At 37.1% G+C, this 72,089-nt stretch overlaps 1 protein-coding gene and 2 long non-coding RNA genes across 6 annotated transcripts; 1 reads left to right on the top strand and 2 right to left on the bottom strand.

The window, feature by feature from the left end:
* Positions 1 to 21,391: 21,391 nt before the first annotated feature.
* On the bottom strand, positions 21,392 to 22,179 carry LOC133029913 (uncharacterized). The gene is made up of 2 exons (XR_009683861.1): positions 21,997 to 22,179; positions 21,392 to 21,647 (listed from the first exon to the last, which is right to left on the bottom strand). It is a non-coding gene; the product is annotated as an uncharacterized LOC133029913 (long non-coding RNA).
* A 16,880-nt stretch (positions 22,180 to 39,059) lies between these two features.
* LOC115705111 (uncharacterized) lies at positions 39,060 to 41,882 on the top strand. 4 transcript variants are annotated; one of them, XR_004009387.2, is made up of 4 exons: positions 39,060 to 39,376; positions 39,483 to 40,176; positions 41,340 to 41,510; positions 41,609 to 41,882. It is a non-coding gene; the product is annotated as an uncharacterized LOC115705111 (long non-coding RNA). The 4 variants fall into 4 exon arrangements; XR_009685808.1 differs by having other exon boundaries at positions 41,432 to 41,510; XR_009685809.1 differs by having other exon boundaries at positions 39,483 to 39,962; positions 40,078 to 41,510.
* Positions 41,883 to 43,021: 1,139 nt separating this feature from the next.
* Positions 43,022 to 43,792, bottom strand: LOC133033723 (LOB domain-containing protein 12-like). The gene is made up of 2 exons (XM_061108785.1): positions 43,577 to 43,792; positions 43,022 to 43,468 (listed from the first exon to the last, which is right to left on the bottom strand). The coding sequence occupies exons 1-2, from the start codon at positions 43,730 to 43,732 to the stop codon at positions 43,022 to 43,024; spliced, it is 603 nt and encodes a 200-aa protein (XP_060964768.1). The 5' UTR covers positions 43,733 to 43,792.
* Between the last annotated feature and the right edge of the window lie 28,297 nt (positions 43,793 to 72,089).

The following is a 72,089-nucleotide window of genomic DNA, read 5'->3' on the forward strand; positions in this document are numbered from 1 at the left end:
TGTTGTAAATACATTATGCAGGTGTTCTGGAAAGTTTGGTGAAGTTTGGTTGGATTTTGAGGTCAAGAGGGGATTTTTCGGGTTCCCAGCACAGAACCGAAATTCCGGTTCTGGGGGACCTGTCGCAACAGGTCGATCGGTTGGTGACCCAGAACCGGATTTCCAGTTGGGAATCGGTCTGCCTGTTGGGGGAATTTTCCGAACCCTAGTTTTTCCCAATTGTAAGATATTTAGGGTATTGCCATGTGGTTTATTGATAGGGAAACTTTTAGTTTCAAGTTTAAGTCCTCGAGAAGTGATTTAGCGAGTCACTCATCTGTGTTATAATTAATGTGATTAGGGCATCCATCTAGCGTGAGCATTTCCGTTCAGGTCGGCCAACATACTTGAATTCGGAAAACAGGTAAGAACTGTGTATAATGTATGATGTGATTATTCGAATGTATGTATGTATTAATATATATACATGCTTATTTGTTGTGATTCATACACTACCAACACTTGTACGGTTGCGGTACAGAGCGCATTGGTAAGGTGTATGATGTTCTGAAGTACATCATGGTGTTACTAGCACTTGTACGGAAAGGTACGAGGTGTCTGTGGTACAACACTTAACGGTACTTAAGGTGCGGTCCATACCCTACCTACACTAGTACGATGGTATACTGAGTGCATGTGGTACATGGTACATGGTCGTATCCTAGTTAGAACGTAAATACTCATCTGTTAAGCTCTGTAAATAGGTGTATGGGCGCCTATTTACAGGTCGGAAATTATATGATGTGTTATATGCATTTCTTACTGAGTCTGTTGACTCACAGTTTCTACTTCCACGTGTAGGTAAAGGAAAGGCTATGACTGAACAGGAGTGAACCCGAGCTCAGATGGGATTGTACATGTCAAGCAGCGCGACCTGGAGTGTTCGGTCTCGGGACATCTGGAAGTTATATTTTGAAAGTCGCTGTGCGACCTGGAAGTTATGTATTTTGAAATGTATAGTTTGAAAAGTAAATTTTACAAAGTTTTAAAAAAAACGGGATCCCGGAATCTGTAAATATTATATTATATTACAAAGTTTAATATTTAAAGCAAAAGTTTTAATTTGACACGTTTTTCGAGAAACTTCTTTGATTAGCAAAGATTGCACAATAATTGAAAAAGCACTGTAGCGTGCCTTAGCATTAGGGCGTTACAATTTTGGTATCAGAGCCGCCAGGTTTGTCTACCGAAGCTTGCTATGACATGTACAATCTTCATCAGAGAAAGCTCGGTTCACGGTTCAGTAAGCCCGTACTTGTTTAGTATTTTAAATAATTGTGAATGTGAGAGCATGTTAGGAAGCATATTAGATTTTAATTAATTATTTTAAAGTGCGTTGCCTTAGAATCCATAAGTGCGGTAGAAAGTTTGTAATGGGGTCATTGCCTGACCAGACTGACTTACTAATTGGCAGGTTTGTCCTATAGTATGGACACCTAGTGCAATATGGGGAGTCTGGATAGTGTGGTCAGGGCTAGTAACGGTTGGAGAGAATGGAGTTTGAGTTCTCCCCGCAACCAAGGTGAAAGCCTTTGGATGGCTTCTGATGGGAGTGATGGTCGTTCGTCATAGGCTCCGTGGGAGTTGGAGCAAAGATTCGCAGAAATGGAAGCTATGATTCAAGGACACGATGAGGAGATTCAGAGGTTGAAACAATAAAGGTTTCCTGTACTACCTTTACCTCGTATGCCAGGCATTCTCAATTCGGTATTACCAGCAGAGCATAGTATGGCTGATAACCAAGTGGGATCATTGCATGAGAAAATTTGGATAAATGAACCTATAGTCCTTCAGGGAGATTCAGATATGAAGAATGCTCTCTGGACTGGGATCCCTAAAGAATGTATTTTAGGACCTCAAGAGATTATGCCACGAAATCGGGATACCGCTTGCCATATTTCTAGTTATGGCAGAGGTGGTAGGGGCTCCATGGTCGAGCAGAAGAGTAAACCTATGTCGTCAGTGGTGGGTTTAAAACAGAACAAGTGGTTCCGAGGAAATCAAGGGAAGGGTGTACGCAAGGATTATTCTTACCCTGAGTGCCCGCGATGCAAGAAACATCATCCCGGAGAGTGCAACCGAAAAGCATGCTTCCTGTGTGGCATGGTTGGGCACTTTAAGAGAAATTGCCCTCAGGCAAAGAAAGATAAGCAGAAGCTGGAAGTAAAGCCTTTACTTGCTCAGACATTTGTTATCACTCAGGCTGATGTTGCATCCAGTCCTTCTACGGTGAAAGGTTAGCTTCTTATCAACAACTCCCATTTTAATGTACTATTTGACTTTGGGACTATATACTCGTATGTGGTATCGAGAGAATTTAATCTTTTGGATAGACTTTATGATTTTCTTGTAAGAGGGTTTGGAACCCTAATGCCTAGCGGGGAATTGGTTATCTCTAATAGGCGCATTAGGTCTATGCCAATTAGGATCGAAGATAGGGAATTGAGTATTGACCTTATAGAATTGAAATTAACGGAGTTTGATATTATACTGGGAATGGATTTCTTATCCAAGTATTCGGCCAGTATAGATTGTAGGCATAAAATGGTGACTTTTCAGCCGGAAGGTGAAGATCCATTTGTTTATGTTGGATCAGTTCAGGGGTCTCGGATCCCGGTTACTTCCGTGCTGAGGGCTAGGGATTTACTATGCAATGGTTGTGTAGGATCTCTAGTGGTGGTATTTGACTCCAGCAGACCTGAAACATTTGGGCCTGAGGTAGTCCGGGTGGTGAAAGATTTTGTTGACGTGTTTTCCGAGAAGTTGTCGGGGTTTTGCGTCGCCACAACGAGAAATTGGTTTCTTAATTGGTATGGCACCTGGAGTCGAACTTTTTTTTGTCTAAGCTCCATATAGAATGGTTTCAGCGAGGCTTTAGGAGTTTAAGTTGCAACTTCAGGGGATGCTAAACATTGGGATTATTTGACTCAGTGTATCGCCCTGGGGAGTTCCGATTCTGTTTGTGAAAATGAAAGATGGTTCCCTCAGAATGTATATTGATTATCGGGAACTAAACAAGCTGACGATTAAGAATAAGTACCCGTTGCCCAGAATCGATGGTCTGTTTGGTTAGCTTCAGGGAAAGACAATATTCTCAAGGATTGATTTGCGATCTGATTATCATCAACTCAGAGTTTGAGAAGAAAACATACCGAAGACTGCTTTGAGAACCAGATATGGGCATTTTGAGTTTCTGGTAATATCATTCGGATTGATTAATGCTCCCGCGGTCTTTATGGATCTTTTGAGTAGAGTATTCAAGGATTTCCTCGATAACTACGTTGTAGTGTTTATCGATGATATTCTTGTATACTTCCAACCAGAAAGAAAGCACGAGGATCATCTTCGGGTGGTATTACAGCGAATTAGGGACCACAAGTTGTATGCGGAGTTTTAAAGTGCGAATTCTGGTTGTTTGGGGTGTCCTTTCTGGGTCATATTGTTGAGAAGAATGGGATTATGGTTGATCCAAACAAGGTGGAGTCGGTGAAGAATTGGCCGAGGCCCAAGTCTGTGATAGAAATTTGAAGTTTTCTCGGTTTAGCAGGGTATTATCGATGTTTCGTTGAAGGATTCTTTAAAAATTTTATGCCCTAACCGAATTGACCAAGAAAAAATAAGAGATTTGTGTGGTCAGATAAATGTGAAACAAGTTTTCAGGAGTTAAAACAACGTTTGATAACAGCTCCGGTGTTAGCTTTTCCATCAGATCAAGAGAAATTTGTAGTTTTGTGATGCATCCAGACAAGGTCTGGGATGTATTCTGATGCAAGCCAACAGAGTTATAACTTAACCTTTTCGTCAACTGAAAGATTATGGGCAGCGCTATTCAACTCATGAGTTAGGTTATGCAGTGGTCGTTTTACTTTTAAGATATGGCGACATCATCTTTACGGTAAAAGAGTGAGATTTTATATCACCCCGGGAAGGCCAATGTTGTGACTGCTACTTTGAGTAGAAAAAGAATTGCAGGCAAGTTTGTACTGCTGTTCTGTTAGCCCTTAACGAGCCTTTGAAATGGTTAATGCAGGGATTGAATTCGTAGTTGGAAAGTTACACAGTTTAACACTTCAATCTGATCGATTAGAAAGAATCAGAAAAGCGCAATTGGAATATCCTGAGCTAGTTGAGGTTCGAGACGATGTAATGGCCGGTCGGCCTAAAGACTTTTTAGTCTCCAATAGTGGAATGTTGTTATTTAAAGCTCGAGTTTGTGTTCCTAATGTTGATGAGCTTAAGAAAGAGATACTTGCTGAAGCTCATATCATATCTTATTCATTGCATCTAGGAACCCCTAAAATGTATCAAGATTTGAAACCCTACTTCTGGTGGTATGGGATGAAAAGAGATGTTGTGGACTACGTGTCCAAGTGTTTAACCTGCCAGCAGATTAAAGCTGAATATCAGAGGTCGGTAGGGTTACTGCAACCTTCAGTCCTTCCAGAGTGGAAGTGGGAGGACATTGCAATGGACTTTGTAACTGGTTTACTTAGAACTACGGGGATGTATGATTCAGTATGGGTTATTGTGGACAGATTCACAAAGTCGGCTCACTTTCTATCAGTGAAAGTTACATATTCAGTGGATCAGTACGCTGAATTGTATGTGAAAGAGATAGTTTGTCTCCATGGATCTCCTAAATCTATTGTGTCAGATAGGGATCCAAAGTTCACATCGAAGTTTTGGGTGAGTCTTCAGAAGGCTATGGGTACCAAGTTAAAGTTTAGCACAGCCTTTCCCCCTCAGACTGATGGTCAGTCAGAAAGAACTATCCAGATTTTAGAAGATTTACTGCGAGCATGTGTCATGCACTTGAGGGTTCATGGAGTAAGTACTTACCTTTAATTGAATTCTCCTACAACAGTAGCTACCAAAGTACAATAGGGGTGGCTCCTTATGAGATATTATATGGTAGAAAATGTCGTTCTCCTATTCATTGGGATGAGACGGGAGAAAGGAAGTACTTGGGTCCATAGTTGGTGCAGAGGACCAATAAAGCTATTGATAAGATCAAGGCTCGGATGCTTGCTTCTCAAAGCAGGCAGAAAAGTTATCCTGATCCGAAGCGCAGAGATATTACATTTCAGGCAGGGGAACATGTTTTCCTGTGGGTTTCACCAATGAAGGGTATTAGACGCTTCGGAAAGAAGGGTAAGTTAAACCCTAGTTTCATTGGGCCATTTCAGATACTTGAGAAGGTTGGGCAGGTAGCGTATCGGCTAGCCTTACCACCAGCATTATTGGTTGTTCATGATGTATTTCACATTTCCATGTTAAGGAAATACGTATCAGACCCGACTCATGTCTTGAGTTATGAAGCCCTTGAACTGTAGTCAGGCTTAATCTATGAAGAACAACCTGTACAGATTTTGGATAGAAAGGAAAAAGTTCTTCGGAACAAGACTATTGCACTAGTTAAGGTGCTCTGGAGGAACAGTAAGGTGGAAGAAGCCACCTGGGAGTTGGAGTCAGATATGAGGACTCAATATCCAGAGCTATTCAGGTCCGATTTCGATGACGAAATCCTATTAACGGGGGGATAATTGTAATGACCGCTCTAGTAATTTGGATTAGTAAAGGCAATTAGCACTAATTTTTATTATTTTATTATTATTTATGAATTTAATTATTTTGGGACCCCAATATTTAGAAATGAATATTAGAGTTGTAATTTCTCAATTCCGGAGATTTTATTAAACTCTAGGGGTATTGTTTGATTAATATGTAAAATATGCAATTTTTGTAATTTTTGCTCGGCGACAACGGAAAATGCGATGGATGGCTAGATTGATCACATGGGTAAGTTTAGAACCCTATTTCTTAGCGGGGAATATTTTAGAAAAAATAAATTATCGGGATTGAGCGGGGTTATGGGATTTGACCATTTTACCCCTAATCTTGGAAAATATTTAAGTTTGATTTAAAGGGTAATTTAGTCTTTTTCTAGGAGTGGATTAGTGGCTGCCCTACCTTTTGACACCTAGCATTTTAATGAATTCAGCAAAGGATTAGATAAATCCTTTTCATTTGAGAAATTAAGGAAGTGAGAGAAAAAGCCAAAATTGAGGAAATTCATTCCATTTCCTCTCTTTCTTTGTTCGGCCAGCCTAGACCAGAAGGAAATTCAGTTCTTCTTCTTTGTTTTGCTGCACTCAACTAGGGAATCAAGCACTCTTGAAGCTAAGGTAAAATCCTAGAACCCTAGAACATGTTTATTTAAAGTTTTCTTCTTAGTTTGAGCTTGTGTTTTGAGTGATAGTGGCTGTTTTGATTTGAAATGGTTAGGGATCAAATTCTAGGTTTGGTTTGGGTTAATTAAGGGTTATAACAGCTGATTTGGTTGGTTGATTTAGGTGTTGTGTTAATTTGAGCATAAAAACCTTAACTTAGGTCTTTAATGGCATATCTTGACTTAGTGGTTATTTCTGGGATTTGTTGGTTGGAAAACGTTGTAAATACATTATGCAGGTGTTCTGGAAAGTTTGGTGAAGTTTGGTTGGATTTTGAGGTCAAGGGGGGATTTTTCGGGTTCCCAGCACAGAACCGGAATTCCGGTTCTGGGGGACCTGTAGCAACCGGTCGACCGGTTGGTGACCCAGAACCGGATTTTCGGTTGGGAACCGGTCTGCCTATTGGGGGAATTTTCCGAACCCTAGTTTTTCCCAATTGTGAGATATTTAGGGTATTGCCATGTGGTTTATTGATAGGGTAACTTTTAGTTTCAAGTTTAAGTCCGCGAGAAGTGATTTAGCGAGTCACTCATCTGTGTTGTAATTAATGTGATTAGGGCATCCATCTAGCGTGAGCATTTCCGTTCAGGTCGGCCAATATACTTGAATTCGGAAAACAGGTAAGAACTGTGTATAATGTATGATGTGATTATTCGAATGTATGTATGTGTTAATATATATACATGCTTATTTGTTGTGATTCATACACTACCAACACTTGTACGGTTGCGGTACAGAGCGCATTGGTAAGGTGTATGATGTTTTGAAGTACATCATGGTGTTACCAGCACTTGTACGGAAAGGTACGAGGTGTCTGTGGTACAACACTTAACGGTACTCAAGGTGCGGTCCATACCCTACCTACACTAGTACGATGGTATACTGAGTGCATGTGGTACATGGTACATGGTCGTATCCTAGTTAGAACGTTCATACTCATCTGTTAAGCTCTGTAAATAGGTGTATGGGCGCCTATTTACAGGTCGGAAATTATATGATGTGTTATATGCATTACTGAGTCTGTTGACTCACAGTTTCTACTTCCATGTGTAGGTAAAGGAAAGGCTATGACTGAACAGGAGTGAACCCGAGCTCAGATGGGATTGTACATGTCAAGCAGCGCGACCTGGAGTGTTCGGTCTCGGGACATCTGGAAGTTATATTTTGAAAGTCGCTGTACGTGGAAGTTATGTATTTTGAAATGTACAGTTTGAAAAGTAAATTTTACAAATTTTTAAAAAAAACGGGATCCCGGAATCTGTAAATATTATATTATATTACAAAGTTTAATATTTAAAGCAAAAGTTTTAATTTGACACGTTTTTTGAGAAACTTCTTTGATTAGCAAAGATTGCACAATAATTGAAAAAGCACTGTAGCGTGCCTTAGCATTAGGGCGTTACAAAGAGGGTATAGGTGGCGACTAGGTTAGAGAGAGAAGGCTCAGGTTTTTCTCTGAAGGAAACAAGATGTGAAAGTTAAGTGTAAATTTCCTAAAGCCTTCACTATCTATTTATAGCATTCCACATAAGGTTAGGTTTGAATTATTTGGCATTAAAATAATGAAAATATCAGATGATAAAGCCTATAAAAGTGGCCGGCCATGGCTATATGGATTTGGGCCTCACTTTTTACAATTTTGCAGTTTTATCATTTCTGCATCTCATTTTCTCAAAAATGCCAATTTTCAAATTCAACCATTTAAATGCCAATTCTAACTATTTAATAACTATAAATAATTATTAAATAATATTTTCATTTATCATATTTATTAATTGAACCATACAAAGTATCATAATTAACAAATATGCCCTAAAAACGTTTTCTTTACAATTTCGCCCTTACTTAGTGAAAAATTCACAAATAGACATAGTCTAATTTGAGAATTATAATTGATTAATCAAAACCAATTAAATGAGTCTTACAAGTAATATTATCTCAACTAGTGGGGGGACCATGGGTCTATATAACCGAGCTTCCAATAAGCAGATCAAGAATTTATAACCTAAATTCACTGACTTATTAATTATTCGTTGAATCCACGCATAGAACTTAGAATTGCACTCTCAGTATATAGAACGCTCTATACGTTCCACAATATAGACACGTCATTGGTTATCCATTGTTATAATCCCAATTTGATCAATGATCCTCTATATGAATGATCTACACTGTAAAGGGATTAGATTACCGTAACACCCTACAATGTATTTTATCCTTAAAACACTTAACCCCGTATATATGATATTTCAGCTATGTGAAATGAGTACTCCACCATTTATTTTCGTTTGGTCAAGCTCGAAGGAAATCATCCTTTACTTTCTATTCGCCAGATAGAAGCTATAGATTCCATATTTATGTTAGCGCTCCCACTCAATTGCACTACCGTGTTCCCAAAATGTATGTATCACCCTGACCCAAAAGTAGGCTTAACTAACAAATCAAAGAACACGAATAACACTCTTGAGATTGAGCCTAATCATATCAGGATTTAGATCATTTGATCTAGGATCAACTAGGCGATATTGACTTGAATAGATATCACGGTAAGTTTAATAAATCTATGTCAAAGTTCAATATCGGTCCCTTCCGATGCATACTCCATGCACCCAACCTGAGCTTTACTTTAACCAATGCTCTGGAAAGAACATAGCATTTCTCCAAATGCAAGTAAACTCTGTTGTAGATTATCGTATCAGTAAAACCCTGTGTCTGATAAATCTAGGAATCTTTATTCACATAGTCATGTTTAATTTCCAATGTGTTGACAATACAATAAATAGGATCAAGTATGTGAAAAGGGTTTCAGATGAATTTATAAATTAAATAGACAAGCAATTGATAAGATGAACCAAAACATACACAAATGAATGAAAAATACTTCTGTTTACTCTCAACACTTACTGCACCACGAGTCGAGCTTGTCTCTAACGATGATTGTACATGTTCGCCAAGTCTACATGAAGTTTAAAAACCTTGGTGCTCTGATACTGAGCTGTAACGCCTTAACAATTAGACACGTCACGATAATTGATTACGAAACCCTAATCCTCTAAACTGGGATTACTAGAAAAGTAAGCGCGGAAAAAATTTAAACTTTATTTACAACATGATGAAAATTTAACTTGTAATAATTTCTAACTTTATAAACAATCAAAAGATACATGCTTCGGGATCCCATAAATATTTTCACAAAATATTACAAGTCTATTTTACGTGTCGACCTAAGCGAGAAAATTAGGATTACAAAATACGTCACTGGTAAACCCCAACTCGCTTGGTCTAGTATGGTCAGAACATGTACAAGAATAGCCAAGCCCTCGCACTCATGGTTGATAAGTGATAGATTTATCCTTTCCTGTATAGTAGAGCACACGTGAGCCAAGCCCATCAAAATAGAATAAATATAATTAATCACAATTATAAATTTCACATATATTATAATATATATTGTCTAATTGTTATAGACCTGCGTGTTACGCTCACACGCCTCTTTATGTCTATGTGGCGTAGACCCACGTATTACGCTCACACGTGTAAATACAATAAGGCTTTAGAGCGGTTCATCTCAGTTCTAGTTACTGAGTCCAACCAGATTATGCTTTGAACTCATAATCCTTAATCTCAATATATATTGCATGGCATAGCACTTACATATTAGCAATTACTAGGGAAATAACCCTAGGCCATTAAGTCCAACCAGATTATGCTTTGAACTCATAATCCTTAATCTCAATATATATTGCATGGCATAGCACTTACATATTAGCAATTACTAGGGAAATAACCCTAGGCCATTAAACCGCTGACTTTAGGATAATAACCCTAATCATTGTTTCTAATTACTCACAAATATAATATTCAGCATAAGTGCCGCCGTGCATAACTCTACGTGTTAACTACTGTCTTACCTAATATCCTGCAAATGTGGAGATTCCGAATCCCCGGGTATTCCTTAGTGTCGGTAGTCCTAGTCACACATTCTCGGAATTTCACAAATAGGGTTAATCCCAAAACACAATTTCAATAATCACATAATTACATTTACAGATTAACATAAAGAGCTCGAAACAAGCTTTCTAACGATATAAAGAACGTCCAAAACAGAGTTCCAAGTCAAAAGTTATGGGCAAAACAATATTCGGAAAAACAGTCATTCCCACTGCCAAACCTAGTCGCGGCGATTGGGTTTAGAACACCTTCAAATCCTCTTTTTTAGGCCTAAAAATAGCCAAACACAAACCTAATTTCACCTAAGTCATACACAAACAAAAACCATGCTAAACAAATGTTTTTTCAGGCATTAGAAACACAAAATATAAGCTCATACATAAAAGCATGTTCCAAAAATCAATACCAATTCTCCATTTCACAAGCTTGAACAACCAACTTCAAAGCTTCAAAGAAATCCCAGAATTCAAGGCCAAACCTAGAAATTAATCAACATCAACAACCATAAAATGTCACACAAATAGTCTAGATGCAATAACATGTAATCTTATAAGCTCAACTACACAAAATCACCATATTTTACTTCACAATTAACAACATGCATCGAAACTCATAAGAACTTCAAGAACACAATCAAGCATTAACAACAAGTATTTATATTCAAAAATTAATCAAGAACTAATTCAAAATAACTACCTCAAATCCTCAAAACTCCCAAATAAGCAAGATCACACTACAAATTCAAAGCTTTTCTTCAGAGTTGGGTGATATTGGAAAAGATGAGGAAGATAAAGAGAAAGGGTTGTCTATGGGGTTCAAATCCAGAAATGGTGATTTTTCAATTAACAATAATCTAATTTTACCCTTTTGTAGAAAATAGAATAGGTGGTCAAATGACCAAAATGCTCCCAAGGAATAAATAATGTCATAAATAATTATTAAGGGTATAATTGTCATTCAAATCACACATACATAATACATGCATTTCAGATTTCTCATTTATCAAAACCATACCATAAATAAATCCTAAAAATGCATTTTGGGCCTCGAACCCGGTTCGGCCCAAAATACCCGGTTGTGACTATACCGCGTTGACTTGTCATAAAGTACCTGCAGATAGACAGAATAAACATACTATATAATAATATAGTCCAAAAGTACGATATATCATGTAAATTACGATTTTACCCTTCTCGGGTCAAAATTATAAAAAATGCCCTAGCTCACAAACGGGGTCTTAACATGTCATTTATTGGTATAAATCATATATATTGAATTATATAATAACATAATTCCACATTATTACACATTTAACTAGTTAGAGTCTTGCTAATCTGATTCTTTAATGTGTGGGCATTACAATTACTAGTGTGATAATCTCACCATCTCTCTACAAATTATTTCTCACAATTTTGTAAGAACTCTCTTTTTCTCTCTCTCTTAGATTTCTCTCATTAAAAGGTATTCTCTATATTTTTTCTCTTAAGAGCATCACTCTTCACTCTTGGAATAGCTTGTGATGATTGTGATGGAACAAATGAAAGGGATGGAGCTCTATTTATAGGCCTCTTTGAATGTATGAACAAGACAGAAAATGAATCTTGCATTAAATGCATAGTTGTATGTATGCATATTCCTCAAGTAAAAAAATTACCATTGTAATTGTTACATGGTTGAAAAACACAACTATATTTTCACATGGTTGAAAATCAACCATTACCCATCAGGAGACTCCTGCTTGTATTGTTGGTCTTATGAGTAAAGGTGGGAGGATGAAGAGGAAGTTAGTTATTAAATTTGCTATAGTATCCTCGTTAGTATTTGTAATTTTTCAAAGGGTAATTTTAGTATTAGGTGTGTATATTTTATCTTTTTCTCTAATCTTTCCTAAAATGAGGTATTAAAAATTTAAAATTTAGTGGGAGAAAGTCTCCTTCCACCTCTCCTCTCCCGTCCTTTCTTCCTCTTATCAAACAATGGATTATTTCTCTCTTTTCAACTCTCTCTCTCCACCCCTCTCCATTCACACATCCCTCGTTACCAAACATAGTGTAAATAAAGAGAGTTAATTACTTTTCGAGAAAAAAAAATAAAGTGGCATTACTAAATGAATGTTTAGTAACATTTAATTATATTGATCACACGTCAGAAGTAAAGTCCTCATCAAAAAATATCAAGATTAAAAAATTTAACAATATTTAGATGCTTTTAATAATGATTTACGAATTTATGAAGATATATTTGAATTCTAAGTGTGTTATTTATGTTATGTATAAAATTTTATATTTTTCATATTTTATGCTCAATAATAATGGAACGCGACGTTTGGCCGATAGAGCCACATTTTATCAAGGTTTAGTATTTTAGTAATAGCGGGCTATTTAAATAGATATTGGGAATATCAAGAATATTGGTGGTCTTAGATTTGACCTAAATGCCCTTTGGTAGTAAGTAATGCTTTTTGGCTTAGGCAAGAGTAATGTAGTCTTTTACCATATATTCTCTTTTGTCCTCTAGTAGATAAATATTAGGCTTGATTAATCTAATTTTATTTGTATATGATACAAGATAATACCATAGATAAAGATTAAGTCTATTAAATTAGAAATTAGACAAACCAACTTTCTCTTTTCAACCCTCTCTTCCTCTCGACCTCTTTGGAAAAACTAGGAAGGAAATAGGATTTTTCAGCTCCATTTTTGGTGTTCTAGCAAGATTTGGAATAGATACCTTGGAAGATTTGGAATGATTTAGGGTCGAATTGGATTGCTTAGAAGAGTTTTGGTGGTTCCTATACTGAATCGGTCGACTGGTTAAGTATGGACCTGTAGGAACCGGTCTCGGTTCGTCCCCAGGCAGACCCCACAGAACTGGTTTTCCGGTTGGGAACCGGTCTACCGGTTGGGGCATTTTAGGGCATCCTAGATTTTTCCATTTTTACGATATTTAGGATATTGCCATGTTATCCATCGATAAGGAAATTTTTAATTTTAATTTTAAGTTCCCAAAAAGTAATTTAGTCTTTCACTCATTAGTTTACAAATATTGTGACTTAGGGGCCCGTAAATCGTTGAGCAGCTGTTCCACCCAAATTGACCGGTACACCTGTACTCAAAAACAAGGTAAGATTAGTATAATGATTACATATATATACACATGTTTAGTGTACATATTAGTTGTTATCAGAATAACATATCAGGATATCATTCAGGTGTACATAGAGTTGTACAGACGTACCAATAAATATATGTTAGACAAATCAGTGGCCATCAAATTAGCATATCAGGGTATCAGTGAAGTGTACATAGAGTTGCACAGAGATGTCATATGCTAGACCTCTAAATAGTATTAATTAACTGCTACCACAACAGTACCACTAGAATACTGAGTATAGACTGGATTCGTAGTTAGTCATACTTTGTCAAGAACATTCTACACCTAGTTATCGGATCATGATTAGGTGTAAGGGTGCTTGATTACAGTCTAGATATATGTTTATGATTATGATTATGATTTTCTTACTGAGTCTGTTGACTCATAGTTATTGCTTACATGTGTAGGTAAGGGCGAAGCTAAGGCGGAACAACAGTGAGTGCAAGTGAATGAAGATTGTATATGTTAGGGTAATTAGGCCTGGAGCGTATTATTTTTGGGACAGCATGCTATATTTTGAATGGTCGCTAGGTGACAACTTTTTTATTGAATATTTTGTATTACGATTTTGAATATTTTATGTATGGGATCCCAGTTATATAAAAGATATTTATTTTAATTTTAAGAGTAATTAAATAAAAGTTTTAATTAATCACGATTTTTAATAAACCCATTGATTAGCAATGGATTGCACAATTAATATAAAATTGCGATAACACGCCTAAACTAGTAGGGTGTTATAATTTGGTATCAAAGTCGCCAGGTTTTCTTTCGAAGATCGTCATGACATGTACAATCATCATCAGAGATAAGCTCGACTCACGATTTAGTAAGCTTTTATTGCTTTACTAGCTTATTTTATTAGTATGTTATAAGAAAAGTCTGATAGGAAGCATGTTAGTAACTTGATAGCTGAATAGGCACATGTTTTAATTTCTTAAGTAGGCGGTAAATAGTAATTTATTCTTGACCGCGATCAGACCAGGCTAATTCTTGGGTTTGCGGGCTGTTCTATTTAAATGAATGTCGGGCAAAAAGCTAGGATAATTCGGTCGAATCCAATGGACCCGAAGCCGGACCTCGACTTTGGCCCCATCCCCACACCCCGCATCCTGACCCTAGCCCTGGCCCCACCTCAGAACCGACTTAAATAAAATCAAAAAATAAAATTAAATTTACATAAAACACTTTTCTGTTGTTAAAATTGAAAAATAAAAGTGGTTATAGAACATATTTTTGTTTTTAAAAAAAAAAATTGAAAAAAAAAATTTCTTTCATTTTTGTGATTATAAAATTTAAAAATAAAATTGTTACCAAACGTTACTTTAATTAATTAAATTATTTACTTATTTTAAGGGTCTACAGATTATTTTATTATAAGATTATATTATGTTATTTGGTATATATATGTGCGCGAGACTATGACTATTTTGTTTTATTGATTTTTCGTTTTGATTACTTTTTTTTAATTTAGATTTAATTACATTATAGTAGCATTTATATCACACAACAATAATATGGGCCTTTAGCTTCCCTTTTTTCAACCCATTTTATAAAAAGGGAAGCTAAAGGGTGTGAAATACCCGCCTGATTCGAAATTGACATTTAGAGGCAGTTTCTTGGTAAAAACCGTAGGTATAGATATTTAATATACCCTTTACAGTCGGTTGGGGGTTAGAAAATTTTTAGGATTTTTTATATACCCTATGGTGTCGGTTATTAAGAAATAACCGACGGCATAGGTGCACATGTGTCAATAAAGTGTGCACCTATGCCGTCGGTTATTTCCTAATAATCGATGGCATAGGGTATATAGATATAACCCTCAGACTTCATCTTCCCCACTTCGTCTTCTTCTTCACCACGATAACCAGCCACCTCCCATAGCAGATGCTAAAAACCCACGAAACTCTTGCCAACCACCACTAAAAATCACTATATCTTACTCATTTCTTCACCATTTCACCCCATTTTTTTGAAAAAAAATCTTCTATTTTTAATATCTAATTCTATACACTAAAAGGTTTAGTTTTTTTCTCCTATTTCACTATACCCGAACCTATTAAAATAAAAAGTGGTGGTATAACTTCGACCATTGATTTTAGTAGAGAAAACGTTGAATCTCAACGTCCATTAAGGTATAAATATTATTTCCATTCATTTTATTAATGTACATTGGTATTATTTTGTTTTTGTAAAATTTTTTTGGGATTTTTCTATTTTTTTTTTTTTGGATTTTTTGTATTTGTAAATTTTTGTTGCGATTTGTCATCGGATTGCGTTTATAAGGTAAATTAATATTTATTAACTTGATATATAATATATATATATTGTGTTTTATTATTGAATATGTGTTTATATATATTGTGTGTGTATATATTATGTATATACTTATTTGTGTATTTTGTGTAATTATATTGTATATATTTGTTGTGAATGAGAATGAGGTAGTAGGGATTTAATTAGTTTAGAAATAAAGTTTTTAAAATTATGTTGGTGTGATATATAATTGATTATATATGTATATGTATATGTTTTTTTTTAAAAAAAAATTAACTATAGAATTTAGTAACTAGTAACTTGTTACATTTTTAAATTAAGTAATTAACTAATTAAAATTCTAATTTGGTTATATTGCATCATATTGTAAGTTGTGAGCTAATTTTTAAGGTTCAACATATTTCGATATTGATCGGATTTTAACGTCCTATATGTATATACATTCACTAACTTTTTTTTATTATAATTAATTATTAATGAATGATTAGTGGAGTTTGAATATCTTAAGTATTCATCCGTAGTAAAGTAGATTTTGCGAATACATGTAATGCGGTCGGATGGGTGGATAAATTTTGCATTGTTTATGTTATTTTGTTTTAACTGTATTGTTATATTTGTTTTATTTGTTACTTTAGGTACTTTTAAAATTTTTGGAAACATCCAACTACAGCCGTTATGCTGCCGAAATTTTGGTAGAATTAGAATAAATTTTACTAAAAAACTATAAATATTAAAGGAAAAGTACATAACATAAATAACTAGTTAATTGCTCGTTAGTTGTAAGAAACTAGGTGACATAACACATTTATATAAACTTTTCAATTATAAATGACAAACCAAACAAATGAATGGATTCACTTTAGGAAAAGTTATTCCAATTTTACCAACATTCCAATCAACTAAACACTACCCTAGTTAGTTAATTACAACTTTTACAACTCAATAACATGAACCAAACTCAAACAAAAAATTTAGTAATATATAAATTAATATGAATTAATTGTGAGAAACCTAGTTAGTTACATTGTGTAAGTAGTAACTAGTTATAATTAGTTAATAAATACTGATTTTTTTTTGTTACGATATTTGTTATGGATAAATCATGGATGCGTGAGGAGAGAGACACACTGCAATTTCAAGTAGGGTTCGATGTATTTTTAGAGTTTGCCTTAAAGAATTCTAAAAATCTCAAACGTATTCATTGTCCGTGTGTAGATTGTTGTAATTGATCTACAGGAAATATTACAATGATTAAGGACCATGTGTATTTATGAGGTTTTAATAAAACTTATACTACTTGGTATTGGCATGGCGAAAATTTAGCTGATGATCCATATGCATTAGGAAAGCGGGGGATAAATGATGTCGAGAGTAATGATTTCGATGATCATCCATTGGACTTGGGTAACGAAGCACATGAGGAATTTTTTAATGATCCTGAAAAATTCGATAATTTTCTAAGTGATGCTGATAAACCCCTGTTCGATAGTTGTAAAAAACTAAGATTACTAACAATGGTAAAGTCTTACAACATCAAAGCAGAAAAATGGAGTGAGCGATAAATGATTGTAAAAAACTAAGATTACCAACAATGGTAAAGTTCAATGATTTCTAATAACGTGCTTTAAAATGTAAGTTTTACGCATTTAATTGTTATAAAATAGTGTAGAAAAAGGACCTCGATGTTCAAGATCCACCACGCCACCGTGTTTGGATCAAATCTCAGACCAAGAGAACAAAACTTGTCACTAATTATGACAAGGAAATTGCCGAAAAGACAGTAAGTACATATTAATCCTTAATTGAGTACTACTAATGATTTAGTATATATAATTCATATACTAATTTCTTAAATATGTGCATTAGGCTCAATTAGAGGAGCAACTTACTCAGGGACAAATTCAAGTCCATGGCCAAAACGATATCCTGACGCAGGTGCTCGGGACACCAGAGCATCCTGGACGTGTCAGGGATCGTGGGTATGCTAGTACTTGAAATTTTTTTTCCTTAGTTATACAAAAAAAATCGTAGGTAATTTGCCTTTCATGATTTCCAGGTTCCTGACCAGGGCATCTAAACTGTTTGGCAAGAAGAAAAGGAAGTTTTTGACGTTCTGGCTCGGCAATAGAAGGAGATCGATAAGTTAAAAGCCGAACTCCAATCCCTTAAACAGAAGAAAAACACTACCCAACAAGAGGAAGAAGGAGAGGTGGCTGATCAGGCGTATGTTCGACAAAAATACGCACGTGAGGATGATGGTCAACCACAAATCTATGTTGAGGAGTTTGTTTCCCTCAACGAGCCACCTCTTCTGTACAATTTCGATGACCAGAGGGCCCTTGATCAGCAAGTCTATCTCTGCTTTGACAATATCGACAATATTGTCGCCCGAGCGTATTTGTACGAGGGTCCAATCACATTTCACTACAAGGACTAAGATGATTCACATGCCCGGGTTCTGATTTCGGGAATACTGCAAGAGGACGCTAAAATCCCAATCTCAATTGAAGGGTGCAGATATGTTAGGGAAGTAGCAAACATATTGCTTCCTTGGCCTAAATACCTAATTGCAACACCCGATGTAACTTTTGTTATAAATTAATTATTAATGATTAGTGGAGTTTGAATATCTTCAATATTCAATCATAGTAAATGTAAAGCCCGCTTAGTTAATTTGGAAATTAGCAGTTGTTTATGTTAATTATGAAATTATTTATAGCCATTTAAATAATTTATTATTGTTATTTATGGAATTCAGAAATGCATGATTATGTCATCAGTAGTTTTTATATTTCGCATTTCCGGTGTCCGGTATTTTGGAACTCGGCGTTTGGCTCAGTAGAAATCACAACTTAGTATGTTAGTATTTGGGGACGGGTTTTAGACATTGGGAAGGTCGGGAATGGCCGGGAATTTAGAATGTCCCAAAAATACCCCTTTAGTGATTTTTATGTGATTTTAGAATGGAGGGGCAAAATGGTCTTTTTGCCCCAATGACTTTTTGTCTTTTAGTGACTTGGTTATTTGAAAAATAAATGTTAATTGTTTATATTTTTGGCTGAAGTAAATGAGTTATGTGGCTTTAGTTCATTTTCAAATTTTTTACTAAATTTGGCTAAGTGTTGGAAAGAAAGAAAAATTCAAGAAAACACTCTCCTTTCCTCTCTATTTTCGGCTGAAGCAATTGGGGTGCATGAATTGATTTTCTCTTTGATTTCCAAGCAACTTTCATCCATTCTTAAGATCCTTTGCAAGCTAGGTTAGCTCATCTTCTTCCTTTCTTAAAATTCTTGAGTTTTGATGAAAATATGAGTAAATGCATGTTAATTTGTATGTTGTTCCTGCTGCTTGTGATTGATTGTTATTTTTATGTTCAAAATACTGGATTAATTATGTTTGGTTAGGTTGGAAAGCATGCTAGATAGGTTGTGCAAAACTTGTAAATTTTCTATGCAAAATGTGTGATTTTGATGAAATAGTATGTAATCTGTTACTATGTTGTTGCTGTTGTTCTTGTATGTTTTCAGAAGCTTATTTATGCTTATTTGAGAAGGTTTAAATAGGTTTGTATGCATGTTAGGTGGATTTGCTCAAGCTTGAGTTTGGAACTCAAAGCTTGAGCTCCAATGGTGTTTTTCATTTCTGTGCATTCTGGGTAGGTTTGATGCTTTAGAAATGTTATTTGGGACATATGGAGTAGGTCTGGAAGGTTTGGTACCAATTGGGGTTGAATTGGTCGAATTATGAATTTTTGAAGTGGCTGCCTGCGAGGATCCGGAATTCCGGTTGTGCATCCGGAATTCTGGATGGGGGTTCAGTAATTCCCAGAACCGGAATTCCGGTTGGGCAACCGGTCTGCCGGTTGGGGAATTTTTCCGAACCCTAGTTTTCCTCGTTTTTATGTTTTTAGGGGTATTGCCATGCTTTTTATCGATAGGGAAACTTTTAGTTTCGAGTTTTAGTCCCCGGGAAGTGATTTAGCGTGTCACTTATAGCGTTGTGATTTTTATGGTTTAGGAGCCAGTAATCCGCCGCTCAGCTTCAGTTCCGGTCGGGTTGGCGGCACACACGAAATCGGAATCCAGGTAAGATTAGTATAACAGTATGCATATGTAGATTACATGTTTAGCGTGCATGTAGGAAGCCTGCTAGATTACATTAGTTATGTATTTAGGCTTCGAACCATCCAACCCTGTCACGTCGGTACAGGCTGGAGTATGACCAGCAGCCGGAGTATGACCGGTTCGACCGATCAGGCTGACACTTGGTTGGTGGTTCAGTGCTATTGACCTATCCCGTCGGTACAGGCTGGAGTATGACCGGCGGCCAATGGGAGTATGACCGGTTCGACCGATCGAGGAGGATACTTGTCAATAGTACCGTCCTCTCGAACGTTCAAAACTCGCACCATGTTGGACATGGCGGTAGTGCTCGCACCATGTTGGACATGGCGATGGCGGGACTCAGTATCGTGTTGGACACGGCAGTCAGTTTTATGTATGATATTATTATGCTTTTCTTACTGAGTCTGTCGACTCACAGTTTACGTTCATGTGTAGTTAAAGGCAAGGCTATAGCTGATGGACCGTGAGCGAGCTTATGAGATTGTACATGTCGGGGCGGTTAGGCCTGGAGCGTACGATCCTCGGGACAGCAAGGCTGGGATTTTTGTAACTGTTGTTAGACGACTTTTATTTTGATGTAATAGATAAACAGTTAAGCCTTTTGTAAATATTTTTATAAATCGGGATCCCGAGACTTTTGTAAAATGGTTTATAAGTTTACTGAAAAAGCAAAATTTTAATTAATCACGTTTTTCCATAAACCTCGTTGATTAGCAACGAGCTGCACAGTACGTTTAAAAATCACGTAATACGCCTAAGATAGTTAGGGTGTTACAATTTGGTATCAGAGCCGCCAGGTTGTCTTCCGAAGATCGTCACGGCATGTACAATCATCATCAGCAGTTAGCTCGGTTCACGGTTCAGTAAGCCTTTATTGCTTTAGTAGTTTATTTTATTCAGTTATGAAAAAGAAAAGCCTGTTAGGAAGCATGTTAGTAGCCTGATAGTAGAATAGGCGCATGTTTCATTTCTAATTTCCAAATTAAGCGGCATTAGTAAGCTCGCCTTGAATACGACCTGATATGCCAACTCTTGGTTTCGCAGGCGGTTCTAACTAGATGGACGCCATGCGGACTACCAGGAGTCAGGGCAACTCCGTAGGGTCGAATCAGGGACAGGGAGCTCAGTTTCCCCCACCTGCTAGGGGCCGAGGCAGAGGTCCCCGAGGCAGGGCTCGTGGCCGGGGTGATGAGAACCCGCCACAGGCTGCCCAGGCTCCCCGCCCGATCGGGGAGCCCGGGTGGGAGTTGCGGTTTGCGGTAATGCAAGCCCGGATCGAAGAACAAGACCTCGAGATTCAGAGGTTGAGACAGCAGGGTGCTCCTGCAGTTCCTGTGCCCGTAGTTCCAGTGGCACCTGCCCCTGCTGCCCAGGCCGAGTTAGTGGTGGCGGCCCATAGATTGGAACCATTGTATGAGCGGTTCCGGAAGCAAGCACCTCCGGTATTCCTGGGAGGTCCAGATGTATCGAAAGCCGAGCAGTGGCTGACGGTGATCACCAGAATCCTGAACTTCATGGGTGTCACCGGTAACGACAGAGTGGTGTGCGCCACGTTTCAGTTCCAGGAGGACGCCCTGTGTAACGCTCGTATTTTAATAATAATAAACTCGGAAATTAACTTTAATAATTTATATATTAATAAACATATGGATCGGGATCCCGAGTATCAAAATTTAGGTTAAAAGTACTTTACTATTAAATATGCATATATATATATATATATTTGTTTTAATAATTTTGCGGACATGCATCATCAAAATACAGACTCCAAAATATTTATAAATCGAAACCCTCCAGGTTGCACTGCCGCAATATGTACAATCATGCCGAGTTCCACCTCACTGTTCCTCCAGCTTTGCTTTTCCTTTACCTACACAAGGTAGCAAACTGATTAGTCAACAAACTCAGTAAGATATGCAAGATATAATAAGGTAGCACGATGCCAGCTTTATGATCAAGCTGCCCTGAGCTTAACAACGAAGCTCACCAAATGATTAAGAACGTTCTTAAGGGTAGTACGACTACTATACCAAATGCACTAAAGTACCAACTCCGTACTTGTGTTGGTAGAGCCCTGATTGTACTCCCGAGAAATACTAAGTGTTGTACCACGAACACGACGTACCCTGGGTACTCGTGTTGGTAACACCGTACTTATAATAACATCCACAACAAGCATAGACATTCATATATATATAAATATTCTTACGCTATCTTACCTCGTTCCTTGCTCAAGTGTGCCGGTCAGCCTGAGTGGAAGTGCAGCTCGACGTTTTACAGGGCCCTAAACCATAATATTCAAAATTCGATGAGAGACTCGCTAAAATACTTATCGGGGATTTAAAACGCAAACTAAGCTTAGCCCTATCGATGAAAAGGATGACAACACCCTAAAATACTTAAAAACGGAAAAATTAGGGTTCGGGAAAAAACCCCAACCGGCAGGCCGGTTCCCAACCGGAAGTCCGGTTCCTGGGACCAACCGGTCGACCGGTTGACGCAGGCTCCCAGGAACCGGAATTCCGGTTCTGGTCTGGGAACCAAAATTCCAACCCCCACAACTCAATTCATCCCCAAATTTTCCAATATTTTCCAGAACACCTGTATGCACTAAAATAGACCAGTTCCAAGCAACAAACCTCAGCAATTCATTAAATTTTCAAAAACACCATTAGAGGTCAAGGTTTGAGTTTTCAAACTCAAACCTTGTCAAAACCTTACTACAAGCAACAAGGACAGCAAGAAACAACTCAATTAAACTCACCTAATCAGCAGAAATCAGATTCAAACAACAACTAAAGCTACAGAACCAAAGATCCTAATTTAAACCTCAAAACCTAACCTTATACTAACTAGAAACAAAGAGAAGGAGACAAGGAAACCATACCTTAAGCAAATTCTCCTTCAAGAGATTAGGAAGTCAGAACAAACAGCAATCCACACCTTAATCTTGCTGGGTTTTCTAGGGTGCACGAAAGAGAGAGGGAGAAAGGATAATTCCCAAGCTTGATCATCAATTCTCACTTAATTCATTCTCCTTAATAAATTATTATTATTTATCTATGTATTACTTAACTAAAGGAAGCTTCTACTTCCACTAAAAGCCAAGACTCTAAGGTAAAAAGACCCATTTACCCTTCAATTAAAATATCACAACCAAACAACTTAAGGGCAATTTGGTCAACTACTAATCCCCGAAAATTCTAACGCCTCTACTAATAAACAATAATACCCCGATAATATTCTAAATTATAAAATGCAACTTTCTAGGCCCAACGTCGCTTTCCACAGCTTCCGAACACAATCAGAGAAATTAGGTAATTAAGCATAAAACACATATGATATATAATATATTTCTAAAATATGCATTCCATAATTATTAATACATAATTCTTAAATAATTAATAATACAAAGTATTCTTTCATAGGCGGTCTTTACAATTATCCCCCCGTTAAAAAGATTTCGCCCCCGAAATCTACCTGAATAATTCAGGATACTGGGCCCTCATATCAGATTCCAATTCCCAAGTGGCTTCTTCCACTTTACTGTTTCTCCAAAGTACCTTGACCAATGATATGGTTTTGGTTCGGAGAACCTTTTCCTTTTTATCCAGAATTTGCACTGGTTGTTCGTCATATGATAAATCAGGTTGCAATTCCAGTGCTTCGTAACTCAGAACATGCATTGGATCAGACACATACTTCCTCAGCATGGAAACATGAAACACGCTATGCACTGCTGATAAGGAAGGAGGTAAAGCTAACCTATAGGCAACTTGTCCAACTTTTTCCAGAATTTCAAAAGGTCCAATAAACCTAGGGCTCAGTTTACCTTTCTTTCCAAAACGTCTGACTCCCTTCATCGGGGATACACGCAAAAAGACATGATCACCAGGTTGGAATACAACATCCCGTCGCTTAGGATCTGCATAACTTTTCTGCCTGCTTTGAGAAGCAAGCATTCGGGCTTTGATCTTGTCTATTGCTTCATTTGTTTTCTGGACTAATTCAGGGCCTAAGTATTTCCTTTCTCCTGTTTCGTCCCAATGAATTGGGGAACGACACTTTCTTCCATAGAGTAGCTCATAAGGAGCCATTCCTATGGTACTTTGATAACTATTATTATAGGAGAATTCAATCAGAGGCAAATACTTACTCCATGACCCTCCAAAATCCATGACACAAGCTCGTAACAAGTCTTCAAGTATCTGGATGGTTCGTTCAGATTGCCCATCTGTTTGAGGATGAAAGGCTGTGCTGAACTTCAAATTAGTTCCCATAGCCTTTTGCAAACTCATCCAAAACTTTGAGGTAAATTTAGGGTCCCTATCTGAAACGATTGACTTCGGTACCCCATGAAGACGGACAATTTCTTTTACATACAAATCAGCATACTGATCCACTGAATAGGTTACCTTAACAGGTAAGAAATGTGCTGACTTTGTAAAACGATCCACCACGACCCAAACTGAATCGTACATTCCTGTGGTTCTAGGCAAACCAACCACAAAGTCCATTGCAATATCTTCCCACTTCCATTCTGGAAGTGTTAATGGCTGAAGTAACCCCGCTGGTCGCTGATGTTCAGCTTTGATTTGCTGACAGGTTAAACATTTAGTGACATAGTCTACTACATCCCTCTTCATCCCATACCACCAGAAATAGGGCTTCAAATCTTGATACATTTTGGTGGTTCCTGGATGTAATGAGTAAGGGGTAGTATGAGCTTCTTCCAAAATTTCTTTCTTAAGCTCACTGATATCAGGGACACACACCCGTGCCTTAAACAACAACATTCCACTGTCAGAAATAGAGAAGTCCTTAGCTTTGCCTGCTAAGACATCTTCTCGGATTTTTACCAATTCAAGATCTTCTAACTGGGCCATTCTGATTCTTTCTAACAAATCTGACTGAAGTGTCAGATTAAATAATTCCTCAGTCACCAACTCGATGTTTGCTCTAGTCATTTCCGAGGCTAACTGAGAGGAAATCATAACCATGTTGGATATCTGATCAGGTCCTTTTCTGCTTAAGGCATCAGCCACAACATTTGCCTTTCCAGGATGATACAGGATTTCACAGTCATAGTCTTTCACCAATTCTAACCACCTTCTCTGTCTCATATTCAAATCCTTCTGAGTGAAGAAATATTTGAGACTCTTGTGGTCAGTATAGATCTCACACCTTTCACCATACAAGTAATGTCGCCAAATTTTCAGGGCGAACACCACTGCTGCAAGTTCTAGGTCGTGAGTTGGGTAACGCTGCTCATAATCTTTCAGTTGCCGAGAAGCATAAGCTATGACTTTATCTGCTTGCATTAACACACAGCCTAAACCCTGCCTTGAAGCGTCACAATACACCACAAACTTTTCTTGATCAGAAGGCAAGGCTAGAACAGGAGCTGTGATCAATCGTTGCTTCAGCTCTTGAAAACTCTTTTCACACTTATCTGACCATATAAATCGCTGATTCTTCCTAGTTAACTCAGATAACGGCATGGCAATTTTGGAAAATCCTTCCACAAAACGCCGATAATAACCCGCTAAACCGAGAAAACTTCGAATTTCAGTGACTGTTTTAGGTCTAGGCCAATTCTTCACCGCTTCAATCTTTCCTGGATCAACCATAATTCCATCCTTTCCAACAATATGTCCCAGAAAAGACACTTGTGACAGCCAAAACTCACACTTTTTGAACTTTGCATAGAGTTTATGATCTCTAAGTCGCTGCAGAACCATTCGAAGATGTTGCTCATGCTCTGCTTCTGACCGAGAGTACACAAGAATATCATCGATAAATACAATTACAAAATTATCGAGGAAATCCTTGAATACCCTATTCATGAGATCCATAAAAGCTGCCGGAGCATTTGTTAACCCAAAAGACATAACCAGGAATTCATAGTGACCATACCTGGTTCGAAAAGCTGTCTTCGGAATATCCTCTTCTCGAATTCTCAATTGATGATACCCAGACCTCAAGTCAATTTTTGAGAATACAGTCTTCCCCTGGAGTTGGTCGAACAAATCGTCAATTCTGGGCAGAGGATATTTATTCTTAATGGTTAACTTATTCAGCTCCCGGTAATCGATACACATACGAAGGGTTCCATCTTTCTTCTTCACAAACAACACAGGGGCTCCCCAAGGTGACACACTAGGCCGAGTGAACCCTAGATCCAACATCCCTTGGAGTTGTATCTTCAGTTCTTTTAATTCAGCAGGTGCCATTCGATAGGGTGCCTTTGAAACAGGTTCTGCTCCAGGAATTAAATCAATAATGAAATCTATCTCCCGCTGAGGTGGTAATCCCGGCAATTCCTCTGGAAACACATCCAGGAATTCCTTAACCACATTAACCTCTTCTGGGCCAAATAACACAGGTTTACTGGAATCCACTACCACTGCGAGAAACCCAACACATCCTTCTCGTAATAAATCCCTAGCTTTCAATGCTGAGATTCTAGGGACACGAGAACCTTGAACCGAACCAACAAAAACAAAAGGTTCCTCATTTTCCGGTTCAAAAGTCACCATTTTCCGTTTACAATCAATACTAGCAGAGTATTTAGACAAAAAGTCCATACCAAGTATAATGTCAAATTCGGCCAATGGCAACTCCACGAGATCAGCACTCAATTCTCTATCTTCAATTCTAATTATTACTGACCTAATCCACTTTCTTGAAATAATTAATTCCCCATTAGGCAACAGGGTTCCAAACCCCGTCTCAAGAATATCACTAGGTCTATCAAACTGATCAAGAAGTCTTGATGACACATAAGACCGAGTAGCACCCGAATCAAATAAAACAGTATAAGCAAAACCATTGATTAGAAGCTGACCTGCAACCACTGAAGGACTGGCAGCAGCATCTGCCTGAGTTATAGCAAAAACACGAGCAGGAGCAGATACAGGTTTGACCTCGGGCTTCGGTTCCTCTTTCTTCAACTGAGGGCAGTCTTTCCTGAGATGTCCCACCGAACCACACTGAAAACAGGCTCTCCGGTTACAAGCCCCGGGATGATGCTTTTTGCAACGCGGGCACTCAGGATAAGAATAAGTCTGACGTCCCCCTCTATTCTGGTTTCCTCGAAACCTTTTTCCTTGCCCTGAACTTCCCGAAGATGGAAAAGTTCTTTTCCTCTGTTCAAGGGTAGAACCCCCACTCTCTTTTTCAGGACCTGACAAAGGGAGAATAGTAACCCCACCAACACCAGAAGACTCTCGGGTTTCTTGTAAAAATTTCACTGCCCCTTCTGCTCGAAGAGCCTTATCAACCATTTCTGCATAAGTCGTTGTATCGCTTGTTGTGATAACCAGGTCATGTCTGATTTTGGCATTCAGTCCAGCCAAATACTTTTCTTTCTTGCTGAAATCTGTTGGTACAATTCCGGAGGCTAATTTAGCCAAGCGATCAAACTTGGTGGTATACTCAGTTACTGACATACCCTCACTTTGTACCAACTCAATAAATTCCTTCCGCTTTGCACTGCGGACCGCCTCGTTGTAATACTTGGCATTGAACAATTCCCGGAACTCCTCCCAGGTCATTCTGGTCACATCCCTAGTAAGGGATACCATTTCCCACCAAATCAGGGCATCCTCCTGAAATTGGAACGTGGCACATGCCACCCTATCATTTCCAGCCACTCCCATAAAGTTCAGTATTCTCTCAACAACAGTCAACCACTGCTCAGCTTTAAGAACATCAGGGCCTCCCAGAAATACTGGAGGCGCTTGCTTTCTGAACCTTTCATACAAAGGCTCCATGCGGTTACCAGCAACATATTGCTCAGCTGGCACCGCAGGGGCTGCAGGGATTGCAACAGCCGGTTGCAGGGGAGGCTCAACAGGGGCATCCCGTTGCCTGAGTCGCCGGATCTCTTCCTCTTGTTGTTCAATTCTAGTTTGCATCTCAGCAAACCTTTGTTCCCAATCAACAGGGGCCTGAGGTGGATTCTCCTGTCCACCTCTCGGGACTCGACCGCGGCCTCTACCGCGTCCACGGGGGTTTTGGGGATTTCTAGCACCCCGACCACCTCCGGTCTCAACCAATTCACCCTGCCTTCTAACGTTTCGCTGGTCGTCCATTATTTAGGACTTAGCCTGCGAACCCACAAGGCACGTAGGTCAGACAGTGGTCAAAATACTTTCAAGACCGCAATTAATATTTATTTAATCATATATACAACACCACATATCTTAAAACAGTTTGCAAAAAAAAAGTAAAGCTTACGGAACCGTGAGTTGAACTCGACACTGGCCTTGATTGTACATATCTTGACGGTCTTCAGTGGACAACCCAGTGGCTCTGATACCAAACTGTAACGCTCGTATTTTAATAATAATAAACTCGGAAATTAACTTTAATAATTTATATATTAATAAACATATGGATCGGGATCCCGAGTATCAAAATTTAGGTTAAAAGTACTTTACTATTAATTATGCATATATATATATATATTTTTTTTAAAGTGTTGCGGACATGCATCATCAAAATACAGATTCCAAAATATTTATAAATCGAAACCCTCCAGGTTGCACTGCCGCAATATGTACAATCATGCCGAGTTCCACCTCACTGTTCCTCCAGCTTTGCTTTTCCTTTACCTACACAAGGTAGCAAACTGATGAGTCAACAAACTCAGTAAGATATGCAAGATATAATAAGGTAGCACGATGCCAGCTTTATGATCAAGCTGCCCTGAGCTTAACAACGAAGCTCACCAAATGATTAAGAACGTTCTTAAGGGTAGTACGACTACTATACCAAATGCACTAAAGTACCAACTCCGTACTTGTGTTGGTAGAGCCCTGATTGTACTCCCGAGAAATACTAAGTGTTGTACCACGAACACGACGTACCCTGGGTACTCGTGTTGGTAACACCGTACTTATAATAACATCCACAACAAGCATAGACATTCATATATATAAATATTCTTACGCTATCTTACCTCGTTCCTTGCTCAAGTGTGCCGGTCAGCCTGAGTGGAAGTGCAGCTCGACGTTTTACAGGGCCCTAAACCATAATATTCAAAATTCGATGAGAGACTCGCTAAAATACTTATCGGGGATTTAAAACGCAAACTAAGCTTAGCCCTATCGATGAAAAGGATGACAACACCCTAAAATACTTAAAAACGGAAAAAATTAGGGTTCGGGAAAAAACCCCAACCGGCAGGCCGGTTCCCAACCGGAAGTCCGGTTCCTGGGACCAACCGGTCGACCGGTTGACGCAGGCTCCCAGGAACCGGAATTCCGGTTCTGGTCTGGGAACCAAAATTCCAACCCCCACAACTCAATTCATCCCCAAATTTTCCAATATTTTCCAGAACACCTGTATGCACTAAAATAGACCAGTTCCAAGCAACAAACCTCAGCAATTCATTAAATTTTCAAAAACACCATTAGAGGTCAAGGTTTGAGTTTTCAAACTCAAACCTTGTCAAAACCTTACTACAAGCAACAAAGACAGCAAGAAACAACTCAATTAAACTCACCTAATCAGCAGAAATCAGATTCAAACAACAACTAAAGCTACAGAACCAAAGATCCTAATTTAACCCTCAAAACCTAACCTTATACTAACTAGAAACAAAGAGAAGGAGACAAGGAAACCATACCTTAAGCAAATTCTCCTTCAAGAGATTAGGAAGTCAGAACAAACAGCAATCCACACCTTAATCTTGCTGGGTTTTCTAGGGTGCACGAAAGAGAGAGGGAGAAAGGATAATTCCCAAGCTTGATCATCAATTCTCACTTAATTCATTCTCCTTAATAAATTATTATTATTTATCTATGTATTACTTAACTAAAGGAAGCTTCTACTTCCACTAAAAGCCAAGACTCTAAGGTAAAAAGACCCATTTACCCTTCAATTAAAATATCACAACCAAACAACTTAAGGGCAATTTGGTCGACTTCTAATCCCCGAAAATTCTAACGCCTCTACTAATAAACAATAATACCCCGATAATATTCTAAATTATAAAATGCAACTTTCTAGGCCCAACGTCGCTTTCCACAGCTTCCGAACACAATCAGAGAAATTAGGTAATTAAGCATAAAACACATATGATATATAATATATTTCTAAAATATGCATTCCATAATTATTAATACATAATTCTTAAATAATTAATAATACAAAGTATTCTTTCATAGGCGGTCTTTACACCCTGGTATGGTGGGACATGGTGTCTCAGATCCATGACGTCACCACCATGACCTGGGAAAGGTTTCAGGAACTCTTCAACGCGAAATACTATAATGAGGCGGTCAGAAGCGCCAAGAGGAAAGAGTTCGTTCATCTGACCCAGCGGGAGAACATGAGCGTCACTGAGTATACTACTCAGTTTGACCGGTTGGCGAGGTTAGCCTCGGGAATTGTGCCGACCGACTTCAGCAGGAAGGAGAAGTATCTGGACGGGTTGAATCCCAAGATCAGGCATGACCTGATGATCACCACGGACGACAGCACCACCTATGCTCAGATGGTGGAGAAGGCACTGCGAGCTGAGGGCGCAGTGGGGTGCATGTCAGATTCTGTCAGTACTCCGGTTGGTGGCGGGGCTCCTACCCCTCCTGCATCAGGCTATAGCAGGGGGAGTAGCGGTTCGGCCATTGATCAGAGGAAGAGGGCACCCACTGCTTCCGGCGGCTCGAGTCAGAACAAGAAGTTCCGGGGGAACCAGAACCGAGGGAGTCGTCCTGGTGGTAATGAGACCCGATTCTCCTATCCCGAGTGCCCTAGCTGCAAGAGGCACCATCGGGGTGAGTGCAAGGGGCAGGGATGCTTTCATTGTGGCATGCCCGGACACTTCAAGAGGGAATGTCCCCAGCTCCGACCAGAGGCACCGAGAGCTCCAGCGATACCCTCTCCAGCCAGGGTATTCGCCATCACGCAGGCTGATGCAGATGCCAGCCCATCAGTTGTTACAGGTCAGCTTTTTATTAACAACTCGCTTTATTCAGTGCTGTTTGATTCTGGGGCTACACATTCTTATGTGGCGGCCAGAGTCTTTAGTAAGTTGGGTAGACCCTTTGATAGATATGAATCAGGGTTTGGAACCCTGTTACCTGGCGGAGAATTGGTTATCTCCAATAGGTGGATTAGGTCTATGCCGATCAGGATAGATGGTAGAGAGTTAAGCGCTGATCTGATAGAGATGAGCTTAGTCGAATTTGATATTATTTTAGGAATGGATTTCCTATCTAAATATTCGGCGAGCATTGACTGTAAGAGGAAGATGGTGGTCTTCCAACCGGAAAGTGAAGAACCGTTTGTATTTGTGGGTTCGGTTCAGGGATCTCGGATCCCGGTGATCTCGGCTATGTCAGCGAGAGAATTACTGCACGGTGGGTGCTTAGGGTTTCTGGCCGTGGTGGTGGACACCACTCGGCCAGACACCATTCGGCCAGAGGACATCAGAGTGGTTCGGGAATTTTTGGACGTTTTTCCCGAAGAACTTCCAGGGTTACCACCTCAGCGGGAGATTGACTTCGTGATTGACTTGGCACCAGGGGTGGATCCGGTTTCCAAAGCCCCGTATAGGATGGCTCCAGCTGAACTTAAGGAATTAAAGATTCAGCTCCAAGGGTTGCTTGACATAGGGTTCATTCGGCCCAAAGGTGTCACCCCGGGGAGCCCGGTTTTGTTCGTCAAGAAGAAGGATGGATCTATGAGGATGTGCATCGACTACAGAGAGATGAACAAGCTGACGGTGAAGAATAAATATCCATTACCTAGGATCGATGACTTGTTGGATCAGCTTCAGGGGAAGACGGTCTTTTCTAAGATTGATCTCCGTTCGGGTTATCATCAGTTGAGGATCCGAGAGGAGGACATTCCAAAGACGGCTTTCCGCACTAGGTATGGACACTACGAGTTTCTGGTTATGTCATTCGGACTAACCAATGCTCCTGCAGCATTCATGGACACGATGAATAGAGTATTCAAGGATTTCCTCGATATCTGTGTGATTGTGTTTATCGACGACATCCTCGTGTACTCTCCTCGAAGAGGAGCATGAGTTACATCTTCGGATGGTACCGCAACGACTTCGAGAACATAAGCTCTTCGCCAAGTTCAAGAAATGTGAGTTACTGGTTGTCTCGTGTGTCCTTCCTAGGGCACATTGTGAGTAAAGATGGGATCAAGGTGGATCCCGGGAAGATTGAATCCGTCGTGGGATTGGCCGAGACCGAAGACAGTGACAGAGATCAGAAGCTTCTTGGGATTAGCTGGGTACTACCGTAGGTTCGTGGAGGGGTTCTCCAAAATTTCAATGCCCCTAACCGAGCTTACAAAGAAGAATCAGCGATTTATCTGGTCAGATAAATGCGAAGCTAGTTTTCAGGAGCTGAAACAGAGGTTGATTACTGCTCCGGTACTAGCTTTGCCTTCGGACGAGGAGAAGTTCGTAGTCTACTGTGACGCATCCAAACAGGGTTTAGGGTGCGTATTGATGCAAGCCGATCGGGTTATCGCTTATGCCTCCCGTCAGTTAAAGGATTATGAACAGCGATACCCGACTCATGATTTAGAATTGGCCGCAGTGGTTTTTGCACTGAAGATTTGGCGGCATTACCTTTATGGGGAGAAGTGCGAGATCTATACCGACCATAAAAGTCTCAAGTATTTCTTTACTCAGAAAGATTTGAACATGAGACAAAGGCGTTGGTTGGAATTAGTGAAGGACTATGATTGTGAGATCCTCTATCATCCCGGAAAAGCCAATGTAGTGGCCGATGCCCTGAGCAGAAAGGGTCCCGGGCAAGTAGCTAGCATGGTTCAGATCTCACCTCAGCTAGCAGAGGATATGGTTAGATCCAGCATTGAGTTTGTGGTAGGTCAGCTTCACAACTTAACGCTGCAATCTGATCTGTTGGAAAGAATAAAGGTTGCTCAGATGACAGATCCGGAGTTAGTGAAGATCCGAGATGAGGTATTGGCTGGTCAAGCCAAAGACTTTTCAGTGTCAGATAGTGGGATGCTTTTGTATAAAGCCAGGGTTTGTGTTCCGAACAGTGTGGAATTGAGAAACGAGATCTTTGAGGAGGCTCATTCTACCCCGTATTCTCTGCATCCCGGCACCACCAAGATGTACCAAGATTTGAAACCGTACTTCTGGTGGAGCGGTATGAAGAAGAATTTGGTAGAATTCGTATCGAGATGCCTCACTTGTCAACAGATCAAGGCTGAACATCAGAGACCAGCAGGGTTGTTGCAGCCTCTAACCCTACCAGAATGGAAATGGGAGGATATTACGATGGATTTTGTGGTCGGGTTACCTAGGACCACGGGTATGTATGATTCCATCTGGGTAGTGGTGGATCGATTTACGAAATCTGCTCATTTTCTGCCGGTTAGAACAACGTTTACAGTGGATCAGTTGGCAGAGTTATATGTCAGGGAGATAGTGAGACTTCACGGGGTACCGAAGTCTATAGTTTCGGACAGGGATCCGAAATTCACCTCCAAATTTTGGCAAAGTTTGCAACGGGCAATGGGTACGAAGCTAAAATTCAGTACAGCATTCCATCCTCAGACAGATGGTCAGTCCGAAAGGACAATTCAGATATTGGAGGATATGTTGAGAGCCTGTGTTATGGACTTTGAGGGTTCATGGAGTAAATATCTACCGTTAATAGAATTCTCGTACAACAACAGTTATCAGAGTACGATAGGGATGGCACCCTACGAACTGTTGTACGGTAGAAAGTGTAGATCCCCTATCCACTGGGATGAGACAGGGGAGAGGAAATACCTAGGTCCGGAGTCAGTTCAGCGGACCAATGAGGCAATAGAAAAGATAAAAGCTAGAATGCTTGCCTCACAGAGCAGACAGAAGAGTTACGCAGATCCGAAGCGCAGAGATGTTGAGTTCCAAGTAGGGGAACATGTGTTTTTACGGGTATCTCCGATGAAGGGGATTAAACGTTTCGGGAAAAGAGGCAAGTTATGCCCTAGATTTACAGGACCTTTCGAGATTCTCGAGAAGATAGGTCAAGTGGCATATCGGTTAGCATTGCCTCCAGCCTTATCAGCAGTGCACAACGTATTCCATGTCTCAATGTTGAGAAAATACGTTTCAGACCCCTCTCATATACTCAGTTATGAGAGCCTTCAGCTTCAGCCAGACATGTCATATGAGGAACAGCCAGTGCAGATCCTGGATAGAAAGGATAAAGTCCTTCGGAATAAGACCATAGCATTGGTCAAGGTTCTCTGGAGAAACAGCAAGGTGGAGGAAGCCACCTGGGAGCTAGAGTCAGATATGAGAGCTCAATATCCAGAGTTATCCAGGTTAGATTTCGGGGACGAAATCCTTTTAAGGGGGGAATAGTTGTAAAGCCCGCTTAGTTAATTTGGAAATTAGCAGTTGTTTATGTTAATTATGAAATTATTTATAGCCATTTAAATAATTTATTATTGTTATTTATGGAATTCAGAAATGCATGATTATGTCATCAGTAGTTTTTATATTTCGCATTTCCGGTGTCCGGTATTTTGGAACTCGGCGTTTGGCTCAGTAGAAATCACAACTTAGTATGTTAGTATTTGGGGACGGGTTTTAGACATTGGGAATGTCGGGAATGGCCGGGAATTTAGAATGTCCCAAAAATACCCCTTTAGTGATTTTTATGTGATTTTAGAATGGAGGGGCAAAATGGTCTTTTTGCCCCAATGACTTTTTGTCTTTTAGTGACTTGGTTATTTGAAAAATAAATGTTAATTGTTTATATTTTTGGCTGAAGTAAATGAGTTATGTGGCTTTAGTTCATTTTCCAATTTTTTACTAAATTTGGCTAAGTGTTGGAAAGAAAGAAAAATTCAAGAAAACACTCTCCTTTCCTCTCTATTTTTGGCTGAAGCAATTGGGGTGCATGAATTGATTTTCTCTTTGATTTCCAAGCAACTTTCATCCATTCTTAAGATCCTTTGCAAGCTAGGTTAGCTCATCTTCTTCCTTTCTTAAAATTCTTGAGTTTTGATGAAAATATGAGTAAATGCATGTTAATTTGTATGTTGTTGCTGCTGCTTGTGATTGATTGTTATTTTTATGTTCAAAATACTGGATTAATTATGTTTGGTTAGGTTGGAAAGCATGCTAGATAGGTTGTGCAAAGATTGTAAATTTTCTATGCAAAATGTGTGATTTTGATGAAATAGTATGTAATCTGTTACTATGTTGTTGTTGTTGTTCTTGTATGTTTTCAGAAGCTTATTTATGCTTATTTGAGAAGGTTTAAATAGGTTTGTATGCATGTTAGGTGGATTTGCTCAAGCTTGAGTTTGGAACTCAAAGCTTGAGCTCCAATGGTGTTTTTCATTTCTGTGCATTCTGGGTAGGTTTGATGCTTTAGAAATGTTATTTGGGACATATGGAGTAGGTCTGGAAGGTTTGGTACCGATTGGGGTTGAATTGGTCGAATTATGAATTTTTGAAGTGGCTGCCTGCGAGGAACCGGAATTCCGGTTGTGCATCCGGAATTCCGGATGGGGGTTCAGTAATTCCCAGAACCGGAATTCCGGTTGGGCAACCGGTCTGCCGGTTGGGGAATTTTTCCGAACCCTAGTTTTCCTCGTTTTTATGTTTTTAGGGGTATTGCCATGCTTTTTATCGATAGGGAAACTTTTAGTTTCGAGTTTTAGTCCCCGGGAAGTGATTTAGCGTGTCACTTATAGCGTTGTGATTTTTATGGTTTAGGAGCCAGTAATCCGCCGCTCGCCTTCGCCTTCCAAATGGTTGACCTAAGACACCCGAAATCGGAATCCGTGTAAGATTAGTATAACAGTATGCATATGTAGATTACATGTTTAGCGTGCATGTAGGAAGCCTGCTAGATTACATTAGTTATGTATTTAGGCTTCGAACCATCCAACCCTGTCACGTCGGTACAGGCTGGAGTATGACCAGCAGCCGGAGTATGACCGGTTCGACCGATCAGGCTGACACTTGGTTGGTGGTTCAGTGCTATTGACCTATCCCGTCGGTACAGGCTGGAGTATGACCAGCAGCCGGAGTATGACCGGTTCGACCGATCAGGAGGATACTTGTCAATAGTACCGTCCCCTGAACGTTCAAAACTCAGTACCATGTTGGACATGGCAGTAGTGCTCAGTACCATGTTGGACATGGCGTAGCGGGACTCGCATCGTGTTGGACACGGCAGTCAGTTTTATGTATGATATTATTATGCTTTTCTTACTGAGTCTGTCGACTCACAGTTTACGTTCATGTGTAGGTAAAGGCAAGGCTATAGCTGATGGACCGTGAGCGAGCTTATGAGATTGTACATGTCGGGGCGGTTAGGCCTGGAGCGTACGATCCTCGGGACAGCAAGGCTGGGATTTTGGTAACTGTCGTTAGACGACTTTTATTTTGATGTAATAGATAAACAGTTAAACCTTTTGTAAATATTTTTATAAATCGGGATCCCGAGACTTTTGTAAAATGGTTTATAAGTTTAATGAAAAAGCAAAATTTTAATTAATCACGTTTTTCCATAAACCTCGTTGATTAGCAACGAGCTGCACAGTACGTTTAAAAATCACGTAATACGCCTAAGATAGTTAGGGTGTTACAGTAAAGTAGGTTTTGCGAATATATGTGTTGCGGTGGGATGGATGAATAAACAACTATTATATATGTGTTATTAGTCATTATATAAGCATGTTTAAAAAAATTTGGGGCATTAAATTACAGCCGTTATACTACCGAAATTTCGAAGAATTTGGATCAAATTTGATATATTATTGTGTGTTTTGTATAGGGCCCACTCGCTTAACCACCTTCAAGACGTGATACGTTGAAGGGGAAGGCTCCCATGCTTTCTCCACAAGGCGGTCATGATGAAGAAGATGAACTATTCTCGAAAAAGGTCATGGATTTGATCCCTAAATCGCTAAAATGGATGGTTGTTGAATTTGTGAAACTCTAAGATAAACGTGATATAATCACGATACTAGTGCCCCAAGGATTCATAACACTGCGTACCCAGATCACGTTATCTAGAGAGAATTTGCAGTCGGTTGCACTGTGTGACTTCATCTAGGGGTGAGCATAAAATTCAAAAAACTGAAAAAAAAAAAAAAAAACTGCTCAAACCGACCTACCGAACACCGTTGGAACCAAAACCAACAGAATCGAAAACCAAAAAAACCGCTAAAGGTTAAAAGCACTATTAAACGGTAAATTTTTTTTTTGGGTAATAAGCTGACCAAAAAAACGGAAACCGACCGTTATACATATATATTAATTTATTAAGTATTTTTTTGCTTTATGTATTGTAGTTACTAATAATATATAATAATAATATATTCTTATTTTATTAATAATAAAGTTAAAAGAATAAGATAATTAGTTTTTGAACAATTAATTTGTATGTTTATAGTTGTAAAATATAAAATAATGTGTTTATAGAATAAAATGAATCATCTTTTTTTTTTTTAAAAAAAAAAAAAGTTTAGTTTGGAGAGTTTAAACCGACCAAACCGTGGTTCAAAACGGTCAGTTTTAAGATAGGTTATGGATTGGTTGGTCGCTTTTCGGATTGCACCAATCCAGACCAAAAACTGAATTCAGGATTTTTATATAGAAAAAAACTGACCAAACCGACCGATGCTCAGCCCTAACTTCATCGGCAACCAGGGAATGTTGTTTGGAATGATGTATACTCTTCTTTAATCTAATTAACCTTATATATCAAATTCTAGTAAAATTATTATAAGACACTAATACTTAACAATTTAATGCAGGCACATCTGGGAGAGCATAAAGCATTTGAGAAAAATCTTTAAGTTTTACGACCCAAAGCCTCTCACATTGAATGGTATTAACGATGAAGACAAGAGTTAGTCTTTTGACAATGCAGCAAGATGATTGGCTACGTGGTTATCCTCGATGAATAATAACCACAAAATGTTCTTTATTCCTTGGAATATCGGGTAAATATTATTTAATTTTTTAGTGCTAATTGTTCATTTCTATATTATAAATTGAAATTATTTTTAAACTATCTTACTTATATTTCAATATAATTTTCTAGTGCGCATTGGATGCTAGAGGTCGTTGCGCAAAGGAAAATTATCCATTTAGACCTTATTATCCAAGACAACCTAAAAATCAAGAATGTGGTTATGTTTTGAAATACATTACTCACATTGTCGCACGTGCAAACCCCAACCGTTACATACAAGATCAAAAAGCTGTAAGTTTTAATTATTGATTATAGTATTTATTATAATAACAAATAATAATATATATATATAAAAATTAATATAATTTTTTACTTTTTTTAACAGTTTGGAGATAAGCAGTAATACAATCTAAAAACTAAATTGTTACTAATGCAGCAACAGTGGATAGAACGGTTGATGGCGGTGATTCACGATGGCTTGGCGATTGATGCTGAAAGGCCTAAGATTTTTTCTTCCCTAGCTTATTTGTTTAGGTTAACTTGTACTTAGATTTATTAACTTATTAATACTTAGACTAATTTTACAATATTTGTGTAATATTTAATTGTAATTTATTTAATTACTTCTATGAAGTGAAATTAGGTATTTTGGCCAATCCTAAAATTAATTTACAATATTTAATTTACCTTTTAAAAAAATAAATATCTAATTTAAATTTAAATTAAATAAATAAATTCATAAATTAATAAATATATGATTTAAATAAATTAAATTAAACTAAATAAACTGAAAAAAAATAATTCTTAGGGCTTTTGGCATTTGCGTCGTTATTTGCCAGGAACCGACGCCATATATACCCATATGGCGTCGGTTCCTAGCAAATAACCAACGCCATATTTACCCTTATGACATCGGTTATTTTAGACCCTACAGCATCACTTGGATTAGCGTTGGTAGCGAATATTACCAAAATTGACGCTGAAAGGCCTTAAAAACCACATCTAAAGAGTCTTTTTGTAGTAGTGTCATATTTTAGATTATTTTATATCAATAATATTAATATGTTAATTCACTTAAATTATTTTAGATTTATTTTTATATTAATAATATTTATATAAATCTATAGGCCTACGTACATAGTATTTTATCATAACATTATTATATGTAGATATAATAATATATCTTTATATATTAAAAGTGACTATCTAACGGCATTTCTTGGTTTAACGGTGTTGTTATTTTCCTTTTCCGTTACCTTTAACCGAGGCTACTGATAACATTATTTGATTTTATAATAATAAATAATTGCTTTTTACGAGTTGCTACGTGAATAAAGCCTCAAATATTGAGAATATTCTAGATTACGAACGAACTATACCTCAAATTTTCAAGATCTCTCGAATCAATAACCCAAACCCATTCTTCTCCAATGCAAACTATCAAACCTCTTCTTCCAAAAGCTTTAAATGTCGTAAGCCATTGCCTAAATATCCTGAAACACTCTTCCTCCTCTAAGAAAGGACTTCGTTTGATGTTTATGAAGTATTTTGAGGAGGGCATACAGAAAGGGAATAGAGGAAGAGGGTTGGTTTTCACCCATTACATGAGTGTTAAAATGGGAAAGGAAATTGATCATTTTGATAGTGACGAATATAGTAAGAGGTACCTTATCTCTACATTTGAATTTCAATTTATATTTAATCAAGAGTAGTCTTTCTCTTTTCTATTTGCCCAATTCTAAGATGTGGTCGATGCTCACATGTGCTAGCCTTGTGCCACAACCTGAACACCCGAAATGCCGGAGCGACCAGAGGTGGAAGCAGTTTGGAGGGTCGTAGAGGAAAACTTCCTTGGCAAGAAGATGAAGAGGTCGGTCGTAGTTGACGACTCCAAGGTCATCAACGACATTGCCTCAGACTTCGATGTTGCACTTTTGGGAAATACTATCGTTGTCACTCAACGCAAGAGCAAGAACCTATGGCTCCAACTTACCTTCTTTTCCTTCCATTCAATTAGGTAGTCTTTTTATTTTCTCAAATCAAAAGCCCTAATTAAACAATGGTGAGTTATTCTAATAGCGTCTTTGTTGTTCAAGATTTTTTATTTCTTCTTTGAAAGTTTGACAATTGAGCTTTATGGTTATTTGATTTCAGGAATGGCATGTGATATTCCTTAGGTGACTAAGTCATGAATGTGTTTGTTCACATCATATGGAGTTATGTTTTTAGTAACGCAACCCCCTTTCAAAGTTAAGGGGATGTGGGCCAACATAATTTTGCGTTACAAAATAGTTAAAAGCTTAGTTCAAGTCTGATATATGCGAGTAAATCAAGTTTAAAGTTTTGATTTTCTTAATGGTGTAGGATCTTATTGTCAAGTCACTTTCATAGTTGGACACATAGGCTTTGCTTGATCTTTTGCCTAAAATCTCATTGTGGGCGAAGAGCGCTGACTATGATAGAGTAAGTATCATTGTTAAATCTTATTACAATAATTTTCATTTGTATTTACCTTGAATTTCAATGAACAATCATCTACATTCAAACTTCTAAGATAATAAGATGAGTAATAAAGTAATTATGTGTCTTGCTTTTGATTTTTTTGCTTGAGTTCATTTAATTTACAGGCTCTGCCTTGGTATTATAAGAACATAACCAATATTGAAGAGTACAATGAGAAGGACCTGATTGAATTGATTGAGTTTAACACTATTAGTATTAGTATCGGAGATCTTCCTCCTTTACTATACGGTAAGTGTACTAACAATATGTGTTTTATGTTATCAAAGGTCTCTATTAATTTTATTGCTTCAGGTTTGAAGTGTTGAAAGTAAAATACACATTTTGACACAAGCATTACACTATTTTCATTACATGTTAAGAATTTTTGCTAAGAAAATCTCCATTTTTCTTTTAGCTGTATTCCATCTCCATCTATCTTTCTACACAAGATGACAAAAATGTGTCTTTCAGTTATCTAATTCATAACAGTCAGTGGCTTATTTCAGTAGAAGAGTATGTTAGGATCTCCTAATTTAGTTGATGATTCATTGAAATAGTTTGTGTTTTTTCTAATTTGTATTATATTCAGCAAAATTTCACCAAACATAACCCACTTATAAATAATAACATTTCTTAACTGTTATTTGAATTTTGACATTGATCTGCACAAATGAAGCGTACAAGAGTGACTTCTTACTGAGTATTTTTATTAGTTGTCACTCTACAATGTAAAGAGGCCAACTTGTGTTGGTTTTATGAAACTCCATACACCTTTATAGTTCTTTTTTCTTTTTTTGATAATAGACACCTTTATAATTCTTAAGATTGAACAAAAAGTTAACTTTTATAGTGTGGTTGGGAGTTGGGATTGTTTATTTTAGTGTGCTTTGCATAAAATTGGGGTATGTTAATGCTATTATATAGACTAAGTAAGGCTCTTAATATTTTGGACTGCTCGTAAATTCATTAACCAAGTTAATATGTATGATCAGAATATACTTTTCTACAAATTAACCATATCATGCTCACTTATTTAGATATATATTATATCTTTAGTACACTTAATCCACTCATTAGTAATCATTGTTGGTACACTCCTTTAGTAAATGTCATATATGTATTAGCTATAAGGAGGTGTAATAGCACGTGGTGGACCTCAACTATGGACAAGAAAAACTCAGAGTTTGATATCGTTTGTGAATGTAATTGGGCTCAGTGTTCATGGTTATGCGACTATTAATGGATGTAAAAAAGGCTTGTGGGACGTGTCTTGTGCTCACCATCCTAAGTTAAAGGTATAACCAATCTAATCTAATCAAATTTCATTTCAAATATTAATAAATTTTAATTTCTTAATTCTTTTTTAAGTTCCCTATTTATTTTTATTTGACAGGGCTAATACGAGAGAAGTCCTACGACACTATCGTTCTTAAATTGATGATTAGTATTCTACAAATTCATATACTTGTGTGGTTTTGAGATGATATTAGATTTGAGTCTTTCCTATAAATTCTCCTCTTCAAAGTCCTAATATTGAAGACTCTAAAAATGTCACTATGTTATCAAAGGTGGTAATATATCTCTAAGATCTACATATTTATATTGACAATTCTTTCATTGGACTCTTCGTTTTAGTAAAGTAATCTAAATAAAAAAAAAACACCAAAACCTCAAATAAAATTAACCATATGTGCCTCTTAGGTAACATTCACCTAGTATAAACATATATGTGAGACCTATATAATTCTCCTATAATTTATACTGATATAAAATATTATCAGAAAATCACAAGAGTTGTATATATAATTATATATAAATATGGTAGTACATGATTTTCAAAGTTTGAAATAATATGTTACAAGAATTTATGTCTGGTGAGTAGATTAACATATATAAAAAATTTAAAGACCAACAACCCTGTTTATATATATATATATATATATATATATATTAGTATAATTTATTAGTATTACAATATTATAACTAACTAATAACTTTGGGTTCGAAGTCATTTCCTTTTTTTTTTCTTGTTTTCTCACTCACCACTTAGCCTCAGTGCTCCTTTGTTTTTATATATATATACTAAGGTAATAATATATATTGATTAAAGCTAGTAATAATTAATCTGATCATAATTTATAAAAAAATTTGTTTGGTAGGCCGTATTATATTGTATAATATTATATTATATTGTATTTTATAATTTATAGACATTTAAATATATAATATTTTAATAATTTAAAATTTAACATACTATAATTATATAAAATATGATGTATAATCATATTCAATATAATAAAATACAATTAAATACGACCGGTCCAAAATGAACAAGTTAATTACCTCGAATGCCCGAATAACAAGTTAATTAAGTACTTTTGTCACATGGCTAGAGTTGACCACATCGCCCTTTGTTTTTAAATCACCCACTCCTGTCTTATTCTAACCCAACCGCAAGCACATTTTCTTCTTTTAAGAACTACTTTGTAATCTATAGCTTTTTTATTGACAAATATCTAACCTGTAATTTAATATCTATATACTACGAATTTTAGATCAATAACACTTTCTCCCATATGTTATAGTAACAATTAATAATGGCGACAATAATAATATGACGGTATAATTTATAATGATTATTGTTTCAAAAAAAAAAACATGATAATGATAATTAAGCTTACCACTATCGATGATAATAAAACATATTTCTTTAGTTTAATTATTGACAAATAAATGCTTAATAGTAGAGGCTAAAAGAAACTTTAGAGAGAGAAATTTTATTATTATTATTATGATTATTTTTATATTAAGAAACCATGTCATTTCCAAAAAGAGACTCTCGCTTAAGAGAGTCATGAATTGCAATACTGGAGGTGGAAGAGGAGAAATTGTGATATTGATGATGATGATGATCAGGTGGGCTCATCATCATGAGAGTAGTATCATTGCTATTATTTTGACCCGAAAAACAGGATTTATCGTAGTACCCAAAGTAACATGGGTCCATCTCTACCGGTGAAGCCGACCCCCTGCAAACGATGCCGCCACTATCAACTATGGTTGCCTGATCATGCTGCATCTGAATGCATAGAATCTCGGCCTGGGCCAAGGCCAGTTGCATTTGCAGCTCCGAAACTTGGTTTTGTAGGTACGATATGGCCCCAACACACCCGTAAACTGGATCTCTCATTCTTGCATTTGCTTCATACACTAAACTACTCACTGCATCAGTTCTTTGATCAAATGGAAGCTCCTGTATATATTTATATTTGTAATTATATTATTTTCTGTAACTATATTATATACTGTCATATAAATAATAATAATGATAATAAAAAAAAATAACTAACTAGTTACCTACCTGTAACATTTTGCTGACATTGCTTGCACCAAAGACCTTGTGCACAATGGCAAATTTGTGGGGATCTTCAGAGGGAAAGTATGGGGCGAAGATACAGTCTTTGGCGCAACGACGTCTCAGCAATTTGCATGAAGCGCAGGGTGAATTCCCACCCATTTCGTATTGTTATTTTGTTTGAAAGTTATAGCTAGGGAAAAAGGAAAAGCTGAATAAATGTAAAGGGAATTAATTATGAGGATGACTAAATGAGCTGATCGAATATGTCTATATATATACATGTATAAAGGTGAGTAGTGGACTATCTCAACACTTCATTTTAAAAACTAACAGGACGTGTGAGGCTATAGTGTACTAGTATTATATATCCCATTTGAAATAATAATAATAATAACCACTAAAAAAATACTATTTTTAGTGATACAACAATTTTTTTAAACTAAATTTAATTTTTAGTTATAATAAAAAACAAAAAAATTATTTGTGACTAGACATAGTATTTAGATATAAATTGTCACTAGTTTTATTTTAGTCACAGCAAGTATTGTGACTAAAAATACATTTAATCACAACAAATTGTAATTTTTATAATTAAGATTTTTAGCCACGATCTTGTTATTGATAATGTAAGAATAATAATTTATAATTAACTCACAGCATTTTCACTTTTAATCACAAATTTTATTGTGATTAAAAGTAAGATTTTTTTATAATAAAAAATAATAATAATAATAATAATGGAAAAATATATAAATAAAAGTGTTTGTTATGTAGTATTTATGTTTCATATATAATCATCGAGGTTTGAAATGGGATATATTAATTCTTTTGTCCTTTGGTCTGACAAAACCATATTATATTTTATAGATAGATCAAACCAATAGGTCGTCTACACCTTTTTGTTTTGACGAGAGGAAGTAATTAAAGCAACTCTAACACCAGTATAATTGTGTTAGTTTAACATGAAAATAATGTAGGCTAGGCTTAGCATTATTATATTATTTTTCCACTCAAACCATCAACACTAGAAGTTACACAAAAATAATTTTTTAATTAAATATAATATTTTATATTATTATGTTATTAAAAATGATAATATATATATTTATATCCTAATTATATATATGAAATAATTCTTAATGGGACTAAATAAATTTAACTATAAATATTAATTTTTAAAATATCAAGTCATTAGATTTTGATCCCATGGCGAATAATAAAATAAAAATTTAAATTTCTACGCTTACTAAATTAGAGAAAATATCAAAAAATACATCTTTTTACACTATATTAAAAATAAGTTTATATGAAAAATATTTAAGTAAAACTTAATATTTTTTTATCATTTTTTTGCCCATTTATTTTATTATTATTTTATTTTCAGCCGATGGAATAATCTCAGCCCATATAATAAAAAAATTAAGAAATTTTTCTAATTAAATAGAAAAATTAAGTATAAAAACTCAATTTTTTTTAATATTACCCATTTATGGGTAATACACGTTAAGAAGTGTTCCATATATATATTTGAAAGCGATAATATTATATAGGAAGAAAAAACCAATTAATAAATGAAAAGCAAAGTTTTAGTGTGATATATATATATAGTGCACCACTAAATTTGATGGGGTATTATAAACAATGCTATGTATAAAATAGGTTTTAAAGTTGGGTTGTGTAGAAGCTAATCAAGCATGAATTTGGTAAAAACCAGCAGCATGTATAACCAAGAGAGTACAACTCATAGCAGAACAAAGACAGAGAAATGCAAGAAAAGCTTGACTCATTGAATGAGCAGCTGAGTTTATTTATAGGCAAAGACATTTACATCAGTTGGTTACAAACAGTTAAGACTGTTAAAAAAAATAGCAGAAAACAATTAACGAAACTAACTGTTTATTATCTAATATCCCCCCTCAAACGAAAAGGGGTTCCAGCCATTTTGAGTTTGTCTTTGAGATAGAGAAACCTATCAGTAGTGAGGGCCTTTGTAAGAGAATCAGCAACTTGATCAACTGCTGGAACATACCGAACCGACAGCTCCTTTGCCATAATTTGGTCTCGAACAAAGTGGAGATCAATCTCAATGTGTTTGGACCGTGCATGAAAGATCGGATTAGCTGCAAGGGCAGCAGCTCCTTGATTATCAACCCAAATAATTGGAGGATGATGAAGAGAAACCTGTAACTCAGAGAGCAAATGAACCAGCCACTTTATTTCTGCAGCAGTATTGGCCAAACTTCGAAACTCACTTTCTGTACTCGACCGTGCAACCACATTTTGCTTTTTGGCAGACCAGGATACAAGGTTGCCTCCAAGAAAAACGACATAACCCCCAGTGGATTTCCTGTCATCAATAGCACTAGCCCAATCGGCATCAGAATAGGCAGAGATTTCCATTGATGCAGCAGGTGTGAGAAGTAATCCATCTGATATTGTCCCTTTTAGATACCGGAGTAATTTTTTACAAGCAGTCCAATGTGTAATAGTAGGTGCATGAATAAATTGACTAAGTTTGTTGATGATGAAAGCTACGTCAGGTCGAGTTAAAGTAAGGTATTGGAGGGCACCGAGGGTACTTCTATAGAGAGTAGGATCATGAAATGGTTCACCATCATTGAGTGACAATTTTTGATGAGAGCTGGCTGGATTGGGACAACTTTTCACTCCATCAAGCTGCAATCTAGAGAGAATATCAGAAATATATTTACTTTGGGAGAGATACATACCCCCAGAATCCCTATAGATTTCAATTCCAAGAAAGTAATGTATAGACCCGAGATCTTTTAATGCAAAAGAATTATTGAGATCAACAATTAATTTGGAGATAAGATCTGAATTAGGACCGGTTACTAGTATGTCATCAACATACACTAGTAAAATTATCAAAGTCGAATCTGAGCCATATACAAACAGAGATGTGTCAGATCGTGATGGTCGAAATCCCCACTGTAATAGAGTTGTCCGTAGCTTTTCATTCCAAGCTCGAGGAGCTTGCTTCAACCCATAGATAGCCTTGTGAAGATGACAAACATGATTAGGTTTGGTAGGGTCTTCAAAGCCTTTTGGTTGCCTCATGTACACAGTTTCATGTAAATCACCATTTAAGAATGCATTACTAACATCTAATTGTTTCACAGGCCAATTGGAAGTGACAGCAAGGGATAGGACTGTTCTAACCGTAACAGGTTTGACCACAGGGCTAAAGGTCTCTTCATAATCAATTCCAAGTGTTTGCAAGTACCCTTTAGCAACTAATCTAGACTTGTAGTTATTCAAAGAACCATCAGCATTGAGTTTGATTCTGTACACCCACTTGTTGTCAATAACATGCATATCCGGATGGTAGGGAACAAGTGTCCAAGTTTTAGATTTGATCAAGGCTGTGTTTTCTCTTTGCATTGATTGTAGCCATTTGGGATCCTTGAGAGCTTGCTGAGTTGTTCTTGGTTCAGTTGGGAAGAATGTTTCTTGTAAAGGATGTCTTGTAGCCATGTATGCCTTTGGTTTGTAAATTCCACTTTGAGATCGAGTTTTCATGTGATGAACACGATTTATGATGCCAGAAATTGGTGCTGTAGCAGATTGAGGAGCAGTATGAGAAGCAATGGTGAGAGAATCTGGTGCAAGAGAAGTTGTTGTTGGTTGCTGCAGCATCATAGTAGCATCAGGAGTGGAAGATGGTGGCAGTGGTATGGATGATACTGTCAAGTCAGGTATAGAAAAAGGGACAGTAGGGTGTTGGTTATTATTTTCTGGGTTATCAGGTGGAATTTCTGGGTGAATAGGTGGAATTTCTGGGTTTAATATGGATGTTGCTGGCTGTAGTATAGGTAGTGGAGGGTCAGGTATTGATGGTTGGTTATGTGTGGCAGTATTTTGATTGGGCATAGAAAGGTGAGAAGCACCAGTTGCACAATCAAGAAGAGAGTTAGCACCAGTAGCAAGATTATTTTTGAATGAAAATGCAGGAAATGTAGAAGAAGAGGAAGATTGTACCTGACTTCTGTTGAAGACTGTAAAGGCAGGAAAATGACTTTCATTAAAAACAACATTCCTTGCAATGTACATTCTGCCATTGGAGTTCTCACATAGATAACCTTTGTGATGTGAAGAATAACCAACAAAGATGCATTGATCAGATCTATATTCCAGCTTATGGTTGTTGTAAGGCCGCAAGTGGGGAAAACAAGCACAGCCAAAGGGCTTGAGAATCTTGTAATCCGGTTGAGTCCCAAACAAGCTTTCATAAGGAGTTTTAAACCCAAGAACAACTGTAGGAAGACGATTGATTGTGAAAACGGCACATTGAAAAGCATACCACCAATAGGACAAGGGTAAACCACCTTGAGCAAGTAGAACCAAACCGGTTTAAGTTATGTGGCGATGTTTTCGTTCATCTCTTCCATTTTGTTCATGATCATGTGGACAAGGATGTTGAAAATGAATCCCTTGATCACTAAGGAATCTAGCAAAACGCCTATACTCTCCTCCCCAATCGGATTGGACACTTTTAATTGGCAAGTTAAATTGTTTTTCAACCATGCTTTTGAACTTTATAAAGACATCAAATGCTTGAGATTTGAGAGTTAAAGGATATATCCAAGTATATCTAGTGTGATCATCTATAAAGTGAATATAGTATTGAAAACCTTCTTTAGATGCAACATGGGACGGCCCCCACAAATCAGTATGAATTAATGCAAGAGGTTGAGAAGCATGGCTAGTAGATAAGGGGTAAGAAAGTTTATGACTTTTCCCTTTTTGACATGCCACACAAAATTGTAAATCTTTTAAAATCCCACTATGTGAAATATTTGGTAAAAGTCTGCTTAAAACAGCAGCACTTGGATGGCCCAATTTTTGATGCCAAATGTTGACATCTTGTTTCAAAGTAGTAGATAAAGCAGTGGAAAAACAAGGTAAAGAATAGGATGAATCAAACTCTTTATTATTGATAGACTGTGTACATGAGTCTACTGTCATACCAGTAGAGATATTACAAAAGGAATTAGTATGAGAAACAGTAGGAGGACAATTTGAAGAAGACACAGTGGTAAGATTGCATTGTAATGCAGGAGAGGATGAACCCGATTCACCAATAATATAAAGGCCATCTTTAATTGGTCCCTTGAGAAGAACAACTCCTCTGAATTTGTCCTTTACAAAACAACAATGCTTGTGAAATTCAAGATAGACATTATTATCATTCGTTAGTTTAGACACACTAACTAAATTCTTTTTAATGGCAGGAACATTAAGAACGGAATTTAAACGCAAGGGATAAGAAGTGTTGGGAGATAAGAAGGTAGACCCAACATGAGTGATGAGTAATTGCTTACCATCACCAACAACTAAGGACTCAGTTCCAGTGTAGGGAGAGGGTGATTCAAGAGATTCAGATCCATTAGTCACATGAACATTAGCTCCTGTATCAACAAACCAAAGGTTATCATCACCAAAGTCAGGGATAACAGTGGAGTTATATACCTGATATTCATTGTCAGTGTCCAATTCCGTAAGATAAGCCCGTGGATTGACAGCATTTGGCTTTGGAGGAACAAAGTTTTTATCAAAACGATAGTGGCACACAGCTGCCGTGTGCCCACTTTTGAGACAAAGTTGACACATGAGACAATTTTGAAAGCCAAAAGAACCACGGGGAGGCAGTTTGCCACCATTTCTTGAAAAAGCATCAGGGACATTTCCTCAAGCAGCTGGTGGAATATATCGACCAGTGTTGTTTCTATTGTTCCCAAAGGCCAGATTAGCTTGAAGTTTCATAGAAACATCTGTCATGGCGCTGTGATGTTCAAGTCTACTCTCATGAGACATGAGAAGAGCTTGAACCTCATCAAGAGATAAAGAGTCACTTCTTGAAGTGATTCCGGAGACAACGGGGTAAAATTCACCACCTAAGCCATTCAAGATCTGAAGAACAATATCTTGATCACTAATGTTAGAACCGGCTATCACCAAAGAATTAGCAAGACTTTAGACTTTATCCACATAGTCAGAATTCGAGAGATTGCCTTTGTGAACATTTGAAAACTGACCTTTGAGCTGGAGTAGTCGGGCGCGAGATTGACTAGCGAATCTTTGTTCCAAAGCACGCCACACCGCAAAGGAAGTATGATGATTCGCAACAGAGGCCAAGACACCTTCTGTAACGCCCTAATGCTAAGGCACGCTACAATGCTTTTCAATTATTGTGCAATCTTTGCTAATCAAAGAAATTTCTCGAAAAACGTGTCAAATTAAAACTTTTGCTTTAAATATTAAACTTTGTAATATAATATAATATTTACAAATCCCGGGATCCCGATTTGAAACTTTTAAAAATTAACTATTTAAACTTTACATTTCAAAATACATAACTTCCAGGTCGCACAACGACTTTCAAAATATAACTCCCAGATGTCCCGAGACCGAACACTCCAGGTCGCGCCGCTTGACATGTACAATCTCACCCGAGCTCAGGTTCATTCTTGTTCAGCCTTCGCCTTTCCTTTACCTACACATGGAAGCAGAAATTGTGCGTCAACAGACTCAGTAAGAAATGCATATAGCATACCATATAATTTCCGACCTGTAAATAGGCGCCCATACACCTATTTACAGAGCTTAACAGATGAGTATGAACGTTCAATACCAGGGTACAACCACTATACCACATACACATCGTACCTCACTGTACGAGTGTTGGTAGGGTTTATCCCGATCACTGAGTAACACTGAGTGATGTACCACACACCTTAGCATTTTCCCATGCTTGTGTTGGTATCACTGTATCGTACTCACAATCACAATAATCACTATACCAATGCACTCTATAACTTGTTCATGCAAGTGTTGGTAGTGCTTAACATAATTCAAGCATGCATATATAAACACATATACACACATTCAGATAATCACATCATACATTATACACAGTTCTTACCTGTTTTCCGAATTCAAGTGTGCTGGCCGACCTGAACAGAATTCACGTGCTAGATGGATGCCCTAATCACAATAATTGCAACACAGATGAGTGACTCGCTAATCACTTTCCGGGACTTAAACTTGAAACTAAAAGTTTCCCTATCGATAAACCTCATGGCAATACCCTAAATATCTCAAAATTGGCAAAAACTAGGGTTCTGGAAATTCCCCCAATAGGCAGACCGGTTCCCAACCGGCAATCCGGTTCTGGGTCACCAACCGATCGACCGGTTGGTACTGGCCTCCCAGAACCGGAATTCCGGTTCTACTGCTGGGAACCAAAAATCATCCCCCTTAATTCAAATCAAGCCCAACCCTTACCAAACTCTCCAGTATACCTATACAATGCATACACAATAGAATCCAAGCAGTATTTCACAGAGCAAATCAATAAATCCAATTATGCCATTAAAGCTCAAAGCTTGAGTTTCAAAACTCAAGCTTGCTTAGAACTAAAATCAAGCATCAAAAACAGTAGCTAAGGACTCAAATCAACTCAACCTAACCCCAGAATTTGAACCCTAAGCAATTCAAACCTTAACAGCTCCTATTACATCAAAACACCATTTCAACCTAACTTAAAAACTTCAAAACTAAGAAGGGTTCAATGGAGCTTACCTTAGATTGATTATCTCCTATGAAATCCTTGCTGAAATCCAACAATCAACACCAAACTCCCTTGGTTTGTCCCAGCCGAAAGCAAGAAAGAGAGAGAGAGAGGGTCAAGAACAAAGCAATTTTCTATTTTTCCTTTTTCCTTGATTTTTCTTCAACTGAGACAAAAGGACTAAGTAAATCCTTTGTTGAAATTAGCTTGATTAGGTGTCAAAACCTAAGGCAGCCACCTATCTCTATTTATTAGCAAATGACTAAAATGCCCTTAAAGATATAACTTAGGTAATTCTAAAGCTAGGGGTAAAATGGTCAATTTCCATAACCCCGCTCAATCCCGATAATTTATTTTCTCTAAATTATTTCCCACAATGAAATAGGGTTCTAAACTTACCCATGTGATCAATCTAGCCATCCATCGCATTTTCCGTTGTCGCCGAGCAAAAATTACAAAATTAACATATTTCACATATAAACTAAATAATACCCCTAGAGTTTAATAAAATCTCCGGAATTGAGAAATTATAACTCTAATATTTATTTCTAAATATTGGGGTCCACATTTAAAATTAATTCACAAATAATAATAAAATAATAAAAATTAGTGCTAATTGCCTTTTCTAATCCACATTACTAGAGCGGTCATTACAATTATCCCCCCGTTAATAGGATTTCGTCCCCGAAATCTAACCTGAATAGCTCTGGATGTTGAGTCCTCATATCTGACTCCAATTCCCAAGTGGCTTCTTCCACCTTACTGTTCCTCCAGAGCACCTTAACCAGTGCAATAGTCTTGTTGCGAAGAACTTTTCTTTTCTATCCAAAATCTGAACAGGTTGCTCTTCATAGGATAAGTCTGGTTGTAGTTCAAGGGCTTCATAACTCAAGACATGACTCGGGTCTGACACGTATTTCCTTAACATAGAGATGTGAAATACGTCATGAACAGCTGATAATGCTGGTGGTAAGGCTAGCCGATACGCTACTTGCCCGACCTTCTCGAGTATCTGAAATGGCCCAATGAACCTAGGGCTTAACTTACCCTTCTTCCCGAAGCGCCTAATACCCTTCATTGGTGAAACCCGCAGGAAAACATGTTCCCCTGCCTAAAATGTAACATCTCTGCGCTTCGGATCAACATAACTTTTCTGCCTGCTTTGAGAAGCAAGCATCCGAGCCTTGATCTTATCAATAGCTTCATTGGTCCTCTGTACTAACTCTGGACCCAGGTACTTCCTTTCTCCTGTCTCGTCCCAATGAATAGGAGAACGACATTTTCTACCATATAACATCTCATAGGGAGCCATCCCTATTGTACTTTGGTAGCTGTTGTTGTAGGAGAATTCGATTAAAGGCAAGTACTTACTCCATGAACCCTCAAAGTCCATGACACAGGCTCGCAGTAGGTCTTCTAAAATCTGGATAGTTCTTTCCGACTGACCATCAGTCTGAGGGTGAAAGGCTGTACTAAACTTTAACCTGGTACCCATAGCCTTCTGAAGACTCACCCAAAACTTCGATGTGAACTTTGGATCCCTATCTGATACAATAGATTTAGGGGCTCCATGGAGACGAACTATCTCCTTCACATACAATTCAGCATACTAATCCACTGAATAGGTAACTTTCACTGGTAGAAAGTGAGCCGACTTTGTGAATCTGTCCAAAATGACCCATACAGAATCATACATCCCTGTAGTTCTAGGTAAACCAGTTACAAAGTCCATTGCGATGTCCTCCCACTTCCATTCTGGAAGGACTAAAGGTTGCAATAACCCTGCCGGCCTCTGATGTTCAGCCTTAATCTGTTGGAAGGTTAAACACTTGGACACATAGTCCACCACATCTCTTTTCATCCCATACCACCAGAAGTAGGGTTTCAAATCCTGATACATCTTGGTGGTTCCCAGATGCAACGAATAAGGCGTGGTGTGAGCTTCATCCAGTATTTCTTTCTTAAGCTCATCAACACTAGGAACACAAACTCGAGCTTTATATAACAACATTCCACTGCTCGAGACTGAAAAGCCTCTAGGCCGACCAGCCACTACTTCATCTCGAACTTTAACTAGCTCGGGATCTTCCAGTTGTGCCTTTCTGATTCTCTCCAACAGATCAGATTGGAGTGTTAAATTATGTAATTTGCCGACCACGAACTCAATTCCTGCACTAATCATTTCCGAGGCTAGTTGAGGGGCCATCATAACCGTAGTACACACTTGCCCGGGACCCTTTCTGCTTAGAGCATCGGCCACAACACTGGCTTTCCCGGGGTGATACAGTATTTCACAATCATAGTCTTTAACTAACTCCAACCACCTTCTCTGCCTCATATTCAAATCTTTCTGGGTGAAAAAGTATTTAAGACTCTTATGATCAGTATAAATCTCACACTTTTCACCGTAAAGATAATATCGCCAAATCTTTAAAGCAAAAACCACAGCAGCGAGCTCTAAATCATGAGTTGGGTAACGCTGCTCATAATCCTTCAGTTGACGAGAGGCATAGGCTATGACCCTGTCAGCTTGCATCAGAACACATCCCAGACCCTGTCTGGATGCATCACAATAAACAACGAATTTCTCTTGATCTGATGGCAAAGCTAACACCGGAGCTGTTATCAAACGTTGCTTCAGCTCCTGAAATCCTTACTCACACTTATCTGACCACACAAATCTCTTATTTTTCTTGGTCAATTCGGTTAGGGGCATAGAAAGTTTAGAAAATCCTTCGACGAAACGTCGATAATACCCTGCTAACCCAAGAAAACTTCGAACTTCCGTCACAGACTTGGGCCTCGGCCAATTCTTCACTGATTCAACCTTGATTGGATCGACCATAATTCCATTCTTCCCAACAATATGACCCACAAAAGACACCTCGGACAACCAGAATTCACACTTTTTGAACTTGGCATACAGCTTGTGATCCCTAAGTCGCTGTAACACCATTCGAAGATGATGCTCGTGCTCCTCTTCTGACTGAGAGTATACAAGAATGTCATCGATAAACACTATAACGTAGTTATCGAGGAAATCCTTGAATACTCTATTCATGAGATCCATGAAGGCCGCAGGAGCATTAGCCAATCCGAACGACATTACCAGAAACTCATAGTGCCCATATCTGGTTCTAAAAGCAGTCTTCGGTATGTCCTCCTCCCGAATTCTGAGTTGATGATAACCCGACCGTAAATCAATCTTCGAAAACACTGTCTTTCCCTGAAGCTGATCGAACAAATCATCGATCCCGGGCAACGGGTACTTGTTTTTAATCGTCAGCTTGTTTAGTTCCCGATAATCAATACACATTCTGAGGGAACCATCTTTCTTTTTCACAAAAAGAACCGGAGCTCCCCAGGGCGACACATTGGGTGGAATAAACCCAATGTCAAGCATCCCCTGAAGTTGTAACTTAAGCTCCTTGAGTTTTGCTGGAGCCATCCTATATGGAGCTTTAGAAACAGGTTCGACCTGTGTGCCAAATCAATTACAAAGTCAATCTCTCGCTGTGGCGGCAATCCCGGTAACTCCTCGGGAAACACATCAAGAAAATCTTTCACCACCCGGACTACCTCAGGCCCAAATGTTTCAGGTCTGCTGGAGTCAAAAACTACCGCTAGAAATCCTACACAACCATTGCATAGTAAATCCCTAGCCCTCAGCACAGAAATAACCGGGATCCGAGACCCCTGAACTGATCCAACATAGACAAATGGATCTTCACCTTCCGGCTGAAAAGTCACCATTTTACGCCTACAATCTATACTGGCCGAATACTTGGATAGAAAATCCATTCCCAATATAATATCAAACTCAGTTAATTTCAATTCTATGAGGTCAGTACTCAATTCCCTATCTTCGATCCTAATCGGCATAGACCTAATGCGCCTATTAGAGATAACCAATTCCCCGCTAGGCAGTAGGGTTCCAAACCCTCTTTCTAAAATATCACAAGGCCTACCAAAAAGATCAATCACTCTTGTAGCCACATATGAACGTGTAGCTCCCGAGTCAAATAATATTGTAAATAACAAGTTGTTGACGGAAGCCGACTGTCACCACGAAGGACCGGCCGCGCATCAGCTTGGGTAATGGCAAACACACAAGCAGGAACCAGTTTCACCTCAGCTTTCGGCTCCTCTTTCTTTGTCTGGGGGCAATCTTTCTTGAAATGCCCCACCATGCCACACAGGAAGCATGTCTTCCGGTTACATTCTCCCGGATGATGTTTCTTGCACCTTGGACACTCAGGATAAGAGTAACCCTGGCGTCCTCCTCTGCCTTGGTTCCCACGGAACCGCTTGCTTTGCCCTGAGCCACCAGAAGCTGGAACAACTTTTCTTTTCTGCTCAGTGGTGGAGTCACCACCATCCCTACCATAAACAGGAGTAGGAACAGTGGGGGTTCCACCGACACTCGGAGTCACCCGGGGCTCCTAAAGAAATTTCACTGCACCCTCGGCTCTCAAAGCCTTCTCAACCATCTCTGCATACGTGGTTGCTTCAGTAGTGGTAATAACCAGATCATGCCGGATCTTTGCACTCAAACCCGCTAAATATTTTTCTTTCTTACTGAAGTCAGTGGGCACAATTCCTGCTGCCAACTTAGCCAACCGATCAAACTTCGTCGTGTATTCAAAGGACCGACATTCCCTCGCCCGAACTAGATCGTTGAACTCTTTCCGCTTTGCACCGCGGACCGCTTCGTTGTAATACTTGGAGTTAAATAACTCCTTAAATTCTTCCCAGGTCATCAGCGTGACGTCCCGAGTGAGGGTTATCAACTCCCACCACACGAGAGCATCTTCCTGAAACTGGAAAGTGGCGCAGGTCACCCGGTCATTTCCAACCACTCCCATAAAATTAAGGTTGCGTTCAATCACTGAAAGCCACCGCTCGGCCTTCATCACATCAGGGCCTCCCAGAAACACTGGAGGTGCCTGTTTTCGAAATCTTTCGTACAACGGTTCCATACGGTTGCCAACAACAGGTTGTTCGCCGGCACCGCAGAACCGCAACACCGAACCACTTGAGGAGGCACGGCAGAGGACCCCGCCGCCTCAACCTTTGGATCTCTTCATCTTGCTGGCGGATTCTATCTTGCATCTCGTAAAATCTTTGCTCCCAATCGCAGGAGCTTGAGGTGGATTTACTGTGGCGACCACCCCGAGCTCCGCCACGGCCACGCGCCGCGACCACGAGGATTTTGAGGATTCCCCCGACCGCCTCCGGCCTCATCCATGCCACCCCGACTTCTTGTATTTCGCGGGGCGTCCATTTAATAGGACTTAGCTCGCGAATCCATAAGCCAGCAAGGTTAGACAAGCCGATCAAAATTAACACCGCTCTTAATAACTTAAAGGCAACACACTTTCTTTTCTTTTTAAGAAAATATATTTAATTTAAATCTAATATGCTTCCTAACATGCTTTCACATTCATTTAAAATACTAAACATGTCATAGCAAGCTTCGGTAGACAAACCTGGCGGCTCTGATACCAAAATTGTAACGCCCTAATGCTAAGGCACGCTACAGTGCTTTTCAATTATTGTGCAATCTTTGCTAATCAAAGAAATTTCTCGAAAAACGTGTCAAATTAAAACTTTTGCTTTAAATATTAAACTTTGTAATATAATATAATATTTACAAATCCCGGGATCCCGATTTCAAACTTTTAAAAATTAACTATTTAAACTTCACATTTCAAAATACATAACTTCCTGTGTCGCACAGCCGACTTTCAAAATATAACTCCTGCATGTCCCGAGACCGAACACTCCAGGTCGCGCCGCTTGACATGTACAATCTCACCCGAGCTCAGGTTCATTCTTGTTCAGCCTTCGCCTTTCCTTTACCTACACATGGAAGCAAAAACTGTGAGTCAACAGACTCAGTAAGAAATGCATATAACATACCATATAATTTCCGACCTGTAAATAGGCGCCCATACACCTATTTACAGAGCTTAACAGATGAGTATGAATGTTCAATACTAGGGTACAACCACTATACCACATACACATCGTACCTCACTGTACGAGTGTTGGTAGGGTTTATCCGGATCACTGAGTAACACTGAGTGATGTACCACACACCTTAGCATTTTCCCATGCTCGTGTTGGTATCACTGTATCGTACTCACAATCACAATAATCACTATACCAATGCACTCTATAACTTGTTCATGCAAGTGTTGGTAGTGCTTAACATAATTCAAGCATGCATATATAAACACATATACACACATTTTGATAATCACATCATACATTATACACAGTTCTTAACTGTTTTCCGAATTCAAGTGTGCTGGCCGACCTGAACGGAATTCACGTGCTAGATGGATGCCCTAATCACAATAATTGCAACACAGATGAGTGACTCGCTAAATCACTTTCCGGGACTTAAACTTGAAACTAAAAAGTTTCCCTATCGATAAACCTCATGGCAATACCCTAAATATCTCAAAATTGGCCAAAACTAGGGTTCTGGAAATTCCCCCAACAGGCATCAGCTTCCCAACCGCAATCCGGTTCGGGTCACCAACCTGGCCGACCGGTTGGTACTGCCTCCCGTAACCGAATTCCGGTTCTACTGCTGGGAACCAAAAATCATCCCCCTTAATTCAAATCAAGCCCAAACCTTACCAAACTCTCCAGTATACCTATACAATGCATACACAATAGAATCCAATCAGTATTTCACAGAACAAACCAATAAATCTAATTATGCCATTAAAGCTCAAAGCTTGAGTTTCAAAACTCAAGCTTGCTTAGAACTAAAATCAAGCATCAAAAACAGTAGCTAGGGACTCAAATCAACTCAACCTAATCCCAGAATTCGAACCCTAAGCAATTCAAACCTTAACAGCTCCTATTACATCAAAACACCATTTCAACCTAACTTAAAAACTTCAAAACTAAGAAGGGTTCAATGGAGCTTACCTTAGATTGATTATCTCCTATGAAATCCTTGCTGAAATCCAACAATCAACACCAAACTCCCTTGGTTTGTCCCAGCCGAAAGCAAGAAAGAGAGAGAGAGGGTCAAGAACAAAGCAATTTTCTATTTTTCCTTTTTCCTTGATTTTTCTTCAAATGAGACAAAAGGACTAAGTAAATCCTTTGCAGAAATTAGCTTGATTAGGTGTCAAAACCTAAGGCAGCCACCTATCTCTATTTATTAGCAAATGACTAAAATGCCCTTAAAGATATAACTTAGGTATTTCTAAAGCTAGGGGTAAAATGGTCAATTTCCATAACCCCGCTCAATCCCGATAATTTATTTTCTCTAAATTATTTCCCACAATGAAATAGGGTTCTAAACTTACCCATGTGATCAATCTAGCCATCCATCGCATTTTCCGTTGTCGCCGAGCAAAAATTACAAAATTAACATATTTCACATATAAACTAAATAATACCCCTAGAGTTTAATAAAATCTCCGAAATTGAGAAATTATAACTCTAATATTTATTTCTAAATATTGGGGTCCACATTTAAAATTAATTCACAAATAATAATAAAATAATAAAAATTAGTGCTAATTGCCTTTTCTAATCCACATTACTAGAGCGGTCATTACACCTTCGGTCATGGACGACCTGAGCCATGAAAGGAGGAGTTGGTCATGTTTCTTCCACTGTTGATAGAGAGGATTGGGGTTTCCATTGATCAAGATTTGAGGAGGAGGGGTGCCATTGAAGAGAATTTCATCTAAATCATGCCCAATAACAGTTGGAAAACTTGGGATTTCCAAGAAAGGAAATTGGCACGATCAAGCTTGATCGTGAGGGAAGTCGACAAGAAACTGGAAAAGGGATTCCAGGCAGAGGAGCTAGCAGGAGCGGATTGGGCGGTCATTTCTGGAGGAGGAGTTGTGACAGTAGAAGGAGTAGGATCGGGAGATGGAATCGAGGACTCCATGGAAGACTTCTGATACCATGTAGAAGCTAATCAAGCATGAATTTGGTAAAAACCAGCAGCAGGTATAACCAAGAGAGTACAACTCATAACAGAACAAAAACAGAGAAATGCAAGAAAAGCTTGACTCATTGAATGAGCAGCTGAGTTTATTTATAGGCAAAGACATTTACATCAGTTGGTTACAAACAGTTAAGATTGTTAAAAAAATAACAGAAAACAATTAACGAAACTAACTGTTTATTATCTAATAGGTTGGAATGAATTTAGTGCTAAATCTATGCAAATCATGGCTAATTATAAATTATCATTATTGTATTGTGACTTAAAAGTTTGTGGCTAAAAAGTATTAGTCACAAAAATTACAATTTGTTGTGACGTCTAAATGTATTAAATATTGTGACTAAAACTAAATTAGTGACAACTTGTAACTAAATACTATGTTTTAGTCACAAGTAATTTTTGTTGTGATTAAAAGTCACATTTAGTCACAAAAAATTTATGTTGTGACTAAAAAGTTGTCACTAAAAATAATAGTTTTTGGTAGTGATGATACATGTGGTGCTTAATACCTTTATGAGATGTAATATCACTATTGGTTTAATTTAATATCAAGCTCTACTTATTTTAATTTAATAAAGATTTTAGAGAATAGTTAACTAATTTTAAGATGTTATGTCATAAGTGCTTGACACTTTAGTGTCCCATAACAATACTCTTGATTTTTTTTTTATTATTATTATTATTAGTACACTTTTTGTATTTTAATAAAATTCTGCTTTATTTGAGTCAAATTAAATTTGGACGAGATAGTACTAATTATTTGTCTCGGTGGATCTTAATTAGGAGTGTTTGTTAGGTGAGTTTGAGTTTAAATTGAAAGGAGTAAAATGAGAGATATATAAAACTAAATGTATAAGGGTTAACATTATTATTATTTTAATTTAAAAAATGATTACCATTATTTGAAAAGACAAACTTAATTAGTTTAAGTATAACCCCGTACCAAAATAACAAAATTTTCAACTTAAATTATTTTTCAAAAATTTAATTAAATAAAAAATTAAGTATCTTGAACTAATCACCTAAATTTGAAAAATAATCCATTTGAAGTTGATCCAAAATTAACAAATTTTCAACTTAAAACAATATTTAAAGAATATCTCAATAACTAATTTTCTAGAAAAGCTCAATTTAATTATTAATTTCAAAAATATTCAAATTCAAGTTGATCCAAAATTAGTTATTTCAACTTAAATATATTTCAATGAAATATTAAATAATTAAGTATCTAGAAGAATCTAATTAGTTATAACTTCTTTATTTAATTAAATACAAGAAAAATACATATAGTTTATCTTGAAAAAGTTTCATTAAACTAAGTGTGTTTTTCTTAAATTAATTTGAAAATAATCAAATGGAAAATTAATTTCATATATTTTGAAATTAATTATGTTGCTAATCAATTTTATTAGGTTAAACTAGTTTAATTAACCTAGTACAGTTATTCAAATCAGGCAAATGGGCCTTCACAATTGGGGTTGTTCATGTGAGGGAGGACTGGGTTCAGTATGTCGTACCCACTACTATGGCCCCCTAACTCTCACACAAGGCTAAAAGAGAGGAATTTAACCTTAATTTAAACAACTGTTATTAATTGAATAGGTCCAAATACTAATTGGGCCTAAATAAAATCTTTCAAGTGTGATAATTTTAGGGGTAAGTTGAAAAATGCCTCTTTTATTAATCAATTAATCAAATTTGCCTCTAATTTATATTTATTTGAAACATACCTCTTTTTATATGTATTGTACCTAAAATACCCTGACATAAGAGAGTCACATGGAGAGTATCTTGAAGTGGCAGGGGCAAAATTGGTACAATGTTTAAAAAAAGAGGTAAAAATGATAGACTTTAAAAAAGAAGGTAAAAATGAAAGATGACAATATAAAAAGGGTATAGAGTGTAATTTCCTCATAATTTTATTTAGCAACCTAGTCCATTTTAATTACAAAAATTAAATGGGCTCCCTATATGCATCTAAGCCCTAAGTAAACATATAGGCTCAGATAGGCAGACTGATTGTGATGGATCCTATCATGTTACTAGATTTATACACAGATGAAAGAAGATTGTAATATTTACCTGTTACAAATTATTTATTTGACCTATTGACAATTAAACTATTGGTTAAAATCATGTCATTGGATCTGTCAACAAGTTAACCATGGCAATTTAGATCATACAATAATAGATTTTATAAAACTTGTTTTAATAATAAACAATATAAAACATACACTTGCAACAAATTGGATAGTTGGATATATGATTTATTTTATTTAAATTAATTAAATAATTAATTAATTTCGAAAATATTACATAATAAAATATTATTTTTCGAAAATTTCAAATTAAATTAAATAATTAATTTCAAAAATTAAACCTATAAACTTGAAAAATTATGTTTTCAACAAACTTAAATATCTATTCAAAAAATACTAACTTTTCAAATTTAATGTTATTTTAAAAATAAAATTAAAGATCCAATAAAATAAATATAATTTATCTAATTTTATAATTTAATTTAAATAAAATAACAAAATTTTGAAAGTTAGCAAAATATCTAGTTAAAATTTAAAATTTCTTGATTAAAATAATCTTATTTTAAACTTCAAATAAGGTCATTTCATAAAAAAATAAGTAAATAATTTTTTAAAAATAAATTATCTAACGTTAAAAGTAAAAATAAAATAAAATAATCAAATTTTAAAAAATAAGATAATCAACTAAGCAAAAAGATAGATTTTTACCTATTTTCAAGGTTCAAATATCACTAATATCTTAAATTAAAAAATTAATTAATTTAATTATGATAATTATATTTGAAATATGAAAAATAAAAATCAAAATACAAAACTACACAAAAAATTCGAAATGAATTCCATGAAAAAGCATGAAAAAATGGAAAAAAAAAATTGCATTTGGCTTAGATGGTATGCAGTGCATACCATTTGCGCCCGCAGGATGGGTGCCCAGCCGAGTTTTGCCGCACACGAATGCTACGTGCAGCATTTTTGCGCGCGTAGGGGGGCTGTTCAGGCAGCCAGGGCGTGTTCCTTCGGACATGTCCTGTTGGAATGCGCGTGACACCCGAGTGATCACTTGTGTCCGCGCGCGCACATGGGGTGATGCGACCCCTGATATTTTCTGATTTTCAAAAATTCATAACCAATTCAAATAAAATCAAAATTTTGTTCTGTAAAAAAGTGAATTGCTTAATTTTTTCCATACTATCCAAAAAAATAATTCCAGAACGAAAATCCAATTATTTTAAGTAAAAATTTTGCAAACATCAATCAATCACCAATAAACACATAGATCAATACGAATCACCTCCAAATCACACATACTTCGTTTTAAATCCATATTACTTGAAAGTAAATCAACTACCATGGCTCTGAGGCCAGTTGTTGGAATATATTTTACCAGGATCTAGATTTACTAACAAGTATATTTTTAACATCCTAATATGAATTTCTAAAACGATAAAAATAAACACATAAAAGGTATGAGAAACCTTACAGTGGTTGCAGCGAAATTAAATGACTCCTTCCGCTCAGATCTCTAACCCTTATATCCTTTCTGTAGCAGAGTATCACCAAGATGTGAGCCCGATTCTCCTTCTTGTTGTTTGGATTCTTCAAAGTCTTACATAATATGATTGATAACTCACTTGTTATGTGTGGGCATGCACTCAATCACTAATGGCTGAATTTTAGTTTGTGAAGAATAGCTATGGTGTTTTCGAAATAGAGGAAGAACAAGGAAGAGGTCTCATAAACCTAGAGAGAAAACTAGGTTTTTAGCTTTGGAGGCGTTAGTTGGATAATGAGATCATAGCCTTCCTTTTATACTAATTTCTAATAGGGTTAGGGTTGAATTATTTAGAATAAAGAATTGATAAAAAAAGGGTAAAATAAGCACCTAATGGTCGACCATATAATGGGAACTACATTAGTTTGGTTTTTTCCATTTTTCTCAACTATTTTATCTATTTTTCACAAATATCACTTTTTTCCTCTTTCAACCCTATAAATGCCAAAACTATTTATTTAATAATTAAAATAATTATCAAATAAAATTATCATTTATAATATTTATTAATTAGATTCCACAAAGTCACTTAATTAATAAATTAACCCTAAAATACCATTTCTTCACAATCAAGCCATAACATAGTGAAAATTCGTAAACTAGACATAGTCCAATTTTAGAATTAAAATTGATTAACAAAAATCAATTAACTGAGTCTTACAAGCAGTTTGTCTCAACTAGTATGGGGACCATGGGCCTATATAATCGAGCTTCTAATAAGTAGATCTAGAATTTACCAAGTAAATTCTCTAATTTATTAATTCCTCGTTGAACCACTATAGAACTTGGAATTGCACTCTCAGTTACATAGAAAGCTCTATATGATCCACGATATAGATACGCTATTAATTATCCATTGTTATAATCCTAATAATCAATGATCCTCTATAGATGATTTACATTACATAGGGACAAAATTACCGCTACACCCTTTCAATGTATTTTATCCTCAAAACACTTAGCCACCTATAAATGATATTTTAGTGAACCAATATAATCACTAAAATGAGCGCTATATCATTTATCTCTATTTAGCCAAGCTCAAAGGAAATCATCGTTTCACTTCTATGTCCAGATAGAAGCTATAGATTTCATATCTATGATTAGCGCTCCCACTCAATTGTACTATTGTGTTCTGAAAATGTACGTATCACCCGAATCAAAAGGTAGGCTTAACTAACAAATCAAAGAACATAAATAACATTCGTGAGATCGAACCTAACCATCTCAAGTTCAATATCGGTCCCTTCCGATGCATACTCCAAAGATCTAACCCCAGCTTACTTTGGCCAATGCCCTGAAAAGGACATAGCACTTATCCAAGGTGCAAGTAAACTACGTTGTAGATTATCATATCTGTTAAACCATGTGTACTGATAAATCTAGGAATACATTTAATCACACAATCTTATTTACTTTCCACTGTGTTGACAACAGAATAAATAAGAATATCAGTGTAATAAGGGTTTGGATGAATTTATTAATCAAATAAGTAAATAAATGATCACATGAAACAAGTAATGAAATTAAATCTGTTTCTTTATTGATAATTGAATAGAAAAGATTACATTGAAATAGAGTTTTATTTAGGGCACAAAGCCCAACAATAGTTTTGATCCTGGTTTGGCTAATGAAAGGTTAGTAGTCTTTCTGTGGTGGGTGAGAAAGCTTAGGATGTTGATGTTGTCAAAGATTTGTTTGATGAGAAAGTGGCAATCAATATTCTTGGTATTTCCCTTTTAATTCAGTTACTAAGGATTACTGGTATAGGGGTTTGAATCTTCTGGTGAGTATACAGTTAAGAGTGTGTTTAAATTATTATAGGCAAACCATGAGGGAAGTGTCGATGGGGAGGTCGTGGCATTTTGGAAGAATTTTTGGCAAGAAAAGCTTCCCCCAAAAGAGAAAAATTGTGTATGGAGGACAGTTAGTGGGTGTATTCCTACGAGTGTTCAGTTGAAGACTTAAACATGTGGATGTCTCTTTATTGTGTCTAATGGGCAGGTGAATCAATTTTGCACTATCTAGTTGCCTGTGATTTTACACAGAATTGTTGGCGGGTAGCAGGTTTAGCTATGATTCCGGTTGATGAAGGGTCGTTTGGTGTCTGGTTTCTTCATTTGTTCTCAGGACTAGGTGAGGAATAAAGTGTTCGAGCAGTGATGTTGGTTTGGGAAATTTAGTTCGCACAAAATTAACTCTTGTTGAAGGGTAGGAAAAGTCGGGTGGAGTTCGTTGTCAATTTAGCTTGTATCACGCTTGATCAGTGGAGAAAAACTAAAGAAAGAAGTTTTTTTCCTAAATTTGATACTTGGTATCTTTCAAATGGGGGCGAACTATGGTCTAAACCAGATTATGAAAAACTCAAGGTGAATATTGATGCTTTATTGTTTGACGAGAAGGGAAGGCATGGTTTTGGTGGAGATGTTTAGAATCACAAGGGTCGGATCATAGCTAGGATTATGGGACTACGGATTGGGCAAGTTCTTTTAGAGATGACTAAAGCCATGGCTCTCAAGAAAGTGTTATCATGGTTGAAACGTGATTTTCTAGGTGTTAGTGTCATCGAATATGATTGTCTGGTATTGGTACAAGCTAATAAAAATTTGAATGTTTTGTCATCCACTTTTAGTGGTGTCGTTGAGGATTGTAAACAACTTTTATCTTCTTTTAGCGATGCTTCATTACGTTTTGTCAAACGGTGTGCTTATCAGGTTGCTCAACTTATGGCTAGAACATCTTCTTTATATATGGATCATATTTTTCGGTATATAATATATTTTTTTTTTGATGCTGTTAATATTGTTGAGGTCGAGTCAATTTTGTTAAATGAAATTTATAGTTAAAAAAAAAGGTTCCCATAAATATTTTTATTATTAATATTAAATTAATATAGGGCCAGCACAATTTTTTAATTACGCTGACTAACAAGAACCCAAGTACGAGAATAAATTAACAAACATAAAGTGCCCGTTTTTGGGTCTGTAGCAGTTATGTGTTTTTAACAAACTTTTTTCATCCTAACTTCCAATTCCTCATTCTCCCTTCGATCCAAATCAGCTATCTTCATGTAACTGCAATTTTTTTCTGGGTTTGCCTCTTCCTTCCTCTGTCCTTCTCTTCTTTTTCCTTCCTTTTTTTCCTCTGCAACAGCTTTCCTTTTATCTCATTTTCTGCCATGGATCCCCTAAGCCAATCACTGCAACATAACCTTTCTCTTACTGATGAGGAAAGGTCTACTTTGGTCCTCACTGATGATGCCACCTCTGTTGCTATGTCTACTACTGTCCATGTTCTAATTGCAAAAGTTCTCACTGTCTTTCATGTACACAAACCAACCTTTTTTGACCAAATGTCGGGCCACTGGAAGGGTCGCTATCCGACCATTATAACTGAATTTCAAGATGATATGTTTAAAATAACTTTCGGCTGTCCAGGAGACAAATTCAGAGTCCTTAACAAAGAACCATGGAATTTCCAAAACCATCTAATAATCTTACGCTCACCAGATGCTCTGCAAAAATGTCTCTGTCACTGATCTAGTCTCAACTCCTTTTTGGGTTCAAATTTACTGATTGTCGTTTCTTAGCAAGTCCAAATCTCTTTCTCGAGCACTTGGGAATATAATTGGTGAGTATATTGATGTCCATGAAGACTCCCTTGATGAAGGATGGGGCCCTTTCTTGAGGATCCGAGTGAAACTTTTGGTTACAAAACCGCTCCCCCGCAGACAAATGATCAGCCTTCCAAGAATTAAAGATGAATTTTGGATAGACTTCCGCTATGAGCGTTTGCCTGAATTCTGTTTTGAGTGTGGGCAGCTTGGCCATCCTTTTAAAAAGTGTATTGCTTTTATGGAAAGAATGGATAGTGGGAATGATGATGATTTCTTATATGGGCCTTGGATGAAAGGAGCAAAACTGCCTTCCAATGGTTATGATCGATATCGTCAAGATTTTGCTAAAGGGAATGCATGGCCTTTCTTAACTCGACTGGCCCGTACCACTTTCTCTGCAACAATCCCAAAGCTAGTTACACAACCTTTGCCTCAGCCCTGTTCCCTCACTGTTGGTGAAACCTCTAATCTTCACTTATCTGGCCCAACTTCCACAATGCATAGACCCCCCTTGGATGACCGTGCTACCACCCCACATCTCACATTTCAACCTCCTAACCATTCACCAAATTCATCTTCTTCACTGCCTACTGGTATACACCGTAACAACCTCCCACGAACCCCCACGGACCACAGTGTTTTACCCCATGCTTCACATCAGCCTTGCCCAACTTCACCCTCCCCCTGCAACCAATTGGCTACTTCGAATAACCAAAAACTCCTCTCTGCTTCATCCCACAGCAATGCTAAATTAAAACAGCCTATCTTTTCTAACACCTTGCATTTGTCTCACATTTTCACACCCGACATTCGCCAAACTTTCCAGCATCATATACCCATAGCAACTTACCCCCCTTCACCATCTCTTCCAATACCAAATCCCTATGTCAGTACAATACCATCACTTAACAATCCCCTCTTCACAACCTCTTCTTCACCTACCATCTCCCACAACCTTCCCATACCGGACAACAAGGAAAACTTTAACCCAAATAAGCTGTCAAAGAGACCAAGTGATCAGATTTCAATGAGGAAATTTTTGAAACGTTGTCGTAACCATAATGGTGGCCTAGCTGCTCCTTCTCTGTCTCAAGGAGATTGCTCTAATCTGAATGTTTCCACTCTTATGATGGATTCTGATGATTCTTCTGACGATCCAGCTGAGGTTGTGTTGCAACCCTGCTCTTCGCCATGAAAATCATTAGTTGGAACGCTAGGGGGCTGGGGAATCCCAATGCGTTCAGATACTTGAAGCTGGTAGTTCGTCAGCAGTCTCCCCAGGTTCTTTTCTTATGGAAACTCGTCTTGGTAGTAATTCAATCAATCGGTTTAGACAATCTTTAAATTTCAGCCATGGTCTTGAATCTCCACGGGTGGGATTAAGTGGTGGTTTAATGTTGCTGTGGAAGGATAATATTAATGTTTCGCTCAATATTTTTGGTTCTACATACTTTGATTGTTGTTTATCTGTTGATGATGGCCCTCTTTTTCACCTAACTGCCTTCTATGGCGCTCCTGCAACTTCTAGCAGAGCTCTTTCTTGGACTCTTCTTACCCGACTTCATGATATCGCACCTACTTTGCCATGGATACTTGTTGGAGATTTCAATGAAATCCTATCTCAAAGTGATAAGTCGGGTGGCTCTTTACGTAACGAGGCACAACTGACTGCTTTCCGTTCAACCTTGGATCATTGTCTGCTCAAAAAATTACCATACAGTGGGGACCGATTCACTTGGATAAAAAACAGAAATACACTCACCACTATTAAGGAACGACTGGATTGGGTTTTCACTAATCATTCATGGGATTCTTTTTTTGAATGTCCTGCTGTTACACATTTGGATTTTTTCTCATCGGATCACCGTGCCATCTCTGCAATTGTTACACCCTTAAACTCTGCAGCTTCATCCACACAAAGGCGTCCTCGGTTTCGCTTTGAAAAATTATGGTTGGCTGATCTGGAGAGTAAGGATATCATCTCCAATTGCTGGTCTGCTGCCTCAAATAATGATCCCATTTCCAATATCATTCACAAACTTGATTGTTGTGCTGAATCACTGCAGCAGTGGCACATTCGCAAGTATTGGAATATGAAAAAATGAATAACTGATGCCCCAGCTTCGGTTACTGCTCTCAACAATGTCCACTCTCATTCACCTGAATCTGCTGCCTTTCTGAAGCAATCGGAGTCCGTTCTTGACGATCTCTTAGAACAGGAAGAAATGTATTGGCAACAGAGATCCCGCGTAGATTGGCTTCAACTTGGAGACCGAAACACAAAGTTTTTTCACTCAAAAGCTTCTGCAAGGAAAGCCAACAATAAGATTAAATTTCTCCAAACTGAATCAGGAGCTCGTGTAACATCAAAACATGATATGGCCGAAGCTATACAAGATTATTTTGCCAATATTTTTCACAGCCAAACTGTAGATGAGGATGCTCTACAAGCCACTTTGAATTGTATACCAGCCACCATCACTCCTGAAATGAATATGAATCTAATCAAACCTTTCACTCCTTCAGAGGTTAAAGATGCTCTGTTTTCAATGGGATCTGACAAAAGCCCCGGGATTGACGGTATGTCGGCTATGTTCTACCAAAGACATTGGGATATTGTTGGTGATTCTGTTGTTTCTGCTGTACTAAATGTTCTCAACCATGGAGTCGATCCTTCACCACTAAATTCAACAATAATCACACTCATTCCCAAGAAGAAAAAACCAATGTTCGTGAAAGATTATCGTCCCATTGCTCTTTGTAATGTCATCTCTAAGCTAATCACTAAAGTTCTTGTGGCTCGGTTCAAACCTATCCTCCCCCTTGTCATATCTGAGAACCAAAGTGCTTTTCTGCCTAATCGTCTCATCACGGATAATATCTTAGTTGCTTTTGAACTAATCCATGGTATCAAAATCAGAACGGCTGGTTGCAAAGGTGTTGCTGCTATGAAATTGGATATGTCTAAGGCTTTCGATCGCGTTGAATGGATTTTTGTTAAGGGAGTTATGGAAAGGATGGGATTCTGCTCTGAATGGGTTACTCTTATCATGACCTGCCTCACAACAAACCACTTCACCATCCTTCTAAATGGGGAAACAACTGGTTCACTCACTCGTACCCGAGGACTGAGGCAAGGATGCCCATTATCTCCATACCTTTTTTTGCTATGTTCTGAAGGCTTCTCTCGGCTTCTGCAACATGAGGAAATGTTAGGTAATCTCCATGGATATAAGATCACTCGACTGGCTGAGCCAATTGTTGGAAATTATTTTACCAGGATCTTAGATCTACTCACAAGTATGTTGTTTAACACCCTAAATATGAACTTTCTAAAACGATAAAATAAACACATATAAAGTTAAGAAAACCTTACATTGATGCAGCGGAATTAATTTCTCCTTCCACTCAGATCTCTAACCCTGGTATCCTTTCTGTCGCAGAGTATTATCAAGATCTGAGCCCGAATGTCTTTCTCCTTGAGTTTGATCCTTCACAGTCTTCCAATCTATGATTGAGTTACTGCTTGCTGTGTGTGGGCACTTACTCTTTCACTAGGGTCGAAATTTAGGAAGAGAAAAGAGAAGAGGGGTTTCGGCCAATAGAAGAAAATAGGGAAGGCTCAGTTTTTCTGAAGAGAGAAATTTCCGTGAGATAACTAATGAATGTATTGTTTTGACTGGGCCATCACTTTCTATTTATAGGCAACTACTAGGTTTAGGTTAGGAATTATTTGGCATTAAAATAATAAAAATCTCAATTTGAATTTCCACAATTAGTGGCCGGCCATGGTGTGATAATGGGCCCCACTTGATTTTGCAGTTTTAACAAATTTTATTTCTATTTTCTCAAAAACGCCAATTTTCCAATTCTAACCATTTAAATCCCAAAACTAATTATTTAATAACTAAAATAGATTATTAAATAATATTGTCATTTAATTTAATTATTAACTAGACATATAAAGTCCATTAATAAATAAATAAACCTAGAATCTCTTTTCTTTACAATTTCACCCCTGCTTAGTGAAAATTCATAAATTAGACATAGTCTAACGTTAGAATTATAATTGATCAATCACGAATCAATTAATGAGTCTTACAAGCAGAATGTTCTCAACTAGAATGAGGACCATTGATCTATATGTTGAGCTTCCAATAAGTGAACCAAATTTACCAAGTAAATTCCTACTTATTAATTCTTTGTTGAATCTACTCTTAGAACTTAGAATTGCACTCTCAGACTTATATAGAGCATATTATATGTTCCACGATATCAATTTAGCAACTTAAAAATTTCCATAAGAATATATTTATTGTTTTCGAAAAAATAAAGTATAAAGCCATACCAATTTTCGAAAATACTAATAAATACTTAGAAAAAATACTTCAAGCAAAAATATCACCTATCTAGATTTTCTTTGACTAATTAATTCAATTTCTAATATTATATATATTTTAAATTTCATTTATTTTAAATTAATCAATAGATGAAAAAATTATTGATTTAAGTTGGCCCAAGAATTAATTAAATTAAATAATTAATTTACAACTCAATCTATTTTTTCAAGATAAATTCAAAAATATTGCATAATTAAAATGCAATTTTCGAAATTGATTAATAAAATAAAGAAAAAATATATATTGAAAATTATTTAAGTTGAAAAATTAAATTTCAACCTAAAAATAATATTCTATTTAATTAAGTGTCATGAAAAATACATATTTAATTATCATGATGAAAATCAACATAGATATTTAAATTTTTCAATTTAATTAAATATATTATATTCAAGAAATAAATAATTAAGTGTAGAGAAGGCTTAATTATTAATTTCTAGTTTAATACTAGGAAAAATTTATTAAATAAAATTGTACCAAAATTAATTATTTAAATAATTAATTTCACAATTTATAATATTTTCCTATTTAAATATTAGAAATAATAAGTAGTCTAGAAATAACTATCTAGAAAATATCTTATTTGACTAAGTATCTTTTCAACAAAAATTTGAAAAATATCTAATTTAAGTTGTTTAGAAAAAATCTAGAACTTAAATAATTTCAAATTTAAATTTAATTAAATATCAAAAAGTAAGTTGTAACTACTTAATTTGAAAAATATTCCATTTTAAGTTTAAAACTAACTTAAAAAATATCTTAAGAATCTTTAATAACTAATACCTAGGATTCCTCAACTTAATTTAAAATTTAAATAAAATATTCAAATTTAAGTTAGATATGAAAAATCAGTTGATAAACTAATTTATAAATTAATAGGAATATTTAATTAAATAAGTTATCGAAAAAATCTAGTTAGTTAAAATTCTTTATTTAATTAAATACAAGAAAAATACAAATAGTTTTTCTAGAAATAATATCTAAAACTAAAAGTGTTTTTCTTGAAATTAACTTTAAAATATTAAAATGAAAATAAATTTTCATATATTTTAAAAGTTAATTATGTTGCTAATTCAATTTTATTAGGTCAAACTAGTATAATTAACCTAGTACAGTTATTCAAATCAGTCAAATGGGCCTTCACAATTGGGGTAGTTCATGTGAGGGGGTGTTGGGTTCAGTATGTCGTACCCACTTCTATGACTCCCAACTCTCACACAAGGCCCAAAAGAGAGGAATTTAACCTTAAAATAAATAACTGTTATTAATTGAATAGGTCCAATAACTAAATGGACCTAAATAAAATCTATCATGGTGTGACATTTTAT

Source organism: Cannabis sativa, chromosome 1 (assembly GCF_029168945.1).
Source record: "Cannabis sativa cultivar Pink pepper isolate KNU-18-1 chromosome 1, ASM2916894v1, whole genome shotgun sequence".
In the NCBI taxonomy this organism is placed as follows: domain Eukaryota; kingdom Viridiplantae; phylum Streptophyta; class Magnoliopsida; order Rosales; family Cannabaceae; genus Cannabis; species Cannabis sativa.

Coding starts and splice junctions, on each gene's coding strand:
- LOC133033723 (XM_061108785.1), bottom strand. CDS start 43,732: ATGGGTGGGAATTCACCCTGCGCTTCATGCAAATTGCTGAGACGTCGT. Junction 43,469..43,576: donor ATGTCAGCAAAATGTTACAG/GTAGGTAACTAG, acceptor AAATATATACAG/GAGCTTCCATTTGATCAAAG.